This window comes from Papaver somniferum, chromosome 7, assembly GCF_003573695.1.
Source record: "Papaver somniferum cultivar HN1 chromosome 7, ASM357369v1, whole genome shotgun sequence".
Classification (NCBI taxonomy): domain Eukaryota; kingdom Viridiplantae; phylum Streptophyta; class Magnoliopsida; order Ranunculales; family Papaveraceae; genus Papaver; species Papaver somniferum.
Window position 1 is genome coordinate 34391879 of NC_039364.1, and position 72089 is coordinate 34463967.

The 72089-nt window shown below is 36.6% G+C and overlaps 1 pseudogene; it reads left to right on the forward strand.

The window, feature by feature from the left end:
* The first annotated feature begins 36110 nt into the window (after nt 1-36110).
* Nucleotides 36111-53371, forward strand: LOC113294508 (annotated as a pseudogene).
* The last annotated feature ends 18718 nt before the right edge of the window (nt 53372-72089 follow it).

Sequence of the window (72089 nt, forward strand, 5' to 3'; positions counted from 1 at the left end):
TCATCAATAAAATTAAGATTATTAATCCAAAAATGAGTTGAATGTTAATAAAATCTTGTGAGGGGTGTAGTGTAGGATTTCCTGCAACTACATAATGGCGCTAGAAACAGTGACGGATTGAAGATTGAAGATTGTTCTAGAAAAAATTGAAGATTAATATTGAGATTTGTGAAGATTTGGAGTAATTGGTTAAAATTTTTACATAATCTCTTGTAATTCATTAATATTGAAGAAATGGCTAGAAGAAGAAATACATCAGAACAACCAACTATTGTTAGAAGAAGCAAGAGACTTGCTGGAAGGGAAAGAAGTGAAATAGGAGAATCTACTAGAATGAGAAATAATGGAGAAAATCAAATTCAACCACCAGTTCAACAAACACTAGTACAAGGAAGGAATATATATTATGATAGGGTGAGTATACACACTTGGCAATCAAATTCAGAAGAAAAAGTAGAAGAAGAGCAGCAAACCAGGAACCATAGACATGTAGAGAGAAATCAAGAAGTAGATGAAGGAGTAATTCATGGAGATGAGGAAATTGGAGCGTTAGAAACGTTGAGACGAAGAATACATGAAGAAAGAAGAGCTGAGGCAGAAGAGCGTGCAAATCTAACAAGGCAAAATCACGAATTGAGGATGGAAAATATGAGACTACAGAGTAGAAGATCAAGAAGTACTACAAGATCGTATTCAAGATCGACTAGAAGAGAGATGAGGCGAAACTCATCCACAGTTAATGCTGGAAATAATATTCGAGAAGAAATACGAAATCCGAATGAAGAACATCGCGAAGGTAGAGAAAGGACTGATGATCGTTACGTTCCACAAAATGAAACTTTTGATGATACGCAAAATGATAGAATCAGGAGAATGGACAACGTCATGAACGAAATAATCAAGATGGCGAAGGGAATCGAGAGGAAGGAAGGAGAATTTTACATGAGAGAGAAACTCAAAGAAATCAACAAACGATTGAAGAAGAAATTGAAAGACACTATGCTGAACAAGCACGTTTAACTTGCGAACGTGAAAGATTGAGAGCGGAAATGGAAGAACAAGTGCTTCAGGAGGCAATTCGCCAGAATAATCATGACAATCGAGAAAGAAGGCGTACACAAAACCAGAATAACGGTAATCTCAATGAAGAGTATGATAGAGTACAGAGGAGGGCTGAAAGACAGAGAATGGAATTGATAAGAAATGAACATAATCATGGATGGGAAAATGAGAAACATCATCATATACGAATTCAAGATTGAGGAAGAGAACCGCAGGAGAAGACGGGATGAAGATGTTGAAGAAGAAATGCAAAGTTTCGCGAGAGAAGAAAGACATGAACGTAGAAGAAGGGAGGCGAAATTAAAAAGACCAATGGATCAAAATTCAGGCGTAAACGAACAAATCATAAAAGAATTAGAAGAAATGAGAGGAATGCTACATAATAGAGGAGAAGTAGGCAGAAGACAATTAGATGTAGCTATAGAAGAAGCTGCGAAAACTCCATTTACAAGAGAAGTACAACTAGGAGGAATACCTCCGAAATGCAATTTGCCCGCATTAACCAACATATTTGATGGAACAACTTGTGCAATTCAACACATCAAATCCTATGTGAGATGCATGTTACAGTGGGAAAATCATGATACCGTATTGTGCAAGTATTTTGCATCCAGTCTAACAAGAGAGGCGTTAAAACGGTTCGAAGGTCTACCAAAAAATACAATAACATCTTTCAATCATTTGCAGACCACATTCTTGGGGGCATATATAAGTAACAATTCTTCGCGACCTGGTATTGAAGATGTGTTTGGATTAAAACAAAGTATTGGCGAAAGTCTGAAGCATCTGACCAAAAGGTGGAGGACTATGTGTAGTGAGATGGCTGGCCGTGTGGATAAGAGATATCTTATCTTGTCATTTATCAATGCTATTTTCGCAACCAATCTATTACATGTCCAAATTTTTAGAGTCAAGAACACCATCACAATGACTGAACTACGAGAACTTCAGGAAGAGTATATTGCTCTAGAGGAAAGGCAAAATGAAATGGAATCATACCCAGTTGCGAACACCAATTCACAAGTAGTGAATGCAAGCTTATTACCTAAACTAATAAACACAGTGGCGAGCACTTCGCAAATACAACAAGAAAAGATTACGGGCAACAATCAACAGAAACTGGTGGCTATGGGAAGCCGAGATCAAGAGGAGTATGAAAGAGAAAGAAATTTCTACAATCGTGGTGGAAATAATAAGATTCAAAGACTTGATCAGCCGCAAGAAACTTATGGAGGTCAAAGACAAAATTATAATAGAGGACAAGGAGGTCACAAGGTAGTATGAGAAGAAATCAAGATGCCACCTCTGAATGCAAGTGTGGAGAAAATATGGGAAGCTATAATTTTAATGGAGAATATACCAACACCATGGAACATGGGAACGGAACCACCTCAAAGCCGCAGAAGTCATGAGTTCTGTTCTTATCATCATTTTCACGGACATACTACAAATGATTGCAGAAATATAAAGAGAATTATTCTGAGAATGATAGATCAAGGAAAACTAAACCACTTTCTGGTAGGGAACCCACAATCTCAACCATTACTACCACCACCACCAGAGCATCACAGAGTAAACATGGTGAAAGAGAATGAAACGTTCTTCGTAGAAGTTGGTGCAAAAGCAAAGAATCTATTCTGTCACTCTATCGTACATTCATACAAGACAATTGAAGATTTTCATGACAATGTTTTGAGTAGAGTGTTCGCAAGAGACAATGATGGAAGAGAAATTATGAACATTGCGAAAATCTCGCCACTAGAGGAATGGCAGAAGCAGACTATTTCTTTTACCGCAGAAGAATTCCCCGAAGGTGGAGAGGTACATGACAATCCATTGGTGGTAAAATTAGAAATTAATCCAAAACCGAAAGAAGATGAAGATGATGAAGCTAAAGATTCATGGGAAATTAATAGGATTCTAATTGATACTGGAAGCTCTGTGAACATCTTATTTTATCATACTTATAAAACTATGGGAGGAAGAGATGATGATCTTATACCATCAACATATAAGATATATGGTTTTAATGGTACTGCCAACAAGCCTAAAGGGGAGGTTACTATGCGAATTCCATTGAAGGGAATATCTTCTGAAATCCTGTTCTGTGTCGTTGACGTAGAATCACCCTACAATGCATTAATTGGTCGACCTTGGCTACATGGGATTCTAGGTGTAGATTCAACTTTCCACCAGTGCATCAAATTCCCTCACCCCAGCGGTGTAGGAATCATAAAGGGAGATTGGGTTGAAGGAAAGAAGTGTTACGAAACTGAGGTAGAATCCTGCGAAGGAAGAGCAAACAAGAAGGAAAGTTGGCGACACAAAATCAAAGAGACACAAAGAAGTGAGAGATTGATGGTGGATGCAATCGAACGAAAAGAAGAAGAAATTTTGCGAAACTAATGCTAGCTCAGAATAATAAATGGTGAACATACCACTACCAAGGAAGCAGTAGCAGAAAATAACAAAGAAGCAGAGAATGACAAAGGTAATAAAAATAAGAAATGTATGAATGATTGATTTGTTGCGACACTCTCGCAACAAATAAAATTCTCAAAAATACATTTTATTGAATGACAAAATTGAGATTGCGAAATGCAAATACGATATGATGATGTGCGAGAATCTTACAGAGATAATGAATTCTACAAAAGACAATCAGAGAACAATGACAAAAGAGAAAGGGGCGAACCTTTATGGCGTACACCCTAGTTCGCGAATACAATTTCGCAAGAGGCAAATGTAAGACCTAAAGTACGTCATATAAGGGGGTACCTGTTGCATGGCTCAGGGAAAGGCTACACTGCCACCGAAACCTGAGTCATGGAGATTTGGGGTTAATAAAGCCCATCCGGGAAAGGCACCTTGGATTCTCAGCTTAAGCATATGACTTAGGTTGGGCGACTAAGGTAATAAGGACTCTCCCAAGGAGTGCAAAATCTGACCAAGGAGTCGAGGTACACGGTTGAGACAAGAGTGTCAGGGGCGTCTGGAGCGTACCTTGCCATTCTTGACAAGTCCTGGATTATACTGCACTCGACCCGAAGAAAACCCCACTTAGGGTGTAGTCTCGTAACCATAAGCACTATAGGTAAAAGGGATAAGAGGCTGCGAAAACAACTGGTTGTTGTTAAGACCGGATGGGAGGAGCCAACCTTGTATGGTAGAGGTACGCCTCCTTGAAGGGGCAACCAGGGGGAAGATAAGGGCGGCACCCTCCATTAGGGAGCTGATAAGTGTCTTAAGACGCAAATGTCATGAGGCTTTTTACTCGCAAGGGTATTAAGGCTTGTCATATTTGTGCGACAATCCTGAAGAGGCAATAATACTAGAGAAAAAGATAAGACGAGATCAATGGGTCATTACATGAAAATGTGAAGACGTTTGCGATTTCGTCGCAAGACGGCAATATAATGGGGCTTTATTTTCGCAAGAATATTTAGGCTTGTCATATTGTCGCAACATTCCTGAAGAGGCAATAATACAAAAGAAAAAGTTAAGGCAAGATCAATGGGTTTTTTCATGAAAGTGCAAGGACGTCTTGCGATTTTGTCGTAATGACAAGGGGTGGCGTTATAAGACCTTTAACTAGGAAGGCAAAATAAGACCACACAAAAATGAAATTTTGAAAAGAATCAAAATTCTCTTCGCATATGATTGCGAAATTATACAGAAACAACTGCGAAGCTGAGGCACAAAATAAGAGAAATCTGCAATATCTCTCATTTGGATACAAATAACAGAGGCAAGTATGGGAATGAATGAAATTAGAAAATGTTATTTGTCTCCACATGATAAATTTACGCAGAAAGTTAAAAATTAATGATTATGTTGATTAACCATATTGCAAGGAAGAATTGTCTTAATGAATGTAGGTCAAAATAAAAGAAACGTATATATTAAGGAATATGGGGAACCAAGAGAATTCGCTAATATACAAAAAGAAGGAATAAATGTACAAGTATTACAGAAGATCAAAGAAAGAAACAAAGACTACTTCTTAGTTGATCCATCATCATCTTCATCAGAACCTTTACCTCCATCAGAACCTTCATCACCATCAGATTCCTCATCATCAGCTTCGCTATCAGAGTTGATTAGACTAGGAGTGTTCTTTGGGATCTCCTCTGAGAGACAAGGATAGTCAGAATGAGGAATACTATAGTCAGAATGAATAGTTTGATTGCGAAAATGCAGAGCGTCATTCTTAAAGTTCGCAACAGTGATCTTGAATTGATTTTTCAATCTAGAATATTTGTTGTTGCAAGAAGAAAGACTCTTTGTGAGTTCCCCTTTCTCAGCTTCAATTTCTTCAATTCTTTCGCGATATCTACTTTCAGAACCTGCGAGCAAAAGGCAATCAATTAATAACTTGATGAAAATTCATAAGAAACAAATATTAGTGAAGAAGAACAGTTAATAACCTTCTCTGTCAGAAATCATATCTCTAATCAAGGTTGTATGCTCAACTTGGAGACTAACATTTACACCTAAATCTTTTCTGGCATCGTCTAAGATTTTCGCAGCCCAAGCGAATTCATCCTAATTATTTATAAGGAGACGAGAACGAATTTGGTTTTCTCTCTCGTTAAGCACGACATTTTGGCGGTTAGCTTCATCCCGTTCAAGTTGAACTTCAAGAAGAATTTCTTGGAATTTCGCCAAAGTCTCAGCACCTTGGTTAGAAAAGCGATCCTTATCATCTATGAGACCGCTAATTTTAGTTCTTAGCTCATTGATTTTCTCTTTAAAATTAAGAAAGAAATGCTTAAATTGGTTGGCTAAGCCTAAACTAGATATATGGTCAATCTCTAAGAGGCAAAATTTGGATCTCAGTTCATTCAGAGAAGAGATGAAATTTTATCATTTGAGAAACTATTTAAAGATATATTAAGATGCTCAAGAAGGGTGTCATTATCCAAGGCATTAGGAAATGAGCGAAAAACGGTAGCTTCATCAGAAAGACCATAAATGTCTGCAAAAAGGATCAATCAAATAAGATAAAACAACAGAATGAATAAATGAAGGGAAATGAGAACAGTAACATACCATAGAGTTGATTATTAGCTTGCTGAAGACTAGAGATTTTATTCTTGTGCGAAGAAGAATCAATTTCTAGTTGTTTGTTCTTCTCGCGAAGACCTTTGACTTCTGCTTATAATTGTTCGTTCTTCTCACGAAGACCCTTAACTTCAGTTTCCAGTTCCTCATTCTTTGTACGAAATTGAAGATTCTTCTTTTCAAGAATTTCGCGTCTCCTCTCCAGATCTGAGGCAATAGCGAAAGAAGCTTTTCCATCCTGCGATAAAATACAAGAAATGTTAAAATAAAAAGAAATTTTGAGTCACAATAATGAAGAAGTAAAAAGATGAAGGCATACCAAACTATTGAGAGAATTTAGGAAGCTAGGAGTCACTGATATGGAGACCCCACGAAGAGAACTATCACCATCCAACAAAGGAGTATCGCAAATAGTTGCAAGAGCTTTGCATATACTGGCGAGGCAATTATCTCCCATACCTTACCAAGAATCAGAGAAGATACCAGATAATTGTGTCATAGAGGATTCAGGTGGAGAATCTTTATTCGCAGCAGAGTCGTCATCATCATCTTTGGTGTCTTCATCATCTTCAGAACCATCAGGGAAATGAACATCTGAAGGAGGAGGAGAATTCCCTCTCTTTATTTTATTTGAAGATGATGCAGATGATTTTTCCTTTGCGAAGAATATCTTTACCTTTATCACCAGCCGTCGCAGCTTTGGTAGTTTCTTCTACTTCAACAATAATCTTCACACACAAATGAAGATAAGAAATAGAGGTAACAATATATTGTTTAAGAACATAAAAGAATATTTCTTACCTCATCTGTGTATGAGCGAAGAGCTAACAAGGTATTGACTTTCCCAGTCCTATGGTAGCTATCTTTCAATTTCTGGATCTGTATAATGTCGCAAGAATCAGCGAACAAAAGAGTAAAAATAAATAAAGAAATGTAAAGTGGGCGAAACTGGAAGAAACATACCTCTTTCACTTTATCAGGCCAAGAGAATACCCAAGGTCGGTAAGCAGCGAGACTCGCAGGAATGACATTCGAACCAGCAATATAAGGTCCTTTCATCATCAAGGGGAAGACGCACCATTTATCATCTTTGGATTGGCGAGGGGTTTTATTTATTCCAGAGTGCCAATCAATGTCATGCATGAGTATTTTATCTTCATCAATATTATCTTTCCTTTTCAAATGAACACCCCAGCGAGTATTCTCTTTCTTCATGGAGATCAATTCATAATTCTCAAAGAAACTCGCTACTGTGTATTTTTCTGCGATTATCTCCAAGTCTGCAAATTTAGGATCCCTAAGTTCTTTAGAGTAGAGAGATCTTTTACCAGCACCACGGTTAGTGAACTCCAACATTAGACGGATGCAATCTCCACTTAATTGAAAGATAGCTCGCGAGAAGTCTGGATGAGTGAGAATCTCATAAAATAAAGGAATTTCAGGGTCATAAAGAGGAATGGGGAGACCTGCGAGAATTTGACCCAGCGAAACTATGATTATCTGATCATCACAATTTTGATCAGAAAAAAGTTTAATAGAAAGAATTGATTTGGCACTTTCACCAGGAATGGTAGAAAGTGTAAAACCTCTCTTGTCGAGATCTTTTTGGATTTCCTTAAAAGTTTTCTCATGCTTTTGACCGCTTGGAGGCATATCTGAATATAGGGTATGGGAATGGATGAAAAGTAAGAAGATTGAAGAGGGAAGAATTACAGTAGCAGAACTTACGGAAGAACAATAGAGTTGCAGAGATGAGAGAGTAAAAAGAGAAGAGAAAGTAAAAAGAAAATGGAAAGAAGAATATATAAAGAAGATTTTTTTTACTCGAAGAAATAAACACATTAATGCGAAAAGACGTGAGCGGTTGAAAAGCAGCGGTTACAGAAGACGTGTCAAGAAATAGATGGAAGAAAGGATACGTGTGATAAATGCAGAATATGAAGAGATGGACAGCTGCGGCATTTCTCACATCGTTCTCTACTTCGCAGAGAAGATATGATAAGAGGCAAGATGTAGGATCAGAATCTCGCAACAATAATGCCTCAGCGAAATTATTAACAGCACAACACAACAGTGTCGCAGAACAACTTCAGAAATGACATAATAAACGGCGTCAGCTAAATCATGAGAAAAATGTGATGGTCCTGCGAAAATTAGGGAGTTTGCGAGATTAACATTTATAAGGTTGCGAGAATGTCGCAAGCCATATCCGAAAATAAAGGACAAATTAGCTGTCATCCATTATGAAATTCTCTATAAATAGCCATTCAATTGTAAGGAAAGAAAGAGAGATCTTTTCTGAGTGAGAAGCAAGTAAATAGGAGAGAGAAAATCTAGAGCAGTGGTTATTCTTGATTCCTTTATCTTTTCTTGTAAGATTGTTCAAACATTCATCAATAAAATTAAGATTGTTAATCCAAAAATGAGTTGAATGTTAATGAAATCTTGTGAGGGGTGTAGTGTAGTATTTCCTGCAACTACAATAACAATGAGAAAACAAAAGCTCTCGATCATTGTTATACAATGTCATAGTATTATTACACAACATCAAAGTTCTCATATCACAACTTTGACAACAATACTATGGTAATATGTATCACTCCCCCTTAGTCAATACTTCGTCTCAACACGAAAACCACTCCTCCTTACATATTGATCCGAAAATCATATGTATTTGTAGTGTGAACTATATATTAATTATCCCCCTTTTTGTCAATAAAATTGGCAAAGGTACGAAAATGGGATCCTAATGAAAATTTTCATGGAGACACTTCAAGACCAAAGAAAAGTACATATCAACTTTGTTTAGATGCAATCATAAAGTCGAAGCTAAATGCATTCATCACGGAGTTTATAAAGATACAAGATAACTCCTCAAATATTCCACAACCGCACTCCCTACAAAGATATGGCAATTAAGCACAAGTTAAAAAGAACTCTCCCCCATTTGATGTCATTCTCGAAAGAACAACAAGAGCGACCTTACTTTTACAACAAAAGAAGGATTTCTTTGGACAGCAAAAACCACAAAATGATTTTGTATCCAAAATTCTCAATTAAACTAACCACAAGAGAACTCATGATTAACTTAATCGGAATACACAACTAAAATAACCACAAACGAATCTATGATTAGTCTAGTTGGAAATGCTCACACAAGAAGACTTATGGAGCTAAACAGTGTATACATAAAATATGGATCAGGAAAGATCAATACTGCGGAATATACAAGGATTCATTCTATTTTTCATTACTATTTGCACAATGACATATAATAGACATAATCCTTGTAAACAAAAGATTTTAACCTATCTTCCATCAATAAATGACATAATAGGCTTAACTTTTGTTTGTCAAAAGTTCATCGTTCTTGTATCGATACATGCATATCGACATATAAACGAGACAACTTTTGACATTATATGGGACAAATATAGTTCACGAACGCAAACACACATATCCCATAACACATTGCAATATATAAAACCATAAAGATTAATACTGCAAAAATCACCTTCCAAACCAAACTTTAGAATTTAAACAAATAAATCTAAAAAAATGAAGATGAAAAAATTGGACATAGCTATGTGTACTCACAATAATGGCTATTCCAAAACCTAGTTATCCTTCTTAAACAAAAACAAGAATAAAATTCTTTTAAGAAGTTTTACTAGATATTAAGATATTTGAAAAATTCCTTGTCGTCCCCGAACTCCTTGTCGTCAACAGCCATTGGTGGTTCATGGAGGAAGGAGTCAATACCAATAAACCTTCTTGGCTGATGATGTCAAACCAGGGCCTTCTGAATTTCCAATGATCTTAAAACGCAAGCCTTTATTTGCTGAATCTCTTTTCTTGCCAGCTTCAACTCTTCAAGAACATCAGAAAACTTCTGAGAGTTTGAAGGAACAGCTCTTGGCTTCCCCACATTCCTTCTTTTTCTTCTTAAGTTGGAGGCAATTGAGATTTCTGTTTTTCCTTAGTGATTGATGGCTTAACACATCTTTCCCATCAGAAGACATGATGCTTGGAGTATCCATGAATGCACGGTTTTGTGAGAGGAGTTCACAATCAAACCTCAACAAGCAGTCTTAAGATATAAGGAGTATCAGAGAAGTAAAAAGGAATGTAGGTTTTCGAAACCTTTAAAAAGGTTCGTACATGACCAACTCACAACCCTATAAAGAGTAGAATTGTCGATAATAACCTCCTTCTTTTAGCAAACCGGTCCCTTCCACTATCAAAAGTGACATGGAGGAATTCCAAACCAAACAACACAAAGCTAAAAACAAAACTAAAAAAAATTATTTTTTAAAGCCTCAGGTGTGCAAGATCTCTTCTATTTTGAACATGCACATGAGACAAGATGCACAAGACAACACAATCAAGTTGTGTTGTGGTGAACAACAATTCATGGAAACTAATATCTTCGAGAAAGATAAGATCTTACTAATGGCCTATATCCGTCTTTGGAAACTAATCTCTTCGAGAAAGATAAGATCTTACATACCTTAGTTGTTTTCACTGTGAGTTTAAGCTTAGTGGCTAGTCGATCTGCTCTTCGCTGAAGCTTGTTGACATATCTCATCTTGTGTTTGTATTTGAAACACTTTGAAAACTCATAACCTTTGAGAGAATAATAGGAGCATGTCAACGTATAATATGGTTCAGGCGCCCGAGTTGTGCAAGCTGCTAGGCACATAGTTGATCCTGAAACGTTAAACATATAGTTTCCAACAGAGGGGTCAAATGATTCTTCCGTCTTGATTGGGTTCTCTTCTAAAGGATTATCAAGATTGATGTATGTATTGCTACAATTATCAAAATCAAATATTTTCACATAGAAGAGCAACATTTGATTTTTTGTCTTCATCGGAATCATAATTTTCAGACATCTCATCAAGTGTCGCAGCAAGACCTTTGTTCCCAGTGTATTTTCTACGATTTGGGAACTCGTTTGCAAAATGACCAAATCCCTTACACTTAAAGCACTGAGGCATATCCTCGTCATCAGTTTCATCAGTGTCCCTGTTTTTAGGAGGAATACGATTATGAGGTTTGACTGATGTTTTAGGCTTATCTCTGGAGAACCGTTTAATTCTCTTCAATAGAAGATCTCTAAATTGTATAGTAATCATCGAGACCTATTTATCAAGATCTTCATCTGATGAATCGGTCTCAAGTGATCGTCTTCAGAGATGTACACTTTTTTACTTTTATCAAGTAATTTAGTGTCTTTTAGTGCTTTAAACGCAACATCCTTAGATTTGGATGAATGATCGTGATCAAAGATCTTAAGCTTCCAAACCAGTGTATTTCTGGAGAGATTATCAAGGTTATTTCCCTCAATGATGGCATGCTTCTTAGGGTCGTATCTAGATGGCAACGATTTGAGAATTTTTATCACAATGTCCTTTTCAGGAATAGTCTTACCCAATGCAAAAGATGCATTAACAATTTCAGACACTTTGTGATTAAACTCATCAAATGAATCTTCATCTGACATACGAAGGTTTTCCCAACCGGAATTAAGGTTTTGAAGCCTAGCTTCCTTTTCACTGGTACTACCTTCGAATACGATTTCTAAGATATCCCACGCATCTTTAGACCTAGTGCAATTCGACACATGGTGCTGAAGATTTGGGGTAATTGATTAAGATTTTTGATGTGATTGTAGTAAATAGGATTCGTTTCAGACTTGTGAAGGAAATGGAATTTTTAGATTTAATAAAAATATATATACAAAATTAACAATGGGAGAGAGGTACTGGGACTAAGGATTTGGCCTAATTCACTACACAGGGTTCATTCATATATTGTTTGACAATTTAAAACTCAATAAAATTAACATGGACTCTGATTTTCCAAGATAGATTCTCAAAACATTGATTGTAAGTCCTAAGCATGATGTATCAAAACACCTAAGCTAAGCATACATCATCAAATTAAATAACAACCAATTAATTCAAATCATATTTCAATTTTAGATTAATGCAAAAGTCATAAAAAAGAATAAAATAAATTACCCCAAGGATGAAATTCAGCCTCCTCCGTCGTCCCAGTGTTGGGTTTTATCTCATCATGATAAAAACACGCTCAAAATATTTATTTATTGCTCAAATGGTGTTTACAATGAAGAGAAGAAGAGAAAATGGTGTAAAACTGTAATCTGCGACGCACAAAAAGCGTCACAGAATGAACGATAAAAAACAAGTGATGCTGCTGTTTAGACTGCACTGCGACCCACGGTTGTGCGTCTTAGACACTGTTGATAAACCACTGTCCTTGCGAGTCCGTTCTTCGTGTTCTTGGTGTTCTTCATCATCAGCAGCAGCAGAAACAGAGTTTCATCAACTCTTGATTTCTGCTTCTCTGGACCTTCTCTCGACCCCAAACTCTCGACACCCATTCTCTGTGATACCAGAAATCTATTTATACTCCTCAGCCTCATTTAATCACGCCATAACTCAAGATAATTCTCTCTTTACTCGGCTTAAAGAGAAAATATTTTTTGGATATTTTCTTCCTTTAATTAGCTCTCCACGCGCTGAAATGATGTATAAACACTCCAAACATGATCTTACACGCTGTAGAATTGATTCAACACTCTCCAAACACATGAGTACTCGTCTAAATTTGATGTGATCGTGTGATATTCATTTCTTGAACGTGCTTCCTGATTTCTTGATTGCGATGATTCCAGCCAATTATGATCGATCCTAACACCCAAAATGTCTTCCTCTATCCATATCACAAATACCCATTGAAAATCAGAGGTTTAATCGAACTCTAACCCCTCCAAAAATCGATCGACCCAACTGCCAGCGAGAAGAAATATTTTCCCGCCTTTTTCCAAAATTTGAATTATGAGAAGAAAAGTGTCCTCCCCCTAATCCTGTACGGGTGTCCTTTTAACAATTGGGGTGGAAATAGTAATATTTCTGGGTTCCTCCGGTACATTTCTGGGACGCTTCCGGTGCATTTCTGAGGTGCCTCCGGTACATTATCCTGGGGTGTAAAACACTACTTTTCGAGCTCATTTCGCCGCAAAGGCTTATTTCTCTAAAAACATCTACAAAAACACAAAATAACACAATAAGTACTTAATCGAGTCTAACAATACAGAATATTGAGAACAAAATAGACACATAAATGCGTCTATCAGTAATGACATGTATGATGGCATTCAAACCGTCGGAATTTTGCTTTGCAGCAAATATCTCGGCAGGACTATATCCACCAATATTCTTGGGAACGTTTACATTTCCTATTGCCTTAATGGGAGCATCATAGCCATTAACTACATATACCCATGATTGAAAATCATGTGCTTGAAGAAAAGCTCGCATAACAATTTTCCACCATAAGCAATCAGAGCCATAAAAGACTGGTGGTACGTTAATAGAGATAACACCTCTGTCCATAGAGTCAGATCGCTACAAACACAGACTTGTAAGGACTTGAATGTGTTTGTCTGCTCTGATACCAATTGAAAAAGCGGGGGTACAACAACCTCACCCAATATTTCGATTAGAAATCTGTATGGACTAACTCTAATATACTTTTAAGAGAATCGACTAGACAGTCAGACTCAATCTTAATAAAAAGTATATCAAGGAGTTAATATCTCTATCTCTCGATTTGATCTTTACTCAAGCAAATGGAAATCTACGAGTCTTTATCAAATACTAGAGAGATAAACTTGGATGGTACCAAAGACCAATATCCAAGTATCAATCAATGTAAATCAACAACCAAAGTTGGATATTCTGATTGATTGATCTTAACGCACAACCTGTGATATTTCAATTATATAACAAAATATAATGCAGAAAAGAAATAATACAGACACCAGAAATTTTGTTAACGAGGAAACCGCAAATGCAGAAAAAACCTCGGGACCTAGTCCAGATTGAACACCACACTGTATTAAGCCGCTACAGACACTAGCCTACTACAAACTAACTTCGGTCTGGACTGTAGTTGAACCCTAATCAATCTCACACTGATTCAAGGTACAATTGCGCTCCTTACGTCTCTGATCCCAGCAGGATACTACGCACTTGATTCCCTTAGCTGATCTCACCCACAACTAAGAGTTGCTACGACCCAAAGTCGAAGACTTGATAGACAAATCTGTCTCACACAGAAAAGCCTATAGGATTGAATAAATCTGTCTCCCACAGAAATACCCAGGAGTTTTTGTTCCGTCTTTTGATAAATCAAGGTGAACAGGAACTAATTGATAACCCGGACTTGTATTCCTGAAGAACAACCTAGTATTATCAATCACCTCACAATAATCTAAATCGTATGTTAGAGAAACTAGATATTGTGGAATCACAGACGATGAGACGAAGGTGTTTGTGATTTCTTTTTATCTTGCCCTATCGGAGATATAATCTCAAGTCAATTATTCAATTGAACTCCTACGATAGAAAATGGCAAGATCAGATCGCTCAACTACAAGAAAGTAGTTTCGTCTGGCTTCACAATCCCAATGAAGTCTTTCAGTCGTTAACCGACAGGGTCTCAAGAAGAAACCTACGGTTAAAGGAGAATCGACTCTAGCAAAACCAACTAGTATCACACAGGAGGTGTGGGGGCCGGATTAGTTTTTCTAGTTGCTAGATGTCTCCTTTATATAGTTTTCAAATCAAGGTTTGAAATCCAAGTTACCTTGGTAACCAAGCATTTAATATTCACCGTTAGATAAAAAACCTGATTTTTCCAAGATAATATCTTTCAACTGTTAGATCGAAACTTAGCTTGTCACACACAAATGAAATGTATTCATTTAGGTTTGAGTAACCGTACCTAAACGTGTACACTTAGTTGGTTCACAAATAGTTAACCAATGGTTAGCCATATGAGCACTTTCATATTAACCGTATTCATCTTTCTCATAACTAGTTCAAATGACTCATAAGAACTAGTTCAAGAGTTGTTAAATTGCTTATGCTTTTATTCATAGACACAATTGAAACAAAATCGATTTGATTCACTTGAATCAATTCATGAACAATATAGCCACGATTTGCAAAGATTGCATTCCTTATAAATTATTATTTTAAGTTCATGAACAACCGATTTGAGAATTAACCAGCTTGGGTACGCATACGGGTATGCGTACCTTAGCTACAAGATTTGAGTTTACAAACTCAGCAGTATATATGCTTATATCCATACTTGGTAATCTCAATTCTACATTTCAATCATGGAAACATTCTTCTATAATGTTATAACAATCGTTATTCACGACTATCGTCATCAAAGCTATTTTCAAGATTGAAACGTCTTCATGACTTGCGTCACGAGTAAAGATGAAAATGGTTAAAGCAAAATCTCACCAACACATATTTCGAGAAAAATATACGCGAGTAAACTCGGCTCGAAATAGCAAATGTTTATGTATGAAAACTATCATACTTTTACGATTTTGTGTCAAGAGTAGGAGATAGAATAGACTTTTGAGTGACAGAAAAGTTCAAGTCTCCACATACCTTTTCTTCGGATGAAGTTCCACTTATTCCTCGAGTAGTTCTTCGTCTTCGTAATATGATCGCCATGGAGTCTGGAGCTCAACTGCACTTAACTATCCTAGACCGAGACTTAGTCATAAGTAAACTAGAAATCAATACATATAGTTTTGAACACTAATATTGACAACCATGCTTGATATAGAAACACATGTGAGTTCGACCGAGAAGTGCTCTAACACAAGTGATATGAGTTGGACAAAGGCTCTTCCGTTTATCTTAACATATACTCCTTCGTCAGGTCCTTAGATCTATCATATGTTCAATTACCGAACTAATCGTTTAATATTAAGCCAACAACACTCTTAATTCAAAGAATTGTGTTGATGCCGATCTACTCAATTAATCAATCCACTTTACCACAAGGATAAACCGATTATTAATTGGATCCTCTTTTACTGAAACAAGTATTGTGCACACCAAAGATTATAAACCCAAGTCAGATCTTCAATATCTTCTTTGTCTTCAAATCTTCTTAAATCTTCAAAAAAAACCTACACACAATCACTTGAATCTCTTGTGATCAATCACGCACATAACGGAGTCTATTAACAATGGATTATCACAAGATCGTCTTTAGAACTAACAACAGTCTAAAGATCCCTGTCGAAACTCTTAACTAGTTTGAGTGAATCTTATATCAGAAGAGAAGATTCTCAAGCATAAACAAACCAGGTGCAATCATATTTCAACCACCGTTAGTCAATCAAATCAATCGAAAAATAAAAGATAAACCGCAATTATCTAGTTTCCCACCAACGGTACACGCTAGAGCTTCTCAATACCAAAGAAGACTTTAAACTGAGCGGTCGTAAGAGATTTATCCTAATTAGGTTACTCTCCTCTCCGAATAGGCGGCTATACCATTAACAACAACAAAAGAGGAAGTCTGTTGTTACGAAGGATTAGTTTGCTAGAAAGGCAAACTTCAAGTATTTATAAACAAGGAAGTTTGGACACCAAGGAATTTCCAAAACCGAAAATATTCTCAAGATATTCATTAAAGCACAAATTCGGTTTCCATAATTCCTGGAAATGCTTTGTCCAAAAATAATGATCGAAATCTCTCGGAAAATCTAATTAGTAAATGCACATTACTAATTCTTATATTTCCTTACAAAATGAAATTAATAACCTTAATTAAAAGATTCTTAACTTACTGATGTTTCGATCCTGGGATTCTCTTCCCTTAGCTATTAAGGAATAACTTTGAACAATTAAAGAAATAAACATTCATAACACGTGTTCAAAGTATGTCGACATCCTTACTTTGTAAGTTCTCTTTCACACTTACAACCTTGAAATCGATTTGTCACACTTCCAAACAAGTTTAGAATTGGTTCGTATGACTTTCGAGAACTATGTGATTGATCAAACAAGCATTTAATCACAATCATTGGTTTAACGGTTCTACCAAAACATGTTTCGGTTCTACCTTCCATGTGAGTATTGTGCATAGTCACACTAGCTTTCCAAAATTCAGTTGACTAGGTACTAGGATCGGTTCCCCACATATATATGGTATCTAACTTATATGTGTTGCACATGTCCATAGGATCGGTTCCCCTTTGCCTAAAAAGCGTGTTGCACATGTCCATAGGATCGGTTCCCCTTTCTGCTACAAACCTTGTTGCACCCCATACAAGGATCGGTTCCCCTTTGTGATGTACTGCACCTCTTACTAGGATCGGTTCCCCTTTCCCATATTTGGTAAGACATAAAATCACAAACCCGATCATACCATCTCAGGTGATTACTTAAGATCGGTTTCACTAATAAAAGTCATACCAATACATAAGTCAGGCCTTTGTGAATAGTTCTACCAAGAACACAAACAAGTTGTGAGCGGTTATACTCAATCACACATATTGGTTATTCATAAGATTTGCAATGAATAACAAAACCAATAACACCTGGCAATTTCCTTTTCGGTTCACAAACAAGTTTATGAACTTACTTCCTTAGAACACATGTAAAACCTTGTTCCCTATGATGAAATCCTCACCTCATACCCATACATAATCACAATAGCATTCAAATGATTATGGCGTTGTTTTATCTACAAAGTTTAATGGTTAAGCAATAAACCTCGTATTGTATTCCTTAATACTATGTCTATCTAGAGTTCAAATATGCTTCGCAGTTTTGTTTTCAATATGCACAACTTGAAAGATACGTTAGGGAATGAAACAGTTCAAGTCAAATATCACTAACCTCAAGTGGAATGATGATTGTTGTCGTTGTAGCTCCTTACTTCTTCACATCTTCAAGACTTCGCAATACTTGTAATGTCTCATATCCTAATACTTTCAAGCTAACCTATACGAAGTTGACTCTAGTACATAATCAAACGACTCTTAATATGAGTTTTGATTCACTAAAATATGACAACCAAACTTGACATACTAACGCTTGGTGGGTTCAACTGAGCTATGCTCTAATAATCCCCTCCTTTGTCAATTTTAGTGACAAAACTCTTACATCATATGGATAAACAAATTACGAGAATTCATTACACATACGCTTGATTCCCGAATTCAACAACACAGTAAAATGCTTACATTCAATCCTTGAAAATGCAACAACGACATTATAATAACAAAGCTAATACTCCCCCTAAGGAAGATAGGTAGATATTCAATCCGCACGTCTTTGTTATACCACTTCATATGACATGTTACTCCCCATTAGTCTGTGCTTTCACTCTTTCGTTTAGATAAAACGTTTAAGCACCAATGTTCTTTTCCTTAGCGATACCAATAAAATCAATGCCAGTATCACTTGTTTACTCCATATATTTCTCCCCCTTTTTGTCACAAAATGATAAAGAAACGAAAAAATGAAGGACAACACGAAAAGAATCTTACAAATCTCAAAAGACTTGCAACCTGTAGAGTTAGGCACGAGGGTTCTACACATCATGTTCTGATAACCAATATCAGAATCGAAACTACAAGTAGTTTTATTTTGATATGTTATCAAGGAAACAATTGTCCGAAACAATTTTTCCAATTTAGTTTAGCAAAACAAAAACAACTAATCACCTTAGTCCCTTTGCTAAACCGATTGTTCAAAAACAACCGCTTAATTCGATAAGACCAAAACAAAGATAACTCTATTTTTTTCATCAGGTTCTAATTATCCATAAACTTAGACCTTTTAATTTTAAACAAGACAAGTACTAGGTTAGTTAACTAGCATTTCTTGTCAAGGCATTCGATTAGACTTGAATAAGCGAAACCTCACTTCGATAAGTCTAACTAAGATCAGAATTAACTTAGTTTCTCTCATGCAAAATCGAATTGGACTAAAGAACTCATCCCATACACCTTTTATTTCGTTAAGCCATAAATAATTCATACAAACCAACATAAATCAACCTGCATAATTATTCACCTCAACCGGAAGGAATTGAAACAACATAGACATTAAAAGCACCACAATTGCACCGAAATTTTGTAAGCCTAAACAATTGATACACACAATAAAGCAAGATAACAATAGTTTTTCTTAACCGGAACCAATTGAATCACACACATCCACACACAAATCATGGAATAAACATCAATTGTACTGAAATTTTGTTAAGCAAAAGCAATAAATATATATGAAATAAACTCAGGCTTTTCTTAAACATGAAAACAATTAACTAACAAGATTGTTATCTCAAATTTCGCATCCACTTCTCCAATATGATTGCATCTTCGTTCAGGGAGAATTCATATCGAAATATCATCATGTTGTCATCCTTATGCAAAAACAAAAGAATAACAACAACCAACCTTTACCAGAGAAAGGCTGAAAATCGGTTTAAACAATTGCAAGCAAAATTTGAAAACCGTCGAAACACATATGCTTTTATGCTAAACCAAAACCGATTCAACATATTGTGACTTTTTCACATATTGTTTCACCAGAACCCCTCATGATTCTTTGATAAAGCCTAAACATGGGCTAAAACTTGATCCTGCTAAATCAAAAAGTCACCCAAACCACTAGGGTTCACAACATATGAGATCGAATATTAAGGTAGTAAAACCGAAATCAAACATCCCATAAACATACACAGCAATAAGATAAAAGCATTCAAGCACAGGCTATGTAAACCGAAAACTATCACAAGAAAAATTATAAATGAAATTTTTTTTCATAATAGTTTTATATTCATAATAGACTTTATTGAAATAAATCAAAAACTACTGTCTATTTTCCCTTAATCATTGGGAATAACATTCCTTTGGACCAAGTGCTTTTTGTCGCTCTTCTTCGATTATTGATTCTTGATCCCAAAACTCTGATTCAAATTTTTGAATACCTTTAAGAGTTTCTATGTCTTTTCGAGCAGCAAAGCCCGGCTATTTCTGAAAACAGTCAAGTTGTTACCTAAACTTTCAAGGTGAACAAGAAGAGTCTTATTGTTAGAATTTGGAGGAATTCTTTTAACACCTTCATAGTGGGTTTGTACCCCAATCATTTGACTTATATTCTTATTAGTCACAGTATTAGTGCTCATCATCTCGTCAAAAATATTCTCCTCCGACTGATTCGCAGATTTTGGTAATTATGCACGGAAAACTGAGATGTCTCTTAATACCAGAAAATGAGATAGAATCTGATATCTTGATCATTTGGCTGAAAATGATACCGCAAAGATCTATTTGAGTATCCTCTTTTAACAGAAAAAAGATAAATTCTGCAAACGTCTTATCCCAGACTGATTTATCTCTTGTACTTGCAAATATGGTTGCTAAAGCAAGTTTACCGAAAACCCTAAGATGAAGGGGTATATTCTTTGTTGGAAATCTATCATTTTTCCATGCAACCTTCTTTCCAATGAGACATGTTGAAATGGTATCGTGTTCAATTTCAACTCCGGTAATCATGTGATTACTTTCCTCACTGTACTTAATAACATTAGAAATTGTCTTACGATCAATATAATAGATACATCGACCAACAAAAGTCACAAAACTAAGTTTTTGTGATCAACATTGTGTATATTGGCATAAAACACTCTTACCAAATCAGGTGAATATTCTTCAAGATTAAAAAGATTCCACTAGTTTCGGTCTTGAATAAAATTCACTAATCCTTATTTTGGACATCTGGATCAAACTTCTTCTTAGTGGTAAAACCCATTCCCTTAAGTGCTTCGTATTTCCTGAAGCAAGAGCTATCAATGAAAGGTGCAAATTCATGCTTGTTGTCAACACTGTTAGGAAATCTGATTCCATCCATGTTTTCAATTCTGATCCGTTTATTAGCGGATTTAGTTCTTGATTTCCCCTTTTTCATACTTGCGAAAACTTGATATCAAAAACCAGAAATAACTAGTTTTAGGAAATACACTCAAAATCCGAAACCGTGGCTTGTGGGAAACAATTCTGATTTTGTGTCTAGGTCTTTCTTTTGGAAAACCGGTTTTCTATGGACTGGATCCTTATTTCGGGTCGATTCCATGTTTTTGTCCAATAATTGTGTACTCTTTTATTACCAGAATGTGATAATATTACTTGAAATTTATTCAAGAAATTACTAGAGTATACAGAGATAAAATTGAACAAAATATGATATTTGTTAAAAATATCATCAGAATCATAAACCATATAATATTTCAAAAGATCACTTGCTTCATTAAAACAGTTGTGAGGTGCATGAAGCAATCCATTGTTAATAGAAATATTAACTGAAAACACATTCCTCTAAGAATCACATATTTTCCAAAACCGCATTCTAGAAAGCGGAACATTGACATTCGTTGATCTGAAAATGTAAATTTGTATACTTTGGTAGGCCATCCAAAATATATTTAAAATTCTTGATTTTGCCGGAACACGATAGCCGATGTTCATAAAAATCTTAAGCAGAATCTTATGCATTTTCAAGATACGACATGTCTCATATGCCATTGTATCATTGTTACATACCATAATGGTATACAATCCTATGATAGCCAAAGGATCATGTAAGTCACTTAAGACATACATAAGCATTGTTAGAGCACTGATCGGTCGAACTCACATGCGCTGCTATCTCAAGAATGTTTTCCAATATTAGTGATCAAAACTATATGTCTTGATTTCTAGTTTACTTATACTAAGTCTCGGTATAGGATAGTTAAGTGCATTTGAGCTCCAGACTCCATGGCGATCATCTTACAAAGACGAAGAACTACTCGAGGAACAAGTGGAACTTCATCCGACAAAAAGGTATGTGGAGACTTGAACTTATCTGTCGCTCAAAAGTCTATTCTATCTCCTACTCTTAAGACAAAGTCGTTAAAGTATGATAGTTTTCATACATACACATTTGCTATTTCGAGCCGAGTTTACTCGCGTATCTTTTTCTCGAAATATGTGTTGGTGAGCTTTTTCTTTAACCATTTTCATCTTTATCCGTGACGAAATTCATGATGACGTTTCAATCTTGAAAATAGCTTTGATGACGATAATCGTGAATAACGATTGTTATAACATTATAGAAGAATGTTTCAATGATTGAAATATAGAGTTGAGATTACCAACTATGGATATAAGCATATATAGTGTGTTCGCACAATAGTAAATCCATGTGCCGGAAACCAAGTGCGTGCATATGTGTGCATGCGGTATTGGTGAAGGAGACAGGTTGAATATGCGTACCCATACGCGTACCTGCAGAAGTTTTCATACCGAAAATTTCTGCTGAGCTTGTAAGTTTGCAAACTAGTAAACCAGTCACCTTAGGTACGCATACCCGTACGCGTACCGACGGAAGTTTTCGAACCGAAATTTCTGCTGAGTTTGTAAACTCAAATCCGGTAGCTAAGGTACGCATAACCGTATGCGTACCCAAGCTGGTTATTTCTCAAATCGGTAGTTCATGAGATTAAAACAATAAATTATAAGGAATGCAATCTTTGCAAACCGGGGTTATATTGTTCATGAATTGATTCAAGTGAATCAAACTGATTTTGTTTCAATTGTGTCTATGAATAAAGACCTAAGCAATTGAAAAACTCTTGAACTAGTTCTTATGAGTCATTTAAACTAGTTATGAGAAATATGAATACGGTGAATATGAAAGTACTCATATGGCTAACCATTGGTTAACTATTTGTGAACCAACTAAGTGTACACGTTTAGGTACGGTTACTTAAACCTAAATGAATACATTTCATTTGTGTGTGACAAGCTAAGTTTCGATCTAACGGTTGAAAGGTATTAGCTTGGTTGAATCAGGTTTTTCATCTAACAGTAATTATTGAATGCTTCGTTACCAAGCTAACTTGGATTGCAAACCCTAATTTGAAAACTATATAAAGGAGACATCTAGCAACTGGAAAAACTAATCCCCACACCTCCTGTGTGATACTAGTTGGTTTTGCTAGAGTCGATTCTCCTTTAACCTTAGGTTTCTTCTCGAGACCCTGTAGGTTAACGACTGAAAGACTTCATTGGGATTGTGAAGCCAGACGAAACTACTTTCTTGTAGTTGAGCGATATGATCTTTCTATTTTCTATGTACGAGTTCAGTTAAATAATTGACTTGAAATTATATCTCCGATAGGGAAAGATAAAAAAAAAAATCATAAACATCTTCGTCTCATCGTTTGTGATTCCACAATATCTAGTTTCGCTACCATACAATTTAGATTATTGGGAGGTGATTGATAATATTAGGATGTTCTTCGGGAATATAAGTCCAAGTTATCAATTAGTTCCTGTTCACCTTGATTTATCAAAAGACGGAACAAAATTCATAGGTTTATCTGTGGGAGACAGATTTATCTATCATCGTAGACTTTTCTGTGTGATACAGATTTGTTTATCGAAGTCTTCGATTTTTGTTCGTAGAAACTCTTAGTTGTGGGTGAGATCATCTAAGGGAATCAAGTGCGTAGTATCCTGCTGGGATCAGAGACTTAGGGTTCAACTACAGTTCAGACCGAAGTTAGTTTGTAGTAAGCTAGTGTCTGTAGCGGCTTAATACAGTGTGGTGTTCAATATGGACTAGGTCCCGGGGTTTTTCTGCATTTGCGGTGTCCTCGTTAACAAAATTTCTGGTGTCTGTGTTATTTCTATTTTGTATTATATTTTGTTATGTAATTGAAATATCACAGGTTGTGCGTTAAGCTCAATCAGTTATAATATCCAACCTTTGGTGGTTGAATTACATTGATTGACACTTGGATATTGGTCTTTGGTACCATCCAAGTTTATCTCTCTAGTATTTGATAAAGACTCGCATATTTCCATTTGCTTGAGTAAAGATCAAATCGAGAGATAGAGATATTAACTCCATGATATACTTTTTATTGAGATTGAGTCTGATTGTCTAGTCGATTCTCTTAAAAGTATATTAGAGTTAGTCCATACAGATTGCTAATCGAAATTGGTTGAGGTTGTTGTACCCCCGCTTTTTCAATTGGTATCAGAGCAGACAAACACATTCAAGTCCTTACAAGTCTGTGTTTGTAGCGATCTGACTCTATGGACAGAGGTGCTATCTCTATTAACATATCACCAGTATTCGATGACTCTAATTACTTATGGTGGAAATTTTTTATGCGAGCTTTTCTTCAAGCACGTGATTTTCAATCATGGGTATATGTAGTTAATGAATATGATGCTCCCGTTATGGCAATAGGAAATGTAAACGTTCCCAAGAATATTGGTGAATATAGTCCTGCCGAGATACTTGCTGCAAAGCAAAATTCCGAAGGTTTGAATGCCATCATACATGCCATTACCCCAAATCTTCAGCACCATGTGTCAAATTGCACTAGGTCTAAAGATGTGTGGGAAATCTTAGAAACCATATTCGAAGGTAATACCAGTGAAAAGGAATCTAGGCTTCAAAACCTTAATTCCGATTGGGAAAACCTTCGTATGGCAGATGAAGATTCATTTGATGAGTGTAATCACAAAGTGTCTGAAATTGTTAATGCATCTTTTGCATTGGGTAAGACTATTCCTGAAAAGGACATTATGATGAAAATTCTCAGATCGCTGCCATCTAGATACGACTCTAAGACGCATGTCATCGTTGAGGGAAATAACCTTGATACACTTTCCAGAAACACTCTGATAGGAAAGTTAAAAATTCTTGATCTTGACACAGCCAGAACGTTCGCGCTCAACGATGTGACCAAAACAGGTGTATTCTCTCACTTGTCTTGGGTAGATGAATGTTTCTCCAATCATGACGATCTTGATAAATCACTGATAATCAGAAAGGTCAGGGATTTGATAAAGAGGAGGAATAGATGTGATGAATTTCCATCTTCAGTTAATGCTTCAGATGATTCAATAGAAGATAAATCTACTCTGGATGTCTCAGATGAGTCTACTACAGATCCTCTCTCCACTTCAACTTCTGATTCAGAACTTGAGTATGACACGAAGTTCATTTCTGGAATGAACTCTGTTTTTTTTAGGTTTTTATATGGAGTTCATTTCTGGAATGAACTCTGGTTTTTTTAGGTGATTTCTGAAAGAATAAGTAGAAGTTAACAGGAGTTCATTTTGACGAATGAACTGCTATAAAAAAATAAGTAGAATTTAACACGGAAGGATAATTTTGTCCATTTAATATTTTTAGATAATTATGGACCAAACAGTAAAGGTGTTTTCTCAAAGGACCAAACTGACACAGACCCACCTAAAAAAGGACCAAACGATATTTTTCCCTTTTTTTAAAGAATTTTAAGGCTTCCGTGTGAAATTTTTTATTGTTCCAAGTAGTTTTTATTTGCCCGTCAATTCAAAATAATTATTACGTGTCAAAAGAATGTACATTTTTAGGCAAAATTGCTAATGGGGTACCGTTTTGCCTGAGGATGTACTAATATACATCTATGACAAAAAAACAATTGCCTTAAGGTTGGTACACCCCCAACCAAAATGGTACCTATTAGAGCTTTGTTTTCACAGTCCATCGAAACCACAAATTTATTAAAAATGAATGATTTAGGTCAAACACTAATCTTGTGAAAATTGACAGAAGGAAATTTCTTAAAGAGTTTCTCTAACAAATTCAATGCTTGTTTATCATTATTTTTATTGGAAAATCGAGCAAGAAATAGTTATTCTTGTTGCAAAACAGATACCCGCCATAAAACAAAAAGTTATGAGGTCTTTCCATCTGAAAGTTGACAATTTTTTTTTTACTTTGACTTGATTTGACAGTCATGGTGAGTTGAGTAACATATCTTACTACTGTACTCCCGATACTTGCGTCACGTCATAATTCCTTGAAACTGTTCCGACTACATTCGGTAGTTTTTTAAGCAACGGTCGTTTTTCAAATTTTCAAAATGTGCATCTCAACACCTACCCGAACGAGTGAGAAACCAGTGTCATTTTCCAATGAAACGAATCATTTGAGACAGGTCACACAAACTAATGGTGTTTGTTTGTGTAGGGATTGAGATTGGTGTTGACTGTTGACGGCTAACAAGCATAGTCTATATCCGCCTGGCTAGAAAAAGGCGATTCCAATTTAGGAAAGTCTTGTATGGACTCAATTCTGTAGGCTGAACACTAACCTTATGTCAGACCTCATAATTCCTTATCTGCTTTAAAGAACTGGTGAAAAAAAGATCAATTTGTTGACAGAAACAAACTCTTGAACCATTCCTGTATATCTTGAAAGTTGGCAATGAACCACCCAGTAACCCCTTCCAATTTTTGAATGCATGGGTGACTCAACATCCACCTGTACTCATCTATTTTGTGCCATAATTGCTCATTTGAACGACCCAAAACAGTCTTACTAGCCAATTTTTTTAGAACGATTTTTTGGAAACTACTCAAAAAATGGGGGATTACTCTCAAGTTTTTGGGTGGTTATTGGTAGTAATTTCCAATCATCCCTTATCTGATTTTTTTAAATACCTACTTTACCCTTAATGATTAATTTAATTAATGTGATGATTAATTAGTGATTAGTGAGTTATATCAGTAGGATTGTTTTGTTATAACATTATTATTGAGAGATAAGAAGAAGAAGAAGGAAATATGAAGAAGAAGATGGGTAAACCCAAAAAATCTTTTTTTGAGTTTAGTAATTATGATTTGAGTGATTCATGAGATGATACTTCAGAATCAGAATCAGAATCCCCTTCACCTCATTGTGTATTTGTCAATAGTTCTAATGATCCAAATATGAGTTATTTGTTAGATGATGAAAACTTTTTTCCCCAATCTCAAGCTAACCAAACAAATGATGGATTTCATCAGCCACAACCTGAAGATGAAGCTATGGGTACTCAAGTATGCCTCATATTTAGTTAATGTAGCTTGAATTGTGCAAAAATTTGGTCAAACTCAAAATTTGTGGAAAAAAATCGGTGAGGTCAACCTAGTTCGGTTACCAAATTTAGCTTGCGAGGTAACCGAACCGTTCTTAATGTATAGTTCGTTTACTAAATTGAGCAGACGCAGGTAACCGAACTACATGTTAATGGTGGTTTTTTAGAGTTCGGTTACAGTGCATTGTTCGGTTGAGTAGATATCAGCACTTTTGATACCGAACTTTCTGTTCGGTAAGGTCGCATAAAAATATAAATACAGCGTTTCTAACCGAACCTCTGAGTTCGGTTTAGTCGAATTTTTCAGTTTCATTGCCGAACTTGTACATAGAAAATCTAAAGATCGAGTTCGGTAAGACCCCAATGTATTTCTGTAAACTACACTACCGAACGTTGTATTCGGTAGGGTCGATAAAAAAGTTTACATTACCGAACTTGTAAGGAATTTTTTTATGGTATTGACGTTGTGCTATTACTTGTAGGTTCCATGTGATCCAATAGAACCAATGGAAAACCAACCTTCCCCAGTTGGTATTTTGTACGATGACACATCCCATCACTACATGAATGACTTGGTATTCCCAAATCCAGAAGATGCAAAGAGTTGGGCTAGACAACATGCACAAAAAGACATGTGTGTATTAGTATTGAATGGGAGAGAAAGCAAAACTCGGTTTGAAATGGTTTGTGAGAGAAGCGGTGATCCCGATAAAAAGCCACAAGAGGAAGGGTTATGTTTATAAGACAAATAGGAAGAACAAAACTTTCTCAAAGAAAGATTAATTGCCCATTCAAGCTTGCATTTAATTACAACGAAGATAATGGTGGATGGGTTCTCTACAGGGTTATGGAAGGTTGTCATAATCATCCTCGTCCGGAGCATCTTGAAGGACATTTCATGGCGGCAAAGCTAACTCCTAAAGAGATGGACAAGGTAGCTAAAATGAGGACAATGGGTATTTCACCGGTTCAAATGCTCCAAATGCTAAAGGAGGATAACAAGGATAACCACTCATCTTTGTCCTCATTTACAATGCAATTGAGACAATTAGAAGGAAGGAATGGAGAGATATACAAGTAATGCAACAATTGATGTTAAAATGATTTCGTCAAATCCTTCACCCCTTAGTCGATACTGCCTTACAATACGAAATAAAGCCATAAATTCCACAACTCTATCTCTAATATTTCCAAATCGAATGAACAAAGCTAGATGATCACGGTTATAAGGGTTTGTTGTGCCGGAGATGAATTTCTCATGAATTTTACCCCAATAACTTTGACTCATAATACCATTCATTCTTCGTTCTTCACCCCTCTTTGGATAGTATAATATGTAGTTTCTGCAAAGAGAAAGATCTTCATAATGTAAATTTAGGAGTAGTACCTGCCATTTGTAGGAAATTTTGTAACAAAATGTTAACTATGAAACACCATATATATACCACTTGGGTGTATAACGGCCATAAAATTAGCTGTTACTTGATATATAGTACATAAATCTAAAATTATGTACTATATTTGTGTCAGCTAAAGGACATTTAAATTTCAAAATTACAAGTTCGGTTAGGAGAGAAAAACTTGTGATCCAACCGACCTCCGATTTCGGTTACATGACAAATACAAGTGGTCACCGAACTATTTTGTGGACGCTCACAGCCAAACTAAGCATATATACGATTCCAAAAACACTCCAAAACAAACCTAAGAGTTGGTCTGTGTGATTTCTGCATCAAGAGAATGAGTTTTCCAACATGTGCAATGGCAAAAATTTGAGTCTCCAGAGAACATTTCGGTGACCTAAGAAATAATGGTCTGCTAACCGAACTGCGAGTTCGGTTACAAGACAAATACAAGTGGTCACCGAACTTTTTTGTGGAGGCTCACAGCCAATCTAAGCATATATAAGATTCTAAAAATACTCCAAAACAAACCTAAGAGTTGGTCTATGTGATTTCTGCATCAAGATAATGAGTTTTCTAACATGTGCAATGGCAAAAATTTGAGTCTCCAGAGAACATTATGGTGACCTAAGAAATAGTGGTCTGCTAACCGAACTGAGAGTTCGGTTACAAGACAAATTATGTTTTTCTAACCGAACTAATATCATATGGATGAAGGCTAACTGCTTCAGCCTATAGGAAAGTTCGGTGACCCGTGAAAATGTTGCGAGGCAACCGAACTATGACTTCGCTAACCTGGTAGAATTTTACCAGGTAACCGAAAAAAGAGTTCGGTTACAAATTTAAAAATTACAGGTCACTGAAAACATACTGTATTTCAACATTTCAGTCTTATAACATTGAAAACACAAACCCAATAAAAATTGAAAAAAAAAACAAGGCTCTAAAACAAATATAAAAGTGTTATACATACCAAACTAAGAAAATCTCAAGTAATTGTTTAAAACACACAAACATACCAAATTAAATCATACGAAATCCATAACTAAGATGTCTTTTGAAACTAAAATCATACGAAATCACTAACGACCAGTTTTACGACCTCTCTTGCCACCTCCTTGTTTACCACGAGTTTTAGGTCGAACTTCCTCATCACTTGTGGTATCATCTCCTTGATCAGTTTCCTCCACAGCGCGACTTGAACCTTCTCCTTGTTGTCGACCCCTTTTACCACCTCCTTGTTTAGCACGAGTTTTAGGTCGAACTTCCTCATCACTTGGGGTTCATCTCCTCCACCGGTTTCGTCCACAGCGCGACTTGAACCTTCTCCTGGTTGTCGACCCCTCTTCAGTTGCTTAGACCTACTTGGATCCACCATTCTTTTAGTTATAAGACCCTCCCACTGCTTGTAGTAGGTGGTTTGTTCCTTAGTCTCCATCGACTCTCCACTTTTGATTTTAGCCATCCATTTCTTCAACAATTTCGAACCCTTCAACACCTAATTCCAATTTTAAGCACAAGTAAATATTTTTTCAATAGTTTGAAACAACCGAAAAGTATAAGAGAAAGAAATTTTCTTACCATATTATCCCATAACCTTTTTGCTTCTTCTCCACAAATAGGCATATCCTTCTGAGCTCTCTTAGCCTCCCTCTCCTTTGCCTTTGCCTTTGCCTTTGCCGCATCAGCCTTAGCTTGTTGTTCTTTATTTATCACAAAAGGATGACTAATTTCTTCATAAAACTCCATATAATCTTCCTCACATGCATTTACATCTCCCTCACAAGATACCAAATCACCTCTTGGTATGTGGTAGTTAGTAAGTGCATTACAATGTGCTACTGCAGGAGTTGGTTCATGATTTGGCTCAAAATACTTCTCGGTGTTCTTTGGTCCTTGAACCATCAAAGTGAAATTTTCTTTCTCCACGTAGGGATCCATTTGGATGCAACAAAGTTGTCTTAGTATTCTCCTTGGATTATATATTGCGTAGCCGTTAGGATACCAAATTGGTTCATAGTAAGGCGTGACGCTAGAAAAAGCATTCAAGTCGTCTTCATCTACAGAGACATCATCGGGTACGGCGTATGGGTGAAATACCACATCGTTCACGGTAAGTTTATCCAATTTCTCCCTCAACGAAGTCAACTGCTCTTCTTTAGACTTCTTTCGTGCATCCAAAAACAACCATTTTCCTGCTGTAGGTTGGTCATAGGGATAAGGGTCTTTTTCCCTAACCAATCCCAATTTAGGGAAGTGGTCGTAAATCCAAACCTATGCGAAAATACGAAAATACCACGTACATGAAAATTGAATTGGAAGCAGAAAAATTTTGTGAATAATTTGCTAATTAACAATGTAGAAAAACTCACCTGAACAAGAGTTAAGTAACCTCCAATTTGATTACACTTAATCCTCGACCCTTTGCTCATCTCTTCTAAAACAAAAGCAAGCACACCAGTGGCCCAAGAGTTTTTGTTCATCTCATCGAGATGCTCCAAAAGCTGTAGATAATGTGCATCCACCCTATTTCCAGAAGTGTCGGGGAAAATGACAGTTCCTAGCATATATAACCAAAAAGCGGTGACATGATGCCTAAGGGTCTCCCTGTCCATCACCAACTTTCCTTTCTCTACCTTCTTTTTTGTCCCTCCAAATGTTTCCTTCAATTTTACCAACTTGAACTTCTTGACCTTCTTCTTCAATGTTCCATTTGCCTCTCTTGGATTATACTCATCTCCACGTTGAGGGGACCTCACAACACGTCTAAACTCACATTGAGACTTTCTTGCATCCCATCCTAGACATTTTAGAGCCAAATATTCAAGAGCTTCATAACTCATTGAGGGGTTGTAGCCTTCTCGAAGACATTTACCTTCCACTGGTAAGCCGGTGATATTATGGCAATCATCGGGAGTAATTCCCATCTCACCGAATGGAAGATGCATAGTATATGTCTCGGGATAATGCCTCTCGAGAAATGTGGATACGGCAACAATGTCAAATTCCACATGTGCTAACTCAATAGCTCTTCATAATACACATTATTTAACCTTGGCTACAAACTCGTCACACTCCAAAGAAAGATCCCATGTGGACGCCTTTTGACGTTTAATAAGACGAACTGCATCGTTATGATCCTACGAAAAGAACATAACACTATTAATACTTGACGAAACACTATTAATACGAAAAGAACGTAACACTATGAACTTAAAGAATACCTTTGTCGCATAGATCTTTGCAGACCATGAGTGTTTGTAGCCAAACAATGTTGTCCCTCCATCATTTGGAGTACCATAAGTTGGGTCCACTGGTGGCAAACACAAATCAAGATGGGGAATGTGTGAGTATCATTTGCTAGGCAGCTTCAGCTTCTTTTTCTCTTTAACAGGAACAATTTCTTGCTCTTATTCATCATCATCCTCTCCCTCTTCTCCATCCTCTTCCTCTTCTTCTTCATCATCATCCTCTCTCTCTTCTCCATCCTCTTCCTCCTCTTCATCGTCTCTTTCCTCTCCTTCCTCTTCCTTCTCTTGCCCTTCTCCTTCTTTGCCGGGTTCTAGTTCTTCTTCTTCTACATTTCCTTGATCTTCATTTCCTTGCTCTTGTTCAACCTATTCATTTCCTTGGCCTTCATTTCCTTGCTCTTCTTCATCATCATTCTCTTATTCAATAACATTATCAATTGTATTTTCCATCACCTCTTCATTGACATCTTGGATTACATCACGAACATTATCTTGGTTGACTTCCAGTAACAATCCCCCTCCACGTTTAGCATTTGTGGCACCACGTTTTCGGAAATCTAAATGTTTTGCTCCACGAGGGGTGGGAGTTTTCAAATCCTCATCTAGTTGTAGTCTCAATCTTTTTCCTTTGTTCCTAATGAACAAAAACCAAAGTATTAGCTAAACATAAGAGAATATTGTGTTATCAAATCAAACAGAACTAAAGAATAAAGTAAACACAACACTTGTGATTAGCAGACTATAGTTCGGTTACCAAATTTTTTTTTGCATCGTAACCGAACTGCATATTTCAAAAGTTCGATTAGCCATAAAAATTATCGACAAAACCGAACTCATTCTTAACTTTTGAAAATTTTGGTTCGGTTACGAGAGTTTATTTTTGCGAGCACACCGAACTAAATATTTCAAAAGTTCGGTTAGCAAGAGAAATTATCGACAAAACCGAACTCATTCTTTCAAAGGAAAAATTGAGTTCGGTGACGAGAGATTTTTTTTTCGAGTAGACCGAACTGTGTAGTCCGGTCACCAGATATTTTTCAATTTTTTTGCGAGCACACCGAACTGTTCTTATTTTTGGAGTTCGGTTAGCAATTCTAGGGTTACACAAAAAATTCTCCTAGCCGAAATGTCTACTGTAACTACCATTTTCAATGGGTTTTGATGATTTCTAATCGATTTCTTCAACAAATAACGAATTGAAAATAATGGGTATGAAGGAAATTACCCGCGGATTTGCATTACACTTGAATCAGATTTCTTGGTTGTTGTTGGATGATTGATTTTGCCTCTAAACGGTGGTTCAAGTTCTTTTTGAAGTAGCAATTGTTTTGGGAGATTCACTATAGGTGGGAGTCCCGGACTCAATCCTGGAAGTCTGGGTGTTTACTTGGCACGCATTGCTTATGCAGATTGATTAATCGACAATTAACATCGATGTTGACGAAGAAGAGGAAAAGAGGAGGAGAAGAAGAAGAAGAAGAAGAAGAAGAAGAAGAAGAAGAAGAAAAGAATAATCAGTTTTGAAACTGATTTTAAGTTTTTATTAAGATTTTAATTATGATTTAATTAGTGGATTAGATTAGTGGGTAGTGGGTTAGATTAGTGGATTATTAGGGTTAGTTATAACCTTAATTAGAATAAGGACAGATTAGTCTTCTCTAATCTTTTAGGACACCCTTTCTAATGTAGGGTGGGCATTTGTATCACAAAGTGGTCCCCACCTTTTTTGAGCAGTCCCCAAAAAAATCATTCATTTTTTAGTGGATTTCATGGCGCTTCCGTGTGGGATTTATCATACTTCAAAGTAGTTTTTATTGGCCCATCAATTCAAGATACGTTTTTTAGGGTCCATCAAAACAACAATTTGTTAAAATGACTGAAATCAAACACTAACCCTTGAGAAATTTGACATAAGGATATTTCTTCATAAATAGTTTCTCTAACAAATTCAATGTTTGTTTATTATTATTTTTGTCCATCAACACCACGATCTGTTAAAAATGATAAAAAAAAGATACACTATTCTGATTTGAATGAATTGAAATTTGTTGATTGATAAAAGAAAATAAAAAGTGATAAAAAAACAAACGCTAATCTTGAGAAAATTGGCAGGGTATTTGGTTCTAGAAGTGTCCGTTCAACATTTTTTTCTTTTGATGCACTAGACTTGTGGTCTCTAACAAACTCCTCGAATTGCTTTCCCATCAACTTAGCTGCTGGACATTTAAATTTAACTAGGTGCAAATGATTTCGCGTTATGTGACATCCTCATTTGGCATTTGGTTCCTCCCATTGGTTAAATAATTGAAAAAAAAAATAGAAAAAAAAATGTCCCTTAGTTTTGATCTCAAACACACACGAGTAACCTCAAAGTGACCTCTTTTAAGCATACGCATACCCACACGGGCCCAACAAAGTAACGCCCGACACCATACTTAAAATTTGATGCAGCGTGCTCATCAGTATACATGATTTTTTTTTGGGATTTTTAACAAACTGCCACACTTGCAAATCCCGATTCAAGAAAATGCCACCGTTGTTTTCAGAGTTTATTAAATGCCACAACCGTTAGATATTCCGTCAGGGCCCATTAACTCGGTCTATAATCATTGAAAAAGTCAATACAACGTGTCAACATTACCTAACTACCCTTGAATTCGTGTTGGTCCAAACTCGACAATGACTCACACTATTAGGTCGATTTGAATCAGTCACAAGAAGCAACATTACCTAACTACACTTGAATTCTCTTTCTCTTTCCTTTCTTCTCTTCCTTCTCCTTCTTCTTTTTCTCCGGCGTTCCAGAGATGAAATCTCTGTTGAGAAAACCTTGCAGAAAATTAGTGAAACCAATCAACCGAGTGTGGTGCTGATGAGTTCATAGTTGGGTTTGGTTAGAATCCACGATTGAGTTGAAGCGAAGTGTTTCTGTGAAGGTTAGAGTTTGATGTTGAGTTTATTTGGAATTGATAAGCTAAACGGGATGTTAACAGATGAAGATCAAAGGGTTATTGCTAAATTGAAGTTGTAGTATTGTCTTGAAGAAGAATTGAGATGTTAATGAAATTTTGAAGAAATTAGGGTTCCTGAAATGAATTTCGAGATTCAATTAAGGGTGAATAAGAAGGAATTAAAGGATGGGTTGAATAGATTGGAAGATTTTGATGGATGAATTGAGTTTGATTGAGAGAATAGAATATTTGGGAATTGAATTAGGGTTGGTTAAGAACTGATGTTGATGGATGAACTGAATTGAGGGTTTAGATGATTAATTGGAGGTGGGTTTGATCTGAATTGAGAGTTACGATTGGAGACTAGCTTAAGTTCAATAGTTAGAGTTTGTATTTGGAACTCAGATGAATTATGAAGTTATCTGGGATGAACTGGCTGGTGCTTGAGTAAATGAGTTTGAGGTAATTGTTCTTCTCTATGAATTTTGTTTAAGTTATGCAGTTTTGTTGTTGAATTTATGGACGTATCTATAGACAGTGAATTGAGATGGATAAGATGAGTATGGTGGTTATGACATGAAGCCATGATTACAGTTTAGAATTTAGGGTTTGAATGTATGTTGTTGGTGTTGTCTATGCAGATGGAAGCACTGGTGGAATTGAGATTTAACAGAAGGAAAGACAAATTTGAAGCTCCTGTTGTTGTTGACTGATCGAATGGACATTAAGCTCACTGCCATGGAATGAATGGGTCTGTGATAAAGAGGGGTTTTGAGTTGAGGTAGTGATTCATAGGCATGGTCCTAGTAGTGTTGTGAGATGATTGTGTTGTGAATGTGTTTGAGTTTGAGTTATGGGTTGCAGAGAAGAATTTAGGGCTCAAGATAGAAATTGAATGTGTTTGTGTTAGATTGAATCATTGCAGGGACACGATAAGTTTATTGGATGTTAGAGAACTGAAAAGAATGAAGCAGCGATGGAAGTATAGATGAATGTTAGGAATTTGCAGGGAAAATGGCTGAAATTTGCCTGAGAAAAGCGCAGAAAACAGCTGAAACTCGACTCGGTACCGGCGATGGCTTATTCTGGTTAGCACGATGACCGACCCAACCAGCCAACTCAGACCGACAATGACTTACACTGTTCAAAATAAGGAATGAGTTTGGTGAGTTGGTGATAGATTTGAGGGTGTATATGTCTTTTACTAAGCTGGATAAATGCCACCTATGCACTAACTGATGGCAACAATTTTTTTGGATGGAAAAGGTCAAACGTGTGGCATTAAATAAACTCTGAAAAAAAACGGTGGCATTTTCTTAAACTGCAAATTGGAAGTGTGACACTTTATTAAAATCCCCTTTTTTTTTCCTTTTCTTTTTTTTTAAAAAAAATTTTAAATCAAAAATGAGCTTTCTTATATACTTGGTTTGTTGGTCTTTTAGCCCTTGCTCTAAACAATCTTATGAACCCACCCCCTCTGAAACTCTGTTTCAAAATTCACTCACTAACTTCTGTATCAACTTCAACTATCAACTATCTCTCTTTGAAACAATGTTCTTCCTCTTCCATCTGTTACTCTTTTTTCCGATCATGGTGCTTTCACAAACACCTGCACCTGCACCAGCACCATCACCATCACCATCACCACATTATGCAATGGTGTTCTTCTAACATATAATCACCTGAATTCTAGAAAATTGCCTCCCGAAACGAGAGTTTCTTCCGAACAACCATTCCGTTTTGAATCGGAAGCTCAGATTCTTAATAATGGGTTAGAGGAAATTAAAAATTGGAGGTTATTCATAGGATTTCAACACCATGAGTATTTAGTGTCAGCTACCAATGCCGTTTTATCAGATGGGAGCCTGGTGCTGTTTTCGCTGGTTTTCCTAGTACAGATTTGATGACTGCTATTGAAACTGCCGGCGATTTGACACAAATGGAAGCTAAGATTGATTTAGTTGGTACTGTGTTTGGTGTTGAAAGTCCTCTTGTTCCGATGCCTAAGACAATTTCTCTTCTCAATGATGGATTTTCTTGTCCATCTCCAACTATGCAAGGTAATTGTCTAACTTTTCTCCCACTTCTTAATTCAGGGTTGAATTGATGTTCTTATGGTTATGGTTACTCTGTTCTTGTTGTGGTGGTAGGAATTAGGACTTTCTTGAAATTGAATTTGTGTTTATATTGTGTATGATTTCTGCAGGGGACAGTACAATGTACGTTTGTTGTGTAAACGACCCAAATTTCAGAACCAACGTTACTGAAGAAGAGATCTTTGATCGTGAAAAAGCTGATTTGGTGATTATGTATGATATTCTGAGATCGTATGATTCTGAATATACTGCTCAAGTTTCTATCTCGAATTATAATCCAGTAAGGCGATTGGATTATTGGAAGTTGAGTTGGACGTGGATGAGGCAGGAGTTTATTACCACCATCAAGGGAGCATATCCGTCTATTGTGGATTCAAGAGATTGTTTGTTTGGACCTCTGGGGATCTACTACAAGGATATGGATTTCGCTAATGTTTTGAATTGTCAGAGAAACCCGACTATTGTTGATCTACCTCTTGATAAAACAAATGATTCAACTCTAGGAGGGATACCATTTTGTTGCAGAAATGGAACAATCTTGCCTCCTTCTATGGATCCAAGCAGGTCAACTTCTATCTTCCAGATAACAGTAAAGAAAATGCCACCATATCTCAACAGGACGGATCTTGCTGTACCACAGAACTTTCAGATCAAGGGCACACTCAATCAACATTTCAAGTGGGAGTCACCAGGTCGTGTTACTCCAAGTTTATTCCCAGATTCAAGTGGGTTACCAATCAATAAGACTGCAGTCGCGAATTGGCAAGTCTTGTGCAACATTATACAACCAAAGAATGCAAGTCCCAAATGTTGTGTTTCATTCTCAGCGTTTTATAACGAATCCGCCATTCCATGCAAGATGTGTGCTTGCGGTTTCCCTAGGAACCCAAGCAATACCTGTAGTACCAATTCACCTGCTCGTCTTCTTCCAGCATACGCTCTTCGCAATGGAGATAAGAAATCGAAGTGGGATCATAAGAAATTACAGGAAAACAACCAAATAATAAACTATATTAATAACTCTTTTAATTTAAAAAGAGATCAACTAGCGTCTGTTTGGGTAATATCAAGATATCATGTTCATTTAATTTAAACAAGATGTGCTAACCAGTAATTCTTCTTACAACAGCTTCAACGGAGTACGAGAAACCACCCAGAAGTAAAAAGCATAAGAAGAGAGCTACAACCATATGAGTAGTTGGGAAATTGGACACCAATCGTTTCTTTGAGGAGTTGTCCATTTTCATATTTCTTTTCTTTTTTTCACTGCTTGATTGGTGCAATTGATTTATAATGAGCTCAATTGCAAAACTTAAGTAGGCTGGATTAATTAGGATAGATTATTCGTTCATTCCTTGAAGGATTTGAGGACTTAATTGGACTTAATTGATAATTAAGTTAACCATATTTTTCGCGATTTAGATCTTTAATACCCTCTAAAAATACCAACGGTCGACAGGTATACTCAAGACCAAATCCAAATTAAAGAAACTTGAAGTCTGTTTATCCTTGTTTTTATTAGGAAAGTCGAGCATCTCCTCTAATTAGGCTTGTCTTTTCGATGAGGCGATTTTCCACCTCCATCAAAAACTATCTGTTGATTATCAATTGTTACCATTTGGACACCACCTTTGTAAATGTTTGAACTCTTCTTCTTTGTTGACTATTAAAATTGATTTTCCTAAATCCACATTTGTTTTAAAGATATTTGAATTCTTCTTCTTCATCATCTTCTTATGTATCAGAATGATTTTTCATCAATGATTCCCTGCCATGTGATTTCTATTAGTCTGTTTTGAATTGATTAGTTTGTTTTTTGATTGTTTTTTAAGTAGGAATTTTTTTTATTTGGTTCAAAGTCCGAACAACTAGTTAATGTAGGGTATGACGTGAATCAAGGATTAACTAGAGAACCAAACAATTTTAAAACATGGAAATGACTTATGAGTCCTCAACCTGATACATGTGGATAATCTAAAGATAATATATCTTCGTTGTTTCCTCTCTCTATTTGGCTTTTTTTTTTGTTCTTCTCTTGTTCTCTATTTGTCTTTCTTTTTCTTCACTTGTTCTGTTCTTCCTTTATCTTCCTCCTCATTCGGTCTATCACCAACACAAACAATCAAGTGATAAACAAAGATAATAAAAACAGTGATGTATATTTCTAGTTATTCATGTAAGTCATGCCACAATAATATATAGTTCGAGCTACTTTCACAATACAGTAACGTATACAAATAATTACAAACATAGAAAAACAAAAATACTACATTAATTACATTAATAAAAGGAAACAATGGTATTGCTTGTCGATTTTGTTTTTCTCGAAGGATTCAATATTTACACAATCTCCAGCAATCACAAGCACAACTGAAACATGCTTTGATTGTATCGATGAAGAGCCCATAATAACTCGATATAGTATAACAATTAACTGATAACCAATTCGTTACAACACAATCTAATTCCAAGCTCGCAGACCAGCTCGCACTCGGTTGGACATATTATTAACAGATCATGAATTCCAACAACCTCAATCTCGGAACTTCACCACAGATCCTAGAAAATCGTTATAGTTAGTAGCAGTTCATAATAAAATCTTTGTTTTTTCCTCCCCAAAATCCATTCTCATACAATTGAGACACAGAAATGTAGTCTGAAACTCATAAAATCATATGCAAAACACACATTTGAAATAAATGCTAAATTATGCTTCAAATTAGCAGCAACAAATGCAATCAGAGTTCGAATTCGACTTGAAGGGTAATGTTAAGGAAAAATGTTCACAAACTCCGATCAACACTACAACATTAAATGAAAAACTTAGTAGATATTGATATATACTGAGTGAAAACATACTATATATTGATTTGCACCAAGTAAAAACCTAGTAGATAATCAATGTGCTGAGTAAAAACTAGTAGATATCACAGTACACAATGCCTACACTGTAAAAAGAACTGAGAATATTGGATGTAGAACAACAACACTACGTTCAAAACTTGAATATTTGTTGAGCACCACCCACAACTTATGTTCAGCTACACAGTCTTCTTGCAAATTCAAATCCATATTGGTTGCACTGCTTATGTTCATGTTAGACGCATAACCACCTGATTTGGAAATAGAAAAGGAAAATAAAACCAATCATTCAATCACAATATATTTTTTAAAAAATCGATAACGTCTCGCATAACGGTTACTGCTAGATCCTTAATCATATTCTTCAATTCCCTAACAAAATACTAAAAATATAAACTAATTAATATTTCACTAACATCAAACTACAACAGTTTTAGATTCACTTTCACCTTATTAACAAATTATATTAAAATTTCTTCAAGCTACTATCTAAAGAGTAAAGTTTAGAGTTTCCTATGGTGTTCGTATAATTTGTCTCTCATTAGGTAGATTGCACTATTCTCAATAACGACAAATCACATATGTACGCCATGAAAATAATATAGATAAATAAAACAAGAACTAAAAACCTAGTAGATATTGATGTGTACTAAGTGATAAACTAGTAAATATTTATATGCACTGAGTGAAAATATAGTAGGTGTTAGAGCATAGCTCGGTTGAACTCACCAAGCGTTGGTATGTCAAGTTTGGTTGTCATATTTTAGTATCAAAACTCATCTAGAGTTGGTTGATTAAATACTAGGCCAACTTCGTTTAAGTTAGACTAGAAATTCTAGGAATATTGAGACATACAAGTATTACTCTGTAAACCTGAAGAATGTGAAGAAGTAACGAACTACAACGACGACATCATCCTTCCACTTGAGGTTAGTAATATTGACTTGAACTGTTTCATTACTAACGTATCTTTCAAGTCGTGCTATATTGAAAACATAACTGCGAAGCTGTATATATTTTACATGGTGTATATATTAATCTAGTGATGTGACATGATCATAATAGTATGATCATAGTATTAGGTAATTAGACTACGAAGTATAACGCTTATCTTTTGAACTTCATAGATATGACATCGATATAATCTTGCATATATTGTTATGATTATGTGAATAGGTTATGATGAAGATTTCATCCTAGGAAACAATGTTTTACATTTGTAAAGGAAGTACATTCATGAACTTGTTTTCGTGAATTGAAAGGGAAATCATTAGGCTTATTGGTCCGGCTATTCATTGCAAATATTTGGATGACCAATATGCGTGAGATGGTAGAACCGATCTTAACTTATGTTATGTATCTTGGTATAACTAATCACAGTGCGTGACTTATGATTTGGTATGACCGGTTTTGTTAATTGGTGTAACCGATCCTAAGTAATCACCATGTGATGGTATGATCGATCCTTGTAATTGGTGTGACCGATCATGAGTGTGTGTGACCGATCCTTGTAATTGGTGTAACCGAATCTGGTAATTGGTGTGGCCGATCACAAGTAATACCATGTGTAGATGGAACTGATCCTTGTAATTGGTGTAACCGATCCTAGTGACTGGTGTGACCGATCACAAGTGTTTCCATGTTTAGGTATAATCGATCCTAGTGATTGGTAGATCCGATTGAACCCATGTATGTGATTTGGTATTTGATACATCACATAATAGTCTTGGAATAAAGGCAAACCAATTCTAAACTTGTTTGGAAGTGTGGTATAACCGATTCCAAAAATGAAATCCATGTAAATATGAAAGGATTTACAGTGAAAAGATGTCAACATACTTTTAACACGAGCAGTAACTCTTATCATTTATTGTTCAAAGATATTCCTTAGTACTCAAGGAGATCATGTGCCGAAATAAATTAAGAGTCTTTTAATTAAGGTTGTTAGTTTTATATACTTTAATTACCAGCAACTAATGCATATCTCTAGAGAATAAAAATTAGTAATCTGCATTAACTAATTGGAGATTTTCTATTGAGAGGTTTTAGAAATATTGGACAGGCATTTATTCTCCAATAGTACAGATCTTGTTGCACCACAGAACTTTTAGATGAAGGGCACACTCAATCAACATTTCAAGTGTGAGTCACCAGGTCGTGTTAGTCCAAGTTTATTCCCAGATTCAAGTGAGTTACCAATTAATAAGACTGCAGTCGCGAGTTGGAAAGTTTTGTGGAAGATTATACAACCAAATGATGCAAGTCCCAAATGTTGTGTTTCATTCTCAGCGTTTTATAACGAATCAACCATTCCATGCAAGACGTGTGCTTGCAGTTGCCTAGGAACCCAAGCAATACATGTATTACCAATTCACCTGCTTGTCTTCTTCCAGCATACGCTCTTCTTGTTCCGTTTGACAACCGGACTCAGACGGCCGAACAATGGGTTGACCCTTAAACACTTGCCAATCTCAAAACCTGCACCATGTTCAGATAATTGTGGAGTCAGCATTAACTGGCACGTCAACTCAGATTATACAAAAGGTTGGAGTGCAAGGATCACACTCTTCAACTGGGGCGAAACAAATTTTGTGGACTGGTTTGTCGCACTGCAATTTAGGAAGGATGTTCCTGGGTTCGAGAAAACGTATTCCTTCAATGGTACTGCACTTAATGGCTCTGATAACACCATCTTTATTCATGGTCTTGAAGGTTTAAACTACCTGTTAGGAGAAGTAGATGGGTCTAGACCAGAAAAGAATCCCCGGGTTCCAGGGAAACTACAATCTGTTATTTCATTTTCAAAGAAGAAGACCCATGGCCTTTATATTGTTGAAGGAGATGGATATCCTATCAAAGTTTTTTTCAACGGAGAAGAGTGTTCGCTTCCAGGAATTTTTCCATCCAAAGCTACTGCTCCTAGTAGTTGGGTAAATATCCTTATGTGTTTTGTAATTCTGATATTATTTTACTAAGTTTGTAGTTGCAAGAAATCCTACACTACACCCCTCATATGATTTCATCGTTGATCAACTCATTTTTAGGTTTACACTCTTAATTTTATTGATAAATCTTTGAATGTTCTTACAAGAAAAGATACAGAAGTCAAGAATGATCTCTGCTCTGAACTTTCTCTCTCCTATTTACTTGTTTCTTACTCAAAAAAGATCTCTCTCTTTCTTTACAACTCGAACGACTATTTATAAAGAAATACATAGTGGATGACAGCTAATCTGTCCTTTATTTTCGGGTATGGTTTGCGACATTCTCGCAACCTTACAAATGTTAATTTCGCAAACTCTCTAATTTTCGCAGAACTATCATATCTTTCTCGTGATCTTTGCTGACGTCATTTATTTTATCATTCCTGAAATTGTTCTGCGACGCTGTTGTGCCGTGTCGTTGATAATTTCGCTGAAACGTTGTCGTTGCGAGATTCTGATCCTACATCTTGCCTCTTCTCATATCTTCTCTGCGAAGTAGAGAATGATGTGAGAAATGCCGCAACTACTTATCTTTTCATATTCTGCATTTATCACACTTATTCTTTCTTCCATTTATTTCTCGACACGTCTTTTGTAACCGTTAATTTTTAACCGCTTATATCTTTCCGTACTAATCGTGTTTATTTTATCGAGGATAAATTCCTTATATATATTTTCCTTTTCACTATCTTCTTCTTTCGTTTTATCTTCTCTGCAACTTCATCGTTCTTCTGCAAATTCCATTATTGCAACTTTTCTTCTTTCTTCTTCAATCTTTTTAATTTCTTCTTCATCTTCATACTATTTCTTCTGCAAATCTTCATAGTTCATAATTTTCTTCGAAACGATCTCCCTGCTATTATCTTCCATGGATTCATCAAGGTTAATTTTATTTTTTCTTCTTTATGAGTTTTCTTAAATTGAACTTGTTTATTGCCTTATTTGATGTTGTTTATGTGATTCCCATACTCTTGCTATTTCAGTAAAAGCGCTTCCAACACTAGATTTACAGTTCAGAACCCTAACATTCCCAAGTCGCAGCATAAGGTTGTTGCGCATAAAAGAAAGTCTGCGAATGAGAAGGTAGTAAGAAACACTATCCTTTTATAATAACAATATTGTTGCCTCTGTTTCTTATCTGGATTGTAATTCGCAGGGTGATAAAGATGTTAATAAACCAAACAAGAAATCTCGCCATCTTAAAATTGTTCCAACTTCTGTTCCTTTCCATTTACTCATCTCTTCTAAATCTTCTGCGACATCTTCGCAAGATAAACCTTTATCTCCAATTCGCGAAAAAGATGCCTCAGACTTCATTTCTTCAGCTGACCTCTCAATGATTGAAACTCCCCTTGTTGATCCTGCTGTGAATGAAACCTCTTCTCTTCCCATTGAGAATGTTTCTCAACCTTCTATCTCTACCAGTTCTTTACCTAAGTTTATTCCTCTTTCGAAAGAAACCGTGGAAGGGATAGATATTGCCTTCAAAGTTTTATCTGAAGTTCTGGATGATGTTAAGAAGTCTTCTATTGATCCTATCAAGTCTAATGTTTGCGAAATTCTGAGCAAGCATTTTGGTTCTGACAGAGCTGCTTCGCAGACAACTTTGGAAAAAGAATGTAATGCTCTTCGTCTCGAAAATCAGAAGCTTCAGAATGTTTTACTGGATCGTGATAATCTTCGCAAGAAGAATGATGAATTGAGAGGTATAATTTTCTTATACGTGTCTTTAATTTGCCTTCTTAATGGTTTTATCCTTCCCATATTTAATTATCCTTGAAATCCCTCTTTCGCATGTTAAGCTTTAAATCAGGAACGAATAATGGAGAGATATCAATTTGAATCTGCTGTTGAAGAACCCCGTGTTGATAAAGAAATCTTGATGGATCAATATAACCAATTAGATAATCTCTATTCATATTCTCTTGATCATATAAATAATCTTACTAATGAAAATACCCAATTAATTCAAAGACAAGATTTATTAAGTAATGAAGTATCTCGTCTTTCTTATTCTTTAACTAAAGCTAATTTAGGGATGGAAGCTTTATCAGATGAGAATAAAGCCTTCTCCCTAGAGAAGAGAACTTATTTAAACAAGATGGCGATATCTTCGCAACAACTTAGTATTCTTCAAAAAGTATGTGATGACCAAGAGCAATCTCTTCGCTCTTTGAGAAATGAACTTAAAGAAGTAACATAGTCATCTATCGCTGAAAGAGATACACTCATTCAAGGTAGAATAGCTTTAAGTGTAAAGGAGAATCAGCTTAAAGAATAATATTCCAAATAAGAAGAATCTTATTCTTCTCATGCGAAGAAAAATGTCTTTCTTATTTCTAAAGAGAAAAATCTTCAGTCTCGACTTAAAGGTTTAGTTGGAGATAAATTTGATAACACAATGGAACGTTGGGAGAATAGTTGTCTATCCTTGATTCAACACCTTACTTCGAAAAAGGAAGGTAGTCATAATAGTTTGATTGCCTTAATTATCTTTTCTTTGTCATATCTCTCTGAATTCCTTATCTTAATAAAATTTTGTATTCTATCTTTCGCAGAGTCTGAGAAGAATCTTCATTCTTCCATTTCTGTTTTGGAGGCTAAATATGCCAAAATTCGCAAAGAAAATGCATTGCTCGTCTCTACCCTTACTGGTTCTCGCGACCGAGCAGAAAGAAGACTTGATTATCTTGCTTATTTTAAGGATATTCAAGATAGGAATCATCATAGAGCACTTCTTCGCCAAGTTCATCTCCGGGCTGAAGTCCTTGTAAATGACATTTTATTGTCCAACTCTCTTCCTCCTACATAAATTGATCCTTTAGAAGTAGATGATGATGAAGTTCCTCGTTCTGCTGATAGTGATTATGATTACGAAAGCGGTGCAGAGGATAATTTCTTAGAAGATGAAGAAGAGGTTCCTTCTAAAGAAGCATCTGCTAGTGTTAATCAGAATGAGAAAGAAATTTCTCCTGAAGAAGTAAGTGCTGGCGATAATCAAGATGCTAGTCAAGGCGAAGATCAAAATCGAAATGAAGGAGAGGCTTGCGAGAATATTGGCGAATAATTTCTGTTATATCCTGCTACTGAAATTAATACTGAAGCTTGAAATTCTTATTTAGCTTTGTCTTCTTGAACTGTCTTATTTTTATCACTTTTGCGAGTTACATTTTTCAACCAACTTTGGAGTCAACTTTTCCTTTTAATATTTTGTTGATGAGAAAGATAATGCTTATTGTGTACTGATTCCCATACTTGCCTCTCATTATCTTTCTTGCAAAAAATAATCTGTTACAAATACTTATAAATATTTTGTTTGATCATATGGTCTTATTTTGCCTTCCTAATTAAAGGTCTTATTATGCCACCTTTTGTCATTGCGACAAAATCGCAGGACGTCTTTGCACTTTCATGCAAAAACCCATTGATCTTGCCTTAACTTTTTATTTTGTATTATGGCCTCTTCAGGAATGTTGCGACAATATGACAGGCCTAAATATTCTCGCGAAAATAAAGTCCCATGACATTGCCGTCTTGCGACGAAATCGCAGGACGTCTTCGCACTTTCATGCGAAAACCCATTGATCTCGTCTTATCCTTTTCTTTTGTATTATTGCCTCTTCAGGATTGTTGCACAAATATGACAAGCCTTAATATCCTTGCGAATAAAAACCTCATGACATTTGCGTCTTAAGACACTTATCAGCTCCCTAATGGAGGGTGCCGCCCTTATCTCCCCCCTGGTTGCCCCTTCAAGGAGGCGTACTTCTACCATACAAGGTTAGCTCCTCCCATCCAGTCTTAACAAAACCAGTTGTTTTCGCAGCCTCTTATCCCTTTTACCTATAGGTTATGGTTACGAGACTGCACCCTAAGTGGGGTTTTCTTCAGGCCGAGTGCAGTATAAGCCAAGACTTGTCAAGAATGGCAAGGTACGCTTCAAACGTCCCTGGCACTCTTGACTCAACCGTGTACCTCGGCGCCTTGATCAGATCTGCACTCCTTGGGAGAGTCCTTATTACCTTAGTCGCCCAACCCAAGTCATATGCTTAAGCTGAGAATCCAAGGTGCCTCTCCCGGATGGGCTTTATTGACCCCAAATCTCCATGACTCAGGTTCCGGTGGCGGTGTAGCCTTTCCCTGAGCCATGTAACAGGTACCCCCTAATATGACGTACTTTAGGTCTTACATTTGCCTCTTGCGAAATTTTATTCGCGAACTAGGGTGTACGCCATAAAGGTTCGCCCCTTTCTTTTATGTCATTGTTCTGTGATTATCTCTGCGAAAATTTCGCACATCATGATCTTGTTTTGATATGAGTAATCTTGCAATTATTCTTTCAGAATCCATAACTTCTCAAAGCTTCTTACGGATAATATCTTTTTAAGTACAACCTGTTCCATGGTCTGTCTAATCTATGACCAACATCTCTTCCTTCTGGATCCATTAATCTATAAGCTCCTGTTCCAACTATCTCCTTAATGATGTAAGGTCCATCCCATTTTTTCGCTAATTTTCCACCATTTTCTCGCTGATATATTGGTGTTTCTCGCAGAACTAAATCTCCTGGTTGAAATTCGCGTATTTTGACACGTTTATTTATTCTCTGTAATCTTCGCTGATAATTCTCCATATGTTGTAAAGCTTTTTCTCTTCTTTCTTCTAATTCATCAAGTTTATTTAAAATCAAGCCCGCACTAAGATTTTTCTCCCAAGCTTCTCTTTTTGTTGTCGGAATAACAACTTCTGTTGGTAACACCGCTTCAACTCCGTATGTTAAACAAAAAGGGACATTCCAGTAGCTTCTCTTCTAGTTGTATTATAAGCCCATACTGCATTATGTACTTGTTCGCACCATGCTCTGTGATGTCCTTCCAATTTCTTCTTTAATATATCTGCAATTGTTTTGTTTGTTGCTTCTACTTGCCCATTAGCTTGTGGATACAAAGGAGTAGATTTCCACATTTTATCTTGAATGCATTAAGTAGCATTTCTATATTCTGTCCTTCAAATTGTTTCCCATTATCAGATACCAACTGTGCAGGAATTCCGAATCTGCAAATGATATTTTCGAATATGAATGTAAAGATATCTTTGTCGCGAATATGTGTACTGCCTTCACTTCTGTCCATTTTGTGAAATAATCTGTTGCGACTATTAAGTATCTTCTTTGTCCAGATCCTGGTAAAAATGGCCCCCAATATCTAAGCCCCACTTTCCAAAAGGCCATACACTAGTTGAAGATGACAATGGTGCTCCAGGTGCATGTATTTTCTTTCCATGCCGCTGACAATCTTCGCAACGTCTTGATATTTGTTTTGCATCTTCATGCATATATGGCCAGTAATAACCTTGCATTTTTGCTCTATGTGCCAAAGATCTTCCTCCACTATGATTGCCAGCATCCCACTATGTAACATTTTTAGCACCTTTTCTCCTTCCTCTCGTGTCAAACATCTGAGTGATGGTCCATTAAAGGATTTTCGGTATAGCAACCCATCTCTTAATTCATAATTTTGCACGGCTTTTTAACTTGTGTGTTTCCAATCTATTTCTTGGTGTTTCTCCTTTCGCCAAATATGCATGAAGTTCCATTCTCCAGTCTGCGATATTGTTCATTTGTTCTTCTTCTTCATTGTCTATTATCATCACGTCCACGTCTTCTTCTTCTTTATTGATTGATGGTGACAGAAGTGTTTGTATTTTTATGCATCTCGCAGTTGGATCTGTCATCATGCTTGAGATGAAAGCAAAAGCATCTGCGAGTCTGTTATCCTTTCTTGAAATGTGCCTCCATTTTATTTTTGGGATTTTCGCTGACAATTCTTCAACCAGCTTCTTGTATTTCTTCAAGGATGGTTCATTTGTAGTATACTCTCCCTTTATTTGGCGAATAACTAGCTGCGAATCACTAGTGATCCTGGCATTTTCTAGTTTCATTTCTATTGCGAATTTTAAGGCATGTATCACAGCTTCATATTCTGTTTCATTATTAGTGGATGCAAATTCCAATCTGAATGAAAAAGCCATTTTTTCCTTCTGGCGAAATTAAAACAATTCCAACTCCATTTCCTTCTCCATTTGATGATCCATCTACCAATATCTCCCATCTATTTGGTTCTGTTAATAAATCTTTTGGATCTCCATGTTCTTCTTCTACATCCATCATTTCTTCTACTGCTTCATCTTCTTCTAAAGGAAATTCTGCCAAGAAATCTGCAACAACTTGTGATTTTGGTGAAGACAAAATTTCATATTTAATATCAAAGTGGCCTACTTGTGCATTCCATCTCTCCCTCTTCCTGATCTTTTAGAATTCTTCATCACTGATTCAATTGGTACTTTTGTTAATACCTTTATCTTGTGTGCTTGAAAGTATATGCGGAGCTTAAATGATGCATAAACTAATGCTAAGATTAACTTTTCAATCTTTGAGTAATTCTTCTCAGTATTAAAAGTTTTGCTAATGTAATAAATGGGTTTCTCCACTCCTGCGTCTACTCGCAATAACACAACACTTAATGCATGCGACGTCGTCGCAAGATAGATCAATAATTCTTCTCCTGATTCTGCTTTTTGTAAAATAGTTGTATTCATAAGATGTTCTTTGATTCCTTGAAAAGCTTTTTCACATTCATCAGTCCATTTAAATTTCGCACCCTTCTTGAGTATATCGAAAAAATATTTGCATTTGTCTGATGATCGCGAAATGAATCTCCCCAGCGAAGCTAGAAGCCCATTCAACTTCTGTACATCTTTTATTGTTGCTGGTGTTGGCATGTCACGAACTGCTTGCACTTTTTCTGGATCAACCTGTATTCCTTCTTTGATACAATGTAGCCTAAAAATTTTCCCGATGCAACTCCAATAGTACACTTCTCAGGATTCAATTTAATGTTATACTGCCGCATTTGTTCAAAAATCTCCCTCAGGTCTTGTACATGGTCTTTAGCTTCTTTACTCTTTACTAACATGTCATCCACGTATACTTCTAATGTTTTGTGTATCCATTTTGCGAACACCTTCTCTACCATTCTTTGGTATGTCGCTCCCGTTTCGCAAACCAAATGGCATTTTTGTAATATAAACCTCTAGGGGCAAAGAAAGCAGTATGTTCTTGATCTTCTTCAGCGAGAGGGATTTGGTTATACCCTTTGTACCATCTAAAGATGATACCCTATCATTTCCCGCTGCGGATTCCACCATTTGAGGAATATCTGGTAACGGAAAACTATCTTTGGGGCAAGCTTTGTTTAAATCAGTGAAATCTATGCAAATCCTGATTCCTTTGTTTTTCTTTGGGACAATGACCATATTCGCTATCCATTCTGGGTATTTAGCTTCTCTTATGATTCCCCCTCAAGCATTTTCTGTAGTTCTTCTTCTATTTGGGAATGAAGTTGTTGCAATTTTTCTTATTCTCTGTTTAAATGGTCTCACATTTTTGTTAATCTCCAACTTGTGGCATGCAATTGATGGATCTATTCCCGGTATCTCATCCATGTTCCTGCGAAAAACTTTATATTCTCGCAACAAGTTAACAGTTCTTTCTTCTTCTTTCATATCCATTTTGGTTCCAATTCTCAATATTAGAGGTTCTTTTATAGTCCCAACGTTTATTTCTTTTGTTGGTTCTGCGGCAGTGTAAGTGGGTTTAGGTTCTCCCATTGGTGTTGGTTCTTTTATCATTTTCATAGGTCCTTCTCCTTCTTCCGAAATTTCGCTGGGTATTCCTTTGCCTTCTTTTGCCCTTATAATATATACTCTAAATTCTTCTTCTTTCTTTGCTTCCTTTGCCAACTTTCTGCGAAATTGTTTCTTTTTTGCTTGTCCTTCATAATGTTTTACTTCAATCTGATGACATAATTTCGCATTGTCAACATCTCCTCTGATTTCACATATTCCATTTGGTGTGGGGAATTTAATACATTGATGCAACGTTGATACCACAACTTTTATTGCATGTATCCATGGTCTTCCTAATAACATATTATATGGCGATTCCATATCCACCACGCACAACGTTTTCGATTTCTCCAAGTGGAATTCGTACTACTATCTCTCCTTTAGGTTTTGTTATGGATTTTCCAAAGCCGTGAACAAAATATGTTGAACTGGACATTTCTTCATCTTTAAATCTCATTCCCCGGAATGCGTGATAAAATATTATATCCAATGAACTTCTTGTATCGATTAAAGTTCTGTTCAATATCCATTATCCTGTGGATTTTGTCGTTGTCTCTCTCTTTTCTCGCACAATTGGCACTGTGACAACCAATGGAGATGTGTGGTTCAAATTTTCTTTTGGTATTTCTGCCGCCATGAACGTAATTTCTTGCTTTTCCCAATCTTTCAAGGGTGATGTCTTTTCTACCGCCATAACTTTCCTTCCTTCAAAATTTCGTTTATGTATTCTTCCTTTGATATTTTCATGGAATTCATTAATCATCGTTTCTGTTATCATATTACACTCCAATCTTTTGTCATCTACATTAATTCTATTCATCTTTCTTCTAACCGATTCACTGATTTATTTAATCACTTCCTTGATTTGAATATCTTCAACAACAATCTTCAACTTTCGATCTTCAGTCCCTGTTTCTAGCGCCATTATGTAGTTGCAAGAAATCCTACACTACACCCCTCATATGATTTCATTGTTGATCAACTCATTTTTAGGTTTACACTCTTAATTTTATTGATAAATCTTTGAATGTTCTTACAATAAAAGATAAAGAAGTCAAGAATGATCTCTGCTCTGAACTTTCTCTCTCCTATTTACTTGTTTCTTACTCAAAAAAGATCTCTCTCTTTCTTTACAACTCGAACGACTATTTATAAAGAAATACATAGTGGATGACAGCTAATCTGTCCTTTATTTTCGGGTATGGTTTGCGACATTCTCGCAACCTTACAAATGTTAATTTCGCAAACTCTCTAATTTTCGCAGAACTATCATATCTTTCTCGTGATCTTTGCTGACGTCATTTATTTTATCATTCCTAAAATTGTTCTGCGACACTGTTGTGCCGTGTCGTTGATAATTTCGCTGAAACGTTGTCGTTGCGAGATTCTGATCCTACAAAGTTATGGCTCCCAACTTTGAATATTTATAATCAACTGAGACCAAAACCTTTGTACATGAAAAGAATATTTATAATCAAGATCAATTAGTAATAATGTAAAAACAGAATTGTAATTCAGTTCTAGTGTCAAGTTTATAGTATCTCCTTTCTCTCTCAGTAACTCATTCAATTGTGGATACTACACAAATCGTAACTCCAGTTAGTCGATAACCTTACGAGTTACGAACAACAACCCCATCTTTACCTGGATCAAAGAGGTCACTTAAGAGGCTTAAGGATGTAAAGCTGCAATCATCACTCTCTCGTGCATTAAACCGATGTTATGTGTCTGTCTGTATTCATGTCATTTCCAAAAGTGGGCTAGAGAGCATTCAAACTGTTCAAATTCAAACATATTTGAGACAGCATGACATAGCATCTGAAATATCGGGGATAAAGACGCAAATAGGTTAAAAAAATGGTTGCCGACCACATAGTACTATATAATTGATACAAACTCGAATGTGTACCTTCTCCAACAGTAAGCTTGTTCTCCATTTGATTTACCTCCGCACTATTGAGCTAACGTAATGGTTAAGGAATTGTTACGTACAAACTCTAAAGTTTGCTATACATAGAATCTGTTGTATCCTAGGAAACTTAGCAAACTGAGAAATACTTGCTTTACAAGTTTATAACTCTACAATCGTTGTATATATAAAGAATAGTTATCATGATTGTAGTCTACGAATTCATAAAGGAATAATATATTCAAGACATATTCTTCTATCTTCTATACCCTAACCTATATCTTAACTTGGTATCATCCTGGTTTTTATCATTCATGTCTTTCGCGGCCTCTTCTGTTTCTACAATATCAACTATTCTTAACTCCTCTCAGTCCATGATGGCATCTTCTGTGTTTTCTCAACCTCACCATATTATCACTGTCAAGCTTGATAAAACAAATTATTCTCTATGGCATGCTCAATTCTTACCCTATCTTCAAGGTTATGATTTTGATGGTTATGTTAATGGTGAAAAACCTTGTCCTGCAGCTACTCTTGAAGATGAAACTCCTAATCCATAATTTGCTCCATGGGTAAAACAAGATAAAATTCTTCTTGGTTGGATTCTCTCGTCTCTTACTCCTGCTATTCTTCGTCATGTTCATCGTCTTTCAACTTCGCAAGCTGTTTGGTCATCTCTTGAATCACTTTTTGCTTCCAAATATGATGCTCATATTCACCATCTTCAGTGTGAACTTCGTGCTTTGAAAAAGGGGTCTCTCTCTATGAGAGCTTACATTGATCGTGCTCGTGATATTGTTGATAGTCTTGCTGTTGCTGATACTACTGTCACCAATACTGAACTACGGCATTGCATACTTGCTGGGCTGGATTCTTCTTATCATGCTATATTCACTTCTCTTACAACATTTATGGGTACCATGAAACTTGAAGATTTTGTCACATATCTCCTTACCTTTGAGTTACGAATGGACCAACAGTCCAAGTCTCTCAATTCACAACCTGTTGATGCGGCTTCATCACGATATCCTTCGAATACCGGTCTTTTACCAATACCTGATTATGGTAACTCACACTTTCCTAATAGTGGTAATCGGCAAGTTGTACCTTGCCATTTATGCGACAAACCTGGTCATATGGCTCATCTTTATTGGAAGCTTTTTGATCGGAACTTTCGACCCCAACCTCCTCGTCGACCACAGTCACAACAATCATCTGCTCCCCGTGCTTATATTGCTGAAACACACATGTATTCCTCTTTATCTCCATGAGGTACCTGATAGTAGAGCTACTGATCATATCATGAATGATCTTGCTAGATTGCATCCCTTTTCAGGATACACAGGTCCTGATAAGATAAAGATGGGTAATGGCTGTTCTATTCCAATTTCTCATGTTGGTTCCTCCATCTTAGGCACTCCTGATCGTAAGTTATATCTCAATAATACTTTGTTTGCCCCTCAAATCTCTCATAATTTGCTATCACTTTCACGTCTTACTACTGATAATTATGTATTGTTTGAGTTTCATCCTGATTATTGTCTTGTGAAGGATCGATGTACGGGGAAGGTATTTCTGCGCGGCAGTAGGGTTGGTGGTATCTATGTTCATGATGATTCAACAACTTATGCGAAAAGTCTTGTTGGTGAACGTGCTAGCTTACAAAATTGGCACTCTAGATTAGGCCAACCTATGATGCGAACTGTGCGTCATGTTATTTCTAAGTTTTCTCTGCCTGTTTCTAGTAGAAAAATAAGCTTTTGTTCTTCTTTTCATGAACATCAAAGTCATAAGTTACCTTTCTCTTCTAGTAGTACTATTTATTTGAATCCACTTGATTTGATTTTCTCGAATGTCTGGGTCCCTCTCGTATAATTTCTAACGATGGTTATCGATATTACATCATCTTTATTGATGCATATTCTCGATTTACATGGATGTTTCCTTTCAGTCATAAATCAGATGTCTACTCTATATTTCTTGTTTTTCAAAAACATGTTGAGAATCTTTTTAATCGGAAAATTAAATATTTTCAATCAGATAATGCTGCTGAATACCGTAAACTTACACCTTATCTTCAACAACATGGGATTTTTCATCAATTCTCTTGTCCACACATTTCTGAACAAAAAGGCCTAGTTGAATGTAGACATCGTCACATTCGTGAAACAGGTCAAACAATATTGTCTATAGCCTCAGTACCATCCTCTTATTGGTATGATGCATTTTTTACAGCATGATTTCTAATGAATAGAGTACCCTCGTCTTCTCTTGCCAAAACATCACCGTATGAAGTATTGTTTGGCTCTCCACCTGATTATACATCTCTTCGTGTCTTTGGATGTCTTTGTTTTCCTCATCTTCGTCCTTATAGATCCCATAAGATGGATTCATCATCATCCCCTTGTGTGTTTATTGGATATAGTCCATAACATAAAGGTTACAAGTGCCTTCATATTCCAACTGGTCGCATATATATCAGCCGGCATGTATTCTTTGATGAGACCACCTTTCCTTTTGCGTCGACAATAGCACCATCTCATGCGTCTACTTCTACTGATCAGGTAATATCTTCTCCTTTGCATATCATTCTTTTATTCCAATGCCTATTCGTTCCCCTAGCACACCTACACAGGAACAACCTTTACCAACGAATGATATGGGTTTGGAATTATCTGAAGAGCCTTCTATGTCGCAAGGAGAACCGATATCTGAAGCACTTGCTTCTCATGACACTCTTCAGCCAAATTCTGGTGCGGTTTCTTCTGACTTACTTTAATCATCTTCTGGTCAAGGAACTGCTCAGTGTCACAGTACTCCCGTCTGCCAGAATTCTAGTGCTCCTGTTGTTCCAACTCATCTCATGGTTACTCGAGCTAAAGATAGGATTTTTAAGATGAATACTTCTAAGTATGCTCTTATTTGTGATTATCTCCTTGAACCAACATTTTTCTTTCAAGCTCAAGCTGATCCTAACTGGCGCAAAACATCTGACGATGAGTATAATGCTTTACTTAAAAACGGTACGTGGATTTTGGTTCCTTATCATCCTTCCATGAATATTTTTAGTTGCAAATGGGTTTATCGAATTAAACGTAAAGCTGATGGCACGATTGAACGATTCAAAGCTCGTTTTGTGTCTAAGGGATATAATCAACAAGAATGTGTTGATTATAGTGAAACATATAATACAGTCGTCAAACCATGCACCATTCGTATTATTCACACGATAGCCTTGTCATATAAATGGGATATTCATCAGTTGGATGTTCAAAATGCGTTTCTTCTTCTGATCAGTTGGATGGCCAATTCCTCAGAAAAAATTGTGGGTGATTCTTCCACAATGGAATCCGATAAGTGAGATTTCGAGTAAGTGTTTACATAATCTTCTTCTGTCCGAAGAAATGATTCATCGAAATAATGAGTCACTCGTTCCATTGATATGGATACATCTGAGATCACCAAATGCTCGGGAGTTCCTCTATTCAATCCTTTTGCTTATTCTTGTTGCTGGATATCTCGTTTGTACATATCTTCTCTTTGTTTCCCGGGCCTCTAGTGAGTTACAGACAGAGTTCGAAAAGATCAAATCTTTGATGATTCCATCATACATGATTGAGTTGCGAAAACTTCTAGATAGGTATCCTATATCTGAACAGAACTCTTTCTGGTTAAAGAATCTCTGGAAACCTTGAGGAGGAAGTTTATATGAAACAACCACCAGGGTATATTGATCCTAATTTTCCAACACATGTCTGTAAACTTCAAAAATCTCTTTACGGACTTAAACAGGCACCACGTGCATGGTATCACAGGTTTAGTGCGTTTTTACTACAGCTTGGTTTCATTACTTCTAAGTGTGATTCTTCTTTGTTTATTCGAAGAGATGGTCAAGGAATTGTTTTCTTACTGGTTTATGTTGATGATATTATCCTCACTGGTTCGAATACTGCAAGTTTGGAATTTATTCGAACATCTCTGCACAAGGAGTTTGCTATTAAGGATCTTGGTCCTTTATCTTGTTTTCTTGGGATTGAGGCAACTCGCAACTCTTCTGGTATGTTTCTTACACAGAAAAGATATGCTCATGATCTACTTATTCGATCTAAGATGGATGGTGTTAAACCAATCCAAACTCCAATTAGTACTACTGGAGACATGTCATCTGATCATAGTACGTTGTTAAAATATGCTACGGAGTATAGAAGTATTGTGGATGCTTTACAATATTTGACGTTCACTCGTCCAGATTTGGCTTATGCTGTGAATAAAGCCTGTCAATTTATGCATGCCCCGACTGAATTTCATTGGGCATTGGTTAAACGTATATTACGATATCTCAAGCATACTTCTACGTATGGAATTCTTCTCAAGCCAGCAAATACTCTGCAATTATCGTTCACAGCCTACACTGACTCGGATTGGGATGGTTCTTTAGATGATCGTCGTTCTACCAGTGGCTATTGTATTTACTTGGGTGGTAATATTGTGTCTTGGAGTGCTCGCAAACAAAAACCAGTATCTCGTTCTAGCACTGAAGCTGAGTATCGGGGTCTTGCTATTGCTACTGCTGAAATTATGTGGATTCGATCTCTTCTTCCAGAACTTCAAATTTCTACTACATCTCCACCTGTTCTATGGTGTGACAATCTCGGTGCAACCTATCTTACCGTTAATCCAGTTTTTCATGCTCGGACTAAGCATATAGAAATTGATTATCATTTTGTTCGTGATCAAGTTTCTTCTAAACAACTTGATGTTCCATTCATTTCTTCTAAATATCAAATAGCAAATATATTTACAAAACTACTTCCTAAGGATCGCTTTGCTTCATTGATATCCAAGCTCACGTTTCATGATGACCTGTTACGCTTGCGGGAGGGTATTGAGCTAACATAATGGTTAAGGAATTGTTACATACAAACTCTGAAGTTTACTATACATAGAATCTGTTGTATCTTAGGAAACTTAGCAAACTAGGAAATACTTGCTTTACAAGTTTAGAACTCTACAATCGTTGTATATATAAAGAATAACTATCATGATTGTAATGTACGAATTCATAAAGGAATAACATATTCAAGACCTATTCTTCTATCTTCTCTTTTATCTTCTATACCCTAACATATATCTTAACTCGCAACATATCTACTCCACTCACAAGGCGAGCTCCCAGAAACTGCAACACCTACCTAATATTGACCGTTTTGATCGGCGTTGTTTCCTCTAACAAAAAGTCAACACCCACATATTTAAACACCATGTGATTATCAATCAGCTTTAAAGCTTCCAATTAAGACCAAATCCTTAAAGCATGGAGCTCCTTCACCGCAAGTTGTATGGTAGTGATTTGCGCAACTCAAGTAAGTCTCCAACCATCAAAATCATTGAGGGATCATTATGCTATTCGTCTAGGATAGTTGCTTACCAACGGTAAGGGTGGGGTCTTAGATTTTGATTGATTAGAAAAAAATATATTAGGATTAATAAGTAATAAAATAAAAATTTATAAACAAATAAACTACGTACCAAATCAAATGAAGACCGTGTTTAACGTGGTTCGGTCAATTTGACCTGACTTGTATCCACGTCCGATATCTCGTGTGAGATAGTCATTCGATGTAGACTCGGAATGTTTCGTATTGATCATTCGATCACTTGAAAATTGCTTATAAGCTAATAGTTTGTGTGAGACAGCTATTGTCGTCTTCTAAGAATGTTTCAATGATTGAAATGGGAGTTAAGAGCTAAAACCCATGTCTGGATACATTAGGGTTTGTGTACTAAGTGTGCGAATTTTTATGATAGAACTTAGGACCGTAAGTTAAGTTTGCATACCCGTTCACAAATGATTTCAACTGAGTTCGGTCCGTAGCTAAAGTTTACGTACCCGTTTGCAAACTGTCGGCTTTTGACCAATGTCCGGAACTTAATTTTGCGTATCCGTTTGCAAACTTAAGTGGTTTAAGTTCTAAAATCGGTTAAGTATGATTTCATACTCATGAACAAATACATTTATATATTAAGGAATGCAATCTTTGCAAACAGTGGCTAAAATGTTCATGAACTGATTCTTTTGAATCAATCCGATTTTGCTTCAATTGTGTCTTATATACTCCTATGAGAATATAAACAATTGAACAACTCTATGAGTAACACAATTAGATTCATTTGATTATCAATTGATATAGAAGTGTTAAGATGAACATGGTTGATACAAAAGTGTTCATATGGCTAACTTCGGTTAACTATTGTTGATCCAACTCAATATACACGTTTAGGTATGGTTACCCATATCTAAATGAAGGTATATTTCGTTTGTGTGTAACAAGCTAAGACCATCTAACGGTGGAAAGATATTAGCTTGAATCTTGAATCAGGTTTCATCTAACAGTGAATATTGATTGCTTTATTCCAAAGTTATCAAACCCTGATTTAAGGACTATATAAGGGATAACTCTAGCAACTGGAAACCTAGTCCCCACACCTCTTGTGTGATACTAATTGCGACTAGAGTTGATTCTCATTTAACTTAGATTCAACATCGCACCAGGAAGTATCACAAGTTGGGTAGAAATGATTAATGCTTTCTACATAAAATACTTCTTTATTTCAGAGCAAATCACCCTCTTTGATCTTGGAAGGATGTTTCAAAGGAGCAATGAACATCCTAATGATTATGTGAAAAGGTTCAGAGTTCAAGCACTAGACTGTCATGATCCAAATATCACAGAACAACAACTCGTGGACATGTGCATCAATGGAATGATTCCGGTCTACAGAGCTTTATTGGAAAATCTCAAGTTCCAGACTTTCTCAGAACTTCATGAAGTGGCTAAGAGATCAGCAACCGCTGCACCTGCTTTACTGGAGAGAGCTAAAACTACAAAAGTTGAAGAACCAAGAGAAACTCGAGGTAGCAGACGTTTGATCAACAAACAATACAACCTCCAACCTTCCACGAACGTTGTTGCAGAAGGGAGCAAATGAAAAGCCGAGCCACAGCGCAAGCATACTTCTCCAACTCCTTCGAAAACACAAAGGAAGGATAATCAAATCGGGATGCACAGGCTCCAACCCAACGCACAGGAACCGATCAAGAAGCACCTGGTTTCCCTTTTCCCATTGAAGAGGTGAGCGAACTATTAAACGTCTGGGTCCAATAAAGTGCAATCAAGTTACCGTATATCAATAAAGAACCAACCGAAGAGGACATGGAAAGTCCTCGCTACTTTCGCTTTCACAGATTCGTCAATCATCCCACAAAGGACTGCAGAATTTTGAAGCGCATATTCCAAGAAAACATTGAATCAGGAGAGCTTAACTTGGGACTGAAGGGGTACACAGAGACCCTCTCCCGGTCAGAACTTTCACTCTCTCTAAGCCACCTGTTAAAGAAGCAGTTCAATCCTTGATCGAACATGTCTGTGAATTGATGTACTTATCAAAGGCTCAAAGGAAAGACATGTTTGATGCATTGAATCACATCGTGTCAGGAAAGCATTTATTGATTCAGGAGACACTCCATGAGCCTTCAGTAACAGACAAGAAATGTACGGCTGGGACTTCTCGCCACAGTCCATCTCAAAAGAAACGAGTTCAAACGAGCGTTGATTGATGTTGGCACTGTTTTCGATGTTATCCATATGAAAACTCTCAGAGCTGCTGGTATCACGCGACAAGAAGCCATTCATGCTCCAGTCTCAATCATGGATCATGAAGGGACGCCCAGAGACGCTTATGGATACATTACTCTCAAGATGAAGGTAAACTCAGCCTGGACAGAAACCAAATTTTACATAATCTGAGAAGATCCAGGATATGATATGATCCTTAGACACACATGGATTCATGCTGAAAGGATAACTCCAACACCTTCAATTGCATATCTCTCGGTTGAGGAAAGCTCTGATTCGGAAGAGATAGAGGATACTCCATTGCTCGAGTATCTGAAGGAAGTCAAAACCTTTACGGAGCCGACACAAAAACCTGAAGAAAATGCAAATGCTTTCTTCAAAAGGTTTCGCACTCAGGCAAGTCTTATTCCTCCTCATGTGTCCATATTATCAGTTCTCAAACATGCTTCTTTGGTTCGAGGGCTTTACTCCACCAACAACTTAGCTATTGAAAAATGCTATGAATGGAAAACCTCACCTTAGAAATATTTCACCAAGAGTTTGGACGCGCAACCTCTCCGAGTCGAGCACCTCACTAATACAGTCATTGCTGAAATAATGGCTGAACACGACAAGCAGTATCCCAGATACTCGCCCCTCCGCGAATGTCCATATGTACCGCAAGATTGAAAGGCTTCGACAACATGGAATCCCACTGCACGAGGAATTCCAAACCAACATAAAATATTCAAGGCGCGGACAATCAAGCCTACAAGTTCCAGGAAGGATATTTAGTTCTCAAAGCAACTAAGCGTAACTTTCATTCTGCAAGGATTCCAACTGGGAAGGACCTTTCATGATCTCTAAGTTTGTTGCTGGTGGATACTAAAGATTGATCAACATGGATGGCAAGGAGAATGTGGCAGTAATACACGAAACATGGCTCAAGGCAATTGACGCCTAAGATATTGGATCTTTGAGGTATTTGGGTTCAAGGCATGAACGCCCAAAATATCTGAATTTGACATTTATGATTTTCTTTCACTATATTTCAATTTCCTCCAAAATGTTTGCAATACTTGCATTCAGTAATTTAAGTTCATCAATTTATCAAAGCTCAGTTTGTTTAAAGAAAATCTCTACCAAATCCAAAGAAAGTCCTAAATCATCTACTTATCCAAAACCAAAAAAAATCAAAAATCAAAAAAAAAAAAAAAAACTCACACCTCTCATAAGTTCAGAAGTTCAAGAGATCATGGAAAGGAAATCAAAGAAAATCAACAAAGTAAGATTTTTGCTCCTCTGTATCCTTCAAGACTTGTAAAGCCGCCTTCTCCATGTTCAGTTCTTTAGTCAATATGACAATCTTGTCCTCCTTCTCCATCACAACATCATTGGGAAAGGGTATGTTATTCTCGCATGAGTCCTTGATAGCATTTATCTTCTTACGAAGTCACTTCACATTGAAGCCGAGTCTCTCAGAATTCTCCAAGTTGAACTCCCAATCAAAGAGTACATCTGGAGTAACAATATTTCTATCCCTAGTGCATATATCATTTATAACACGCAAGATAACACCTACTTGCATTGTTAAAGAATTAGCATGTTTAGGGTCTCTGGTAATGATGATGTGACCAAACTTCTTCCACATATTCTCGTACAAGCCTGCATATCCAGTAGGAACGTTGAATCCACCAACTAGTTCATGGTATGAGAGTGATTCGCCAAATAGAGGTTCAAAAGCAACTCCTAAACTCGGGTATTCATGCACCACTATACGATTCTCAACTACCGGAGCAACTTCTACAGTCACGACAACAGTTTCTTCTGGGACAGTCTCTTCTACTCGTGGCTCGGTTTCTTCCATCGTTGAAGCAACAACAATTGAAGTCTCGATCTCCTTGACAGTTTCAGCAACAACTCTCTCATGACCTTGAAGTGCATAGATGATTATCTCTCTATCAATTACCCCAGGGTTGCTCGAATCACCATTATTGGTTCCATTATTCTCAACTTCGGCATTTGGCACCTAATACGAAGATTACATGAGATTAGAGCGATCCAAACATGGAAACCAAAGGAAATCATAAAATCCAACATATAATTGATTTAACATCATCAAAGTTCATCATTATGCATTTACGACATGAACAAATAGCGTGGAAGTCATAAAAATACGTTTTACAACAATCTCGTCTGAAGAGATTTTACACTTCCATGTATAAGACGACGAACTGGGAGAAATTGGTAAGGAATCTAAGGTTGAGTTACATACCATTCTCTTTGTATGGATTTCCTTTACAACATATCAGAATTTCATGACAATTGGATAAACGAGTAAAAATATGTGGCCAAAACATCGAACTACATGCCAGCTAAAAAATTTCTGAAAGTCTCCTGGAAGTTTACTGTTTCATTGATTTCGTCCCCTAAATGTGCTCAAAACTCAAATATCTTCATTACTAAAGCTTGGAAATTTTTTGGGCATGAAGATACATGGGTAGATCGTGAAAATCAGACATCAGATGAAGATTTTATGGTGTTTTTGCTAAAAGACTGAGTTCTGAATTTTCTGGTGACGTATTTCGGTAAAAAATTTCATTTATTCATGGGAATTCTTATTTATCTATCAACAAATCAGAGATTTTATACTTCTATGAATTAAATACAAGAGAAATACTTATTTGGGTGGTCTCCGAAGCATTCAAAGAACCAGAATTGCCTATATCAGCGCTAGGAACATCAGTGCTTGCTTTCGGTCTTGAGTTTTGGGAATCTTCTTCGTCACAATTCTCCGAAGATGAACGAGCATCACCAGGACTCTCCGCTTCCATGACAATATCCTCCTGGATATATTCGTAGCAATTAAGATTTTCTTCACAAAATATTATAACTGGATGTGCGGAGAGATACTTACATCGACTTCTTCTTCAACACTTAATTCAGAAGTCGCTTGCCCAGCAGAGAATTGAAGACCGTCAATACTTGATGGAGCGAAGTTCTATAAAGGAATAACAAATATTGGTTTTATAATTCTAATAATACGGATAAGAAGAAGTCACGGAAAAAGAAGTACTGACAACTCACCAAAGAAACAACTGAGGACTTTATGGTATTGGGTAACAATTTATAATTCTTGCTCCTGCCTTCTCCACCATGAATAATTGTTTCAGTTTCTGAGAAGTCTACATCGATTCGAGGTCTTACATTACGACCGTCCTGTGGAAAAATTTGATGCAATGATCAAAATAAAATTATCATAATTTTATGAAGATTATACAAAGGGTAGATACTTGTGAACATCCTGGAGATGTCTTTCGTTTATCACCACCAGAGAGATACTTCAATCTTGGTCGAGTAGAAATCATCTCAGCAGAAGGAGGATTTTTCACCAGAGGTTGACCAACCATTACGAAATCATGTAGACGTTCAAATTGCTGATTCCAAAAGTCTATATAACTAGGAGTTACATATGTAATTCGTTCAGAACAAGGGAACCAGTAATCTCTTCCTTCCACATGAGTACGGTCTAAACGGGTCCTAAATTGCTCAACTGATGGTTTATTCCTTTGGAGAGTTGGGACACACTGATCCATACCCATTTTTCGAGCTGCTCTATCGATGTTGTATTCTTCCACTGAAAAGTCTCCATATATTGCTGATATTAACTGACCAGGAGTGCAACTCAACATAAAAGATCTCTCACCATCGCTCCGATATGCACCAGATTTCAAAGTAATACTTTCTCCAGCATTAAAAGTTGTCAACTGAGAAATATAAGAAGGAATTGACACCCATTGACGAAAATTGAACTCAGACTCTTTGTCTAGCACATCAACAAGACGCGTCTTGGGTCGGGGCTGCTTTGTAGACTAGTGCATAATCCTGGCATTATTCTTCTCCAAAAAAGCATGACGAGCATCAACATTCGGTCCTTGCAGGATATTACGAGGAATGGGTGCATAATTCTTGAAGTGTTCCCACATTAAAGCTTGGAGAACTTCGTATTAGCATAACATTCAATCTTCATGAAACTGTTTGAGACGCTGGAGTCTATAACCAAGGAGTCTAAATTATAATACAAATATCCAAAGAATAGGCTACCAAGTGGAAGTTGCTCACCTTGGTCCATCTTAATAGCAAGAGGAATCACAAACGGCTTCATCAAATTCCCACTATCTTCAAATACATCTCTGGACAGCCATAAACACAAGAAAACAACAATGGGTAACATAGCATCAACAAGCCTGTCAGGAACATCTTCTCTCGGCCACCATTGTATTAACCATTGAGCATAACAACATTTGCTGGATACATTATTAATTTCTTCCATCACAGCTGTCAAGATGTTAGACACTGTCGTTTCCTCTGCCGAAAGTCCTTCAAGAAGATTACCTGTAATTGGAAGGTGCAACAAAGCAACTACATCCTCCAAAGTGATGGTAAATTCCCCCCATCTGCATATGAAAGTATGGGTTGGAATGCACCAACGAGCAAGGAGGGATACTATACCTCGCACATCGTGGAAAATGAACAAGTCTCCAGATGCTTGAATAGCCATTGTTACCTGAGCACTATCCAGCATGGTTCGAACACGAGGAAAGCCCAACATATGCCTTGCCCATCCAGAAATTTTTTCCAAAGGCCGTCGAGAAAGCTTAAATTCTACAATTGACGCAGAAAAATGTCCTTGTTCAAGACAGAATCGGATGGCTGCCCGAGGAGTCACCAATTTCTTCTGAGTAACATCCCTGGGATTTATCAAAAGACGAAACGCTGGGGTTTTGAGACGTTAATTCAGACCCAGGCTGAGTCACAAAGAACGCATCATTTATATTTGGAACATTCTTGATTCCATGTGTTTCTTCTTCTTATTCACTAATAGAAGTCTCATCCATGCATGTATCATCTCTGGAGACATCATTTTCTTGGGAATCAGACATCCTTGCGAAGTAACTGTAACATGCACACAACACTCTACTTTAGTATATCGTCCATATAAGATAGAAACATCAACGAACCGATGGAATGAAGCAACTGGATGATAAAAATGCTCATACAAGCATCTACAAAATGGTAATTCTTACCTCTTACATGTTTATGATTCCACTAACAGTAGTGATTATGACACAAGAGTTAACGCTTCAAAACTTGCTCGTTTCCTCAAACCTACAAAGTGAGAAAAACTTTAGTTTTCGAAAATCGAAACTTGATTTTTCATAAAATCATGGAAATAATTTTCATTGTATGAACATCCACCACTGAGTTATAAAAAACTCACACCAAGAAAATATTTCATCATAAATAATTGTCTACTTTTAATGATTACTCAAAATCAAAATTTGATTTTTCAACAAAATAATATGTATAATGTATATATATATATATAAGAACGTGATTTACTCACGTATTTTTTTTTGAAAAACAATATATAATATATTTTTGAACGTACGAAAAACTCACGTGAATAAAAAATCGTGAAGGTTTCACGGTTTTATAAAAAAAACTTTCTCCTTCTTACGATCGTCCGTCTTTGAAACGAAGGTTTATTTCGATTTTCTGAAAATTCACACCTTTTAAGATAAAGTTTTGAGTTTCAACAAAGCTCATGAACAAAATAATATCACTGGACACAAGTCTATTTCAAAAAAAAAATCTCTCATATGCTAGGGATTATTATTCGTTTCTTAAACTAACGATCGAACGAACGTACGTTTCTAAAACAAGGGTTTTCTATAAAACTCACGCCTATATATGCACATGTATATATAATTTTAAACATGAACAAATCATGAACAACTCATGAAACATCAAACAAAAAAAATAAAAGCTTACCTGGTCGGCGGCCGGAATATGGACAGTCGGCGGCAACAATCGACGATGGCAGCTCCGGCGAAAATCTCCTGCTTTCCTCTGTGCTCAGACGTGAAGGTAAGAAGAAGGTGAAGGTGGTGGTCGGTCGTGTGGAGGAGAAATAATAAAAAAAAGGTATTTATCCCTTTTATATCAAATTATATTTCCAAAACCTAATTCCACAAGGACTTCCTTTCTTGGGCCCGGACTCGTGAATCCTAAATCGACCAAGGTTCCATCACCAAATCAGCGGTACACCAATTTACGCTCGTTAGACGATGCTCTATCGTGCCACTAGGATCTTAATTCAAGCCATGGTTCGTTCGTACAATCAAAAATCTGGTAGCATTATATCTTACGACTAAGTTCAATTACTTATTTCGTCTGTAACCAGAAAATCACCATCCAGTGATGACTGGGGAACATGACTGTCCCTCACTAAGCAGGGGAATTAATGTAGATGGTGGATTTTCGAGAAAGGCTAAATCGTAAAACCATAATCTTACATATTCCTGATCCAGCAGTCAGATAAGTATTGAGGATCGTGTCTCTCATTGAAGCATGAAAGCTCATGTCACAAAAATCTCTGACTTAGTATATTGTCTCTCAGAGAATATGAGGATATGCAGTCTCTCATATGAGGCAACGGCATATCTCATGAATACTGAGCAATTTCAGTAAATCACTTTTATATAAAATCGAACGATTGGACGGCTCCTAGACAGCTTGCCTGCTAGTATAGAGCGAAAACGTCTTCAAAATGCAGCAATGTTTTCCCTGACTATATAAAAGAAATATGACGCTTCAACTAGCTCATATCACCCTCGAATAATTAATGCTCCTAGACAACATGCCGTTAGTATAGAACCATCAATTAATTATTTATAGTCATTAAATTCATTAATTGAATCATAGAAAATATTCTACGTTCTTCATAATATTTCATTATTTCAATTCATGGCTCTTCCCGGAAGAATTCCATGGGTTAGCATAAATATTCAACGTACGGGCATCTGAGCCACTATCGAGTAAGCCCCGACCAAAATGATGCAAGTGTACTCAGCAATAATGCACTAACGAGCACTTGAATGCACGAACGAGCATTCAAAAATACGAAGGAACGATGAACCTATGCAAAATAGGAAGACAGATAATAATAATAATAAAATATTAGCTAAGGCGCTAGCGGACTGGGCCCACTTGCCGGTCGGTCATGCCGTCGTGGCCAGTCCCACGCCTAAGTCTTTATTTTATCATATTTTAATATTTTTCCCTGATCTCATGAAAATCCCTTCATTTGAACAAAATTCCTTCGTTTTAAGGAAACTCCTCAGTTTCATGGTGTTTCCTTTGTATTAAGGAAATAATATTAAATTAGGAAAAGTGTCAAGGGACCGGGTTCACCAGCCGGCCGGTCATGCCCTATTTGTGGCCAGTCCCATACCTTGCGTTCCTTATTATTTTATTATTATTATTATTTCCTTCATCCCATGAAATTCCTCAATTTCATGATATTTACTTCACACCGAGGAAACGATATAAAATTAGGAAAGGTTCACGGACCGGGCCACTAGCCGGCCGACCATGCCATAGCCGTGGCCGATCCCACACGCCCCTTATTTTATTATTAATATTATTATTGTTTCCTTCATCTCATGGAATCTCCTTCGCTTTAAGGAAACAACTTCGTTTCAACAAACTCCTTGATTTCATGATATTTCCTTCAAATCATGAAAATAATATAAAATCAGGAAAAGTGTCATGGGACCGGGCTTATTGGCCGGACGGCCATGGCTTAGCCATAGCCGGTCCCACACTTTATGATTCCTTATTTTGTTATTATTTCCTTTATCTTATGAAGTTCCTCAGTTTGAGCAAAACCCTGATTTCTTCATATTTTCTCAAATGTTGCTCAAACGCGCATCAGAAAATATCGAAATTCTCAGGACTGAGAAACGAACACTTTGGTGACATGGGCGTATTACCTTGACCGACCAAGGTTGGCCTTTGGCTTGCAAGAAGCAAGTCCCACACATTTTCACCATTTTGACCTAATTTGTTCACATTAGGTTTAAACTCTTCCAAACAACTTGGAATTTCATCAAACGACCGTCAGTCGATCCCATGACCAAACAGGGCTGGTTACATGACCCCTTGGTCGGTCCCTCATTTTTTCATAATAAGGTCTTATCACCTAAGGCTCAGACGATCACTATTTTAATAAATGATTAAACCATCATTTAATCATCCCTTCACCAACGGGTCTTCAAGAGACTTTGGTATTTGCTCACTCGAGCATGTTGGCGCTACATGGCCCATCATCCATGTAGCTGGTCCCTCCTTCACTCCGTGGTTGATTTTCAATAAATCATCAATTGATCAAAATTAGGGTTTCGAATCCAGGGCTCTGTAAAGCATAATTCTGAGCAGATTCAAACACTAGTAATTTTACGTTGATCACGTGATCAACATTTTAATAAATTGTACTCGGTCCAGTTGCCAGTATTTTAAATTAATATTTTATTTGGTCCCGCTACCAATAACTCATCAAACGAGCAACATTTGCTCATACTAAGGAATATTGGTTCAACTATCAATATTCAACAATTCATCAAATGAGCAACATTTTCTCACCTTAACTATCAACATTCATTCGGAAATTATACCTCTGTCTCAACAGACATATTCATGAGTCCTGGAAAATTTGCAAATCACGTTCGACTCAACAATACAAAGACTCATCGTCTCATAAAGTCAACAACTGACTAACTAAATACACGTCTGCCTTGCAGACTCCACAATCACGAGACATCAATCGTGTCACATGGGGGATATCAACTAGGGTTTTGGTCTGGCGGTCTACGACACGTGTGTTCATACACACGATAAGAATGTGAGCGAGTCGTGCAAGAAGTTAGAGGAGTTAGCAAAGTAGTGGGTGGAAAATCAACCAAGTCTCCACACGATGAGCAACTGGTTTTAACACGATTTCCCACTTCCCCACTCTTTGACTCCAGCAACTGTCACACTTCATGGGATCAAGGTGTCTACAATTCTTGCAATATAAATAAGTCTCTGAATCATGATTGAAACAACAGATAACAAGAGATTAAAGACTCAATGTCTGAGCAATTACTCTCAATAGAGCAAATTCAATCAATCAGAACTTATCTTATTTCTTCAAGCAGAATACACAACACACCTACAATCTTTGATCACCATTGATCTCACACATTTCTCAGCTTCCCTCCTACAGATCGACCCATCCTCTCACTCGTGACCGAATTGACTCTGGAACGGCCATTGTCTTGGTTTAGGCCGGAGTCCTACAGATTGATCTCTCGAATTCAAGCACTCCCTTTGCAGTGCATCTGTGTGAGGTTAAGAAGTTTGATCGGTTCAAAGGACCTCCTCCGCACGGTCGTCTCCTCAATTTCGTAAAAACCAGCAAATCGTTTTGCCCCATCTACACCTATTACAAGTTAACTTCGGACTGGAATGTAGTTGAGACCTAACCAATCTCACGCTGATTAAGGTACAATCGCGTTCTTTACGGCTCTGAATCCCAATAGGACTCTACGCACTTGATTCCCTTAGCTGATCTCACCCACAACTAAGAGTTGCTACGACCCAAAGTCGAAGACTTGATAAACAAATCTGTCTCCCACAGAAAAGTCTATTCTAATAGATAAATCTGTCTCCCACAGAAATACCTACGAAGTTTTTGTTCCGTATTTTGATAAATCAAGGTGAACAAGAACCAATTGATAATACAGTCTTATATTCCCGAAGAACAGCCTAGAAATATTAATCACCCCACAATAACTTAACTATATGGTAGTAGAACAAGTTATTGTGGAATCACAAAGAATGAGAGAAGAGCTTTGTGATTACTTTTTATATCTTACCTATGGGAGATAAATCTTGAGCAAATCTTAGAGAATATAATACTCAATAGGATAGAACAAGTAAGATCAGAACACACAACTACAGAGAAATTAGTTAGGTCTGGCTTCAGAATCCCAATGAAATATTTAAGTTGTTAACCTATAATGGTTTTAGGAAAAACCTAGGTTAAAGGAGAATCGACTCTAGTCACAATTAGTATCACACCGAAGGTGTAAGGATTAGGTTTCCCAGTTTCTAGAGTTCTCCCTTATATAGTCTTCAAATCAGGGTTTGATAACTTTTAAACAAAGGAATCAATATTCACCGCTGGATGAAAACCTGTTTTAGGATTCAATCTAAGCTTGCGTAAAACCAAAGCAATATCTCCCCCACCGTTAGATTGTCTTAGCTTGTTACATACAAATGAAATATACCTTCATTTAGATATGGATAATCGTACCTAAACGTGTATATTGAGTTGGCTCAATACCAGTTAACCGAAGTTAGCCATATGAACACTTTTGTGTTAACCATGTTCATCTTAACATTTCTAGATCAAATGATAATCAAATGAATCTAATTGTGTTACTCATAGAGTTGTTCAATTGTTTATATTCTCATAGAAGTATACAAGACACAATTGAAGCAAAATCAGATTGATTCAAAAGAATCAGTTCATGAACATTTTAGCCACGGTTTGCGAAGATTGCATTCCTTCATTTATAAATGTATTTTTTCATGAGTATGAAATCATATTTAACAGATTTTAGAACTTAACCACATAAGTTGGCAAACGGGTACGCAAACTTAAGTTCCGGACTTGATCTTTTCCGACAGTTCGCAAAGGGTACGCATATTGTCGTTCCGCACCGAATTCATGTGAAACAGTTTGCAAATGGGTATGCAAACTTAGTTCCCGGACTTTGACAGTTAAAATCATTCGCATACGGGCATGTATACTAGGTTCCCGGACCTGAATCATTTTTACCACAGTTTGCATACTGGTATTAATTGTTCTAAACTCTCATTTCAATCATTGAAACATTCTTCGAAGACGACAATAACTGTCACACACAAACTATTAGCTTATAAGAAATTTTTAAGTGATGGAATGATCAATACGAAACATTCCGAGTCTACATTAAATGACTGTCTCACACAAATCATGTAAGATGTTACAAGGCGATTTTCACATGATCATCTTTTGACTTTCGTCAAGAATATTGATGAACGTAGGTAAAGCAAAAATCTTCCCAACACATAATTCGAGAAAGATATAAGCGAGTTAAACTTAGCTCGAAATATGAAATGTGTATAATGTAAAAGTCTATCCACACCACTTACCTGATTGGATCATCGAGTGAAGCACTGCTCAAATTTTGTTTCCAAAGATGAAAGTCACAAAATCTCTATATTTACCAAGAAATAATCACCTTGTTAAATTCCAAAGAGACCCATGCAAGTGGATATCATATGGAAACTCACAGTGATGAGAATCTAATTGATTGCATCTTTTATATCTCTAATGCATGTGTAAGGAAACATATCTTAGAGAAACTAATGAGTCAATCTAGTAAAATGTAAATCACTATAGTGTTTGGATTATTGAATCCATCCTGACCCCGATGATGAAAAGTTGGGAATTGACTCATATAGGCTTTGACATAACCATAAAGGCACTTTGGTTGTGACATGATGTTTCGTTTTGAAAGGAATCACACGTACATCATTGTGTTTGAGTGGACGAGACAATGGGAAAAAGGTTGACAGAATGCGAAGTGACGACATATCTCTTTATAAGTGTTTTCTAATGTACTAGATGCACAACCCCCCTTTCCCATTAAGATTTTAGGTAAGAACGCATATCACTCATTTTTACAAAGTCTTCAGTAAAACAGGGACGAGACCATCCTAAGATGCAAATGGTAAAAATTACATACTACAAAGAAAACGAGGTGAAATTTAGAAAAATATTCATGCAGAATGCGGACCATTAAAGTGACTTATGGCTCTGGTGAATGTTTTGACAATTTGGACTAGTTACAGTTCCCAAGAAGTTTTGCGTTTGGAAAACTACTAGCACATATTATACATGTAAGGGCTCACCACCCCTTGTAAATGCTAGCTAGTGCACATCAAAATGACTTGATGGTTATTGCATATTTAATAAGATCAATGCAGAGCATCCTATACCCAATGGTCTCGCAAAGGCTATCATCAAAGGTTACAGATGGTGCCTAAGGCATGGTTATTCGTGCAAACCTACCTTTTATTGCTTTGGAGATATGCAATATTATGCGCATCTTACTTAATTATTTTTTAGAACCCAATATCAGTCAACCTTTTATGTGTACCAGGTGGTAACTGGATTTAAGCCCGACATTCGTGTTCTTACACATTTTTTGGTTGCACTATATATGTGTCATTACGACTCCACATCGTACTATGATGGGTCTTCAAAATGGGGTCTTCAAAACTGTTAGGTAATTATGTTGGAAATGGAGTTCCCAACGATATTCCGCATTTTAAAACCTTTGGCATGAGATCTCTTACTACTAGATTTGAGGGTTGTCATTTTCATGAGACGGTCTTCCCATCGTTAGGGGGAGATAAGAAAAAGTATTTTCTAAGG